The sequence below is a fragment of the Dipteris shenzhenensis genome, chromosome 25, assembly GCF_047967505.1.
Source record: "Dipteris shenzhenensis isolate YYH24624 ecotype China chromosome 25, Dip_SZ_1.0, whole genome shotgun sequence".
NCBI classification, from domain to species: Eukaryota; Viridiplantae; Streptophyta; class Polypodiopsida; order Gleicheniales; family Dipteridaceae; genus Dipteris; species Dipteris shenzhenensis.
Window position 1 is genome coordinate 30055477 of NC_141620.1, and position 72089 is coordinate 30127565.

At 43.1% G+C, this 72089-nt stretch overlaps 1 protein-coding gene across 1 annotated transcript; it reads left to right on the forward strand.

The window, feature by feature from the left end:
* The first annotated feature begins 27631 nt into the window (after nt 1–27631).
* Nucleotides 27632–59469, forward strand: LOC147885729 (dimethylallyl, adenosine tRNA methylthiotransferase). The gene is made up of 8 exons (XM_087396617.1): nt 27632–27882; nt 28125–28271; nt 34170–34267; nt 38613–38685; nt 38770–38830; nt 57366–57451; nt 57542–57631; nt 58822–59469. Exons 1-8 carry the CDS (start codon nt 27739–27741, stop codon nt 58882–58884), a joined length of 762 nt encoding a protein of 253 aa, XP_087252743.1. The 5' UTR covers nt 27632–27738; the 3' UTR covers nt 58885–59469.
* The last annotated feature ends 12620 nt before the right edge of the window (nt 59470–72089 follow it).

The window sequence follows — 72089 nt, forward strand, 5'->3', positions numbered from 1 at the left end:
TGCCACAAATAATTACTTAATTATGTCAAGAGGTAAGAAACTTACATGCACCATACATCCAGATGATAACTCTCGCTCGCTCTCGTTTATTGTCTCTCCATCACGTTCTGCTTTACGTAGAGCCAGTTGTAGCCAATCAAGTGACATGTGAGTAGGGAGAAGAGCCACATCCCATTCTCTCCCTCTTTGCCTATGCTTATGCCTATGCCTATGCTTATGTTTGTTTTTTTGTTTTTTGTTTTCGTGTTTGTGTCTATGTTAGACATGGGATCACGTCGCTCATTTGACGAGTACGGACAGCCTCGCAGGAGGAGAGCTCACGATCTATATGCTCCAGAGGACTTTGATTCCTCTCGAGCGACTACCCCGAGGACTACCCCTAGTCTGATTCCTCTCGGACCTAGCACTACAACTACCCCTAGTCCGACTCCTCTTCCATGTATCACTACGACTACCCCTCGAGGAACTCCTTTGCTAGCTGTGCATGGCTTTGTCAGGAGTCCCGACGAGTTTGTAGTGCAAATGAGCGATGAGGAGGCAGTAAGATTCTCCTCTTTGCTATCTCAAAGGACCTCAGCAATTCCCTCCCCTACACCGATGGCTGGACGTCCTACCCAGCCATCCCCTCGTGCCCCTTCGACTGAGGGGTCATCACCTGCGCATGCCTCTCGTAAGGGAAGGAAGAGTAGGAAGGGCAGCTTATGTTGTGCTGACTCGGGAGATGTAGACGAGTCAGCACACTCACGTTCCTATAGGTCTCCACTTGGTCTGGAGACACAGTATTAGTCAGGTCCCTTGCCCTCTCCTTCTCCCACTGCTACTCCTCGCTCCGGAAGCACTCGCACAGCTTCCACTCCTTCTGACTCTGCTACCATCAGTCCTCTTTACTCATCAAGGGATCTCTCCTATCAAATCACAGCTGCCGGAGAGATAATAGAAGATAGAAAGGGCAAAGAAGTGATGGCCACCATGAGGCGATTGATGAGCCATCACTTCAAGAGCGGCATTGCTACCAATTGGTGGTATCAAGATGACCAAAAGAAGCAGGCAGTCATCGAGGAATTAAAACAAAAATACCCTAACCTGCCAAATTGGGAGTTTAATGAGAATTATATGCGAGAGCGCATGGGTTTGGTCTTGAAGCATCGTAGATCAAGCTTGCGTACTTTCATCACAAAGGGGTTGGCTAAACCCAGCTGGGCAAACAAAGTTGATTGGAAGTTCTTCAAGAAGCAGAATAGGGACAATCCTGAATTGTTTGAGGGTCAAAGGAAGGCTGCAAAGAGATGGCTGGACGTCATAGGTACTTCGCACTTTGGTGTAGGCGAATGGTTGGTGTTCGAGGCAACCGTGGTAAGTCTACTTCTTCTCATTTAATGTATTGTTCTATTTGTTTTACTACATATTACATGCACTTTAGCTAACTCTAACTCTCGTAAATTGAATCCACAGCAAGCTGCGATGGGTCATCTTCTTATAGATGCAGAGACGCGATGCGCATTTCGGATAGGAATAAAGCCATGGTTTATTGAGCAAGAGGCAATGGGAGCGACGGTCGATTGGGCTGAGGTGGCTACTCACACGGTATAAGTCTACTCCTACTTGTAATCTCACTTTTTAAATTGTTTTATTCTTTAAGTTCCAATCTAATTTTTGATTTATATGGTTCACTCTTAGGGTCAAAGCTCAAGCATCCCATCATCGGAGGCGAGCGATCACCAGGGCCGGGGATCAGACACACGTGACGAGGATCAAGGAGAAGGTGTAGCTCACGAGGACCAAGGAACAGGCCAACAAGACAAGGACGATTCGGATTCGGATGAGTAGTAGTAATAGTAGTGGTAGTAGCAGTTTGCATTTTCTTCACCCTGTATGTCATTTTGTATATCCGGTCGTTTGAGCAATTTTGTATCACCCTTTCAAAAGGGTAATTTTGTAACAAACAATGTTGTATATGTTCGACATGTATATGCTTTTGTTGCTCGATCATTTCATTTGAGCGATTTTGTATCACCCTTTGAAAATTTTGTTATAAAAAAACTTTGTTTTGTAATTACTAAAGAAAAAAAGGATTAGTGGGGCTAAACAGGGCCATAGTTTTGTTAATCGTCGCTATATAGCGACGTTTACCAGTGTTGCTATATAGCGATGATTAATAGTGCCGCTATATAGTGACGTTTATCATCGTCACTATATAGCGATGCTTTATAGAGACGGTTCTTTTTCGACGCTTTTAGCGACTTTTATAGTGACATTTGCACCCGTGAAAAAAAAAATTAATGTAAAAAGCATAGGTATTTTCATCGAAAAATGGCCTATGTCTTGTAGTGTAGTTAGAGAAAGGAGGAGTTTGGAGAAGAAACTTTTCAAAGGGATTGGATTGAGGGGACAAACATAAGCCTACAAACAAGGAGAAAGCACGAAAGGAAGGGAAAGAGGAGGAAGAGAAATTCAAAAAGAGAAGAGGTAAGTCTTCTTTCTTTCACCAAATCTCGTTTTTTGTCCTTAATCTCTGAAAATCAAGCATGAAAATTAGCACATAGTCTTAGCAATGCAAGGAAAAACATGCTTCAACACTCACAAAATGAAATCTCACAAAAAATGAACCTACATTGCTTAAAGAGACACACCTTCTTAAAAAACTTTCTTTTACACAAGTAGAGAGGGAGAAGGGTAGAAAGGGAGCATAAGTGTCAATGGGAGAGGGGCTTGGTAGGGGTGACGAGTGTCGGGAATAGAGGAAGAAAGCAAGGTCACTGAATATAATGTGACAGGAGAGATTTTTTCTTTTCTCACAATAGAGTTGTGAAAGATGACATCGCATGGGGTTTCAAGTTTTAGCCTCTCAGCGTCGCTATATAGCGACACTGGTTAGTCGTTATATAGTGACACTTATATCCTAAAAGTGTTGCTATATAGCAACACTCATACCCTAAAAGTGTCGCTATATAGCGACACTTATACCCTAAATGTGGCTATATAGTGACACTTATACCCTCAAAGTGTCGCTATATATTGATACCCCAAAAGCGTCGCTATATAGTGACGAAACAGGGTAAAGCATCGCTATATAGCGACAATTCAAGGCACTTGATCTAAGAAGAGAGGGAAGGAACTCATGAATAGCTATTTTTTGGATCTTAATGGATTTCCCTGCATTTTGTGTTATGATTTTGGAGGTGTGCAAATGGAAGGGACGAGTGGAAGCTTGTCCGATGATGCACCAATGCTCGAGAGCATAGAGTGGCTTACGGAGAGATTGTATTGTCATTGCACTCATTGCAAGCAAGAATGACGACATCAATGTGATTTCAGTTCGTGTGATTAATATTGCATGCGTACACGACATGAAATCTTGAGACAAGATCTTATATTTACACGAAACCTTGAGACAGGATGAGGAGGGTGGCAAGGGTGGTGTGTGTATACCTTCACACTTTGAGGAGTATAGTCTCCCGGATGTGCTCGATGATGACGAGGGTATGGTGAACATGATGGATTCTATTTTTAGGGGCAATGCATGTGATGTCCGAGTCTGAGGCTGTGTACATGGTACCTTTCATAGAGGAGTTATAGATCTTATGGATAGGAGTGCAGGTCTTTGATATTTCCAGAGCTCCTAGACATACCAATGACATTTTTGTGTGGAAGACATAGATTGAAAGAGAGTCACGTATGATTGTGGAGTCATGGCTAACTTCACACAAGATAGCCAAGCAAGTGCTTCGAATACCAATCTTCTCTCCTCGTAGTTGGATTATTGTGGGACCATACACAAAATCTATGAAATTGATTTCAAATGATTTAGTATTTTCATTCTTGATGTAAAAGGGTTTAGAACTATTTACAAATCGTTCTGATCCAAGATGGTGGTTTTTCATCCGAATCATTCTGATCCAAGATGGTGGTACGTGATCCAAGTTGCACCATGAAGTAAGCAAATTTTTTAAGATAGAGATGTGGATATGGAGATGCCACTATCGATTCCGGATCCAATTGATCCAGATGGATTTAGCAAAGAAGATGAAAATCACAATATGAGCCAAGAGGAATATGTGCATAATGACAATACGGGAGGACAATACGGGAGGAAGATGGAGATCACGATATTGAGGAAGAAGATGACAATCATCAAGAATCACTCGACTTTATTGAAGAAGATGATCAAGTCTATGGTGAACGTACGAGGGCCAGAGTATGATGATGATATAGGAGATCAACTCAGTATAGAGTTGGAGATAGACTTGTTTGGCACACTAGACTTGACTCAGGATGTAGCCATTGATGTAAATGCTCTTCATTGATCTTTTTCATCTCAAACATGGACATGAATATATGAGCTTCAAACTTGATGTACATGCTCTTATACTTTTATTCTTTCAAAAGATCAAACATCTATGAAAAGAAATTTTTTTTGTCATTGGGTAAAACTATCTTTAAAGGTCGGTATGGGGTAAAACTTTCTCTGTAAAATGTCGCTATATAATGACCTTATATAAGTCTGGCAAGTTTTGCTATATAGTGATACTTTTTAAGCCCGCTTTGCATATCGACGATTAGCACCCCGCACATGCTAAGCATCGGTGCTTAACCATCGGATTAAGGCCCATGTGTAGTAGTGATAGCAATCTCCAAGCTGATAACTAAATTTCTCAGGGACAGAGATCCGGTCTCCCATGTGGAGCGATTTGAGAAAATATGCCTAGCATTCGATGCTCTCCGAGATCTAGAAATGGTTAATGCATTCGGCCTTAGCCTAGATGGCAAGTCAAGCCAATGGTATAGGGCCCTCAGCCCGAAGGAGAAAGTCAAGTGGGAGGCATTGCAGAAAGTCTTCATTGTAGGGTTCACCCCTAGTGGTCACAAGTGGAGCCCAATTAATCAATTGTATGAGGTGAAACAAAATGACAATGAATCTCTTTTAGAATACATTGCTAGGATCAAACACCTTGATTCCCACTGTAAACCGCATGAGAGGATGAGCAACGAGTGACTGTTGCCATACTTCCTCATTGGATTGGCAGACCCAAAGCTTCATGACCACTTAATGGTTATGAACCCCTTTTCTTTTGAGCTCTATAGTAAGGTAGACATCCATATAAGTGATAATATAATGGATAAAGATGTCAAGGACAAAACTAGAGCACCATCTAAGGTATCACAATCGGTAAAGTCTTCCAATACGGAGCCTAAGGGTTTAGATATGGGTGAGTTGGGGCCTCTAGTCTACTAAATCAAGTGGGTCATAAGTGGAAGGTAGGGACCTCTAAGAAAACACCAAGTAACCCCCACTTATTCCCAAGGAGAGACTATGTTTGGTGTGGGGTATGCAATGGCAATCACCCCTCAAATGAGTGCCCTTGCCTTAGAGCAAGGCAAGCCCTCTACTATGTACACTGCTATAGATGGGGGAACCATGACATTTCTCAATGCCAATTTTCAAAGGTCTTTCCCCAACCGATCTACTAGCTTGGGCCCAACTAGCCCTGATAGCCCCACTAGCCAAGGAGCCCCTTTAGTCCAGGACAATATAGAGCAGAACATGCTCTATTGCCACCACCCATACTAGGACCACAATCCCCCCACCTCATATAACTCCAATCAACCAAGTACTGGTGGAAGAACTACCTAATGATTGGGAAGGTCCCGAGCATGATCACAGATATCTCAACTATCATCCTTATGAGGAAGGAAGTAGCATCATAAGACACTACCTTTCACATGAGGATCAGCATGTCCCAATATATTAGACAGTGCCCGTGGCCTTGAGGATAGGAGACATGAATTCCTTGGTGCAAAGTTCCTGATCCAATGCTATACATGTCAAGGTCAACACAAGGCAAGTTAATGCTCGTATAAGGGTGCAACAAACCCTCCTCTATCATGTTTTAGATGCTAAGGGCTGCAATTTTAAAGGACTGGTGCATATAGGGATCTTACCCTTGTGTCTTGCCCACAACAGGTCCCACGCCATTGTGTGCTGCATGTTGAGTGAAGTATTTATTCAAGGATTTCCTCATAATGAGAGCAAGGACATCGACGACCCCTATCAAGAGCACTAGCATCAGTTTACTAACCATTGAACACGGTCAAGTAGTGACAATGCTCTTGAAGGTCATCACAAGGATGCAAGCAAAGGCCCTAGGCAAGGAAATGAAGAAGCACACAAGGAAGGACAAGACTCCCACATCTCAAATTCTCGAGGCACCCTATCCACCATAGAGCAAGTCCAAAAAGGTCACCAAGGTGGGAAAAGGAACAAATCAAGTGCTTATCCAAGATGATTTAGATGAGGAGACAACCACCCTCACCACCTCCTCTACATCCATATGATCCTCTTCCCTAGATGATCTTAGTATGTGTTAAAGTGAAGATTGTACTAGCCTAATCTACCACTCAATGAGCATAAAGGTCACAGAGGATCAAACCAAGTACGGAAAACCATGGGAAGAGAGATAGAAAGTATGAAGCACTCAATCTATTGCAAATGTGTGATCAACAATACATGATAGGATTCTTATATAGAGAGAGCCTTTAGAATAGTCAAACCATGTGGGATCCTCTCATCCACATCTCTCCTTGTGGATATCCTCAATCCACATCTCCACATCCTAGGGTGGCTACTTTGATTCTTTCTTATACCATACCTTAGCCTCTAATTATGTGCTCATGGCAGCACAACTCTCAACACCTCCCCTTGGTGCCATAATCCTTTGGCTACTGCAAGGTGGTCAGATGTGAGTTACAAGATCAAATCCTCCCTTGGATGCTTACATGGCTATTCTCAGGTGGTCAAGTTCGATTTACAAAACATATGGGCTGAAGGTGGCAAGGATGTTGTTTCTCAATACATGTTATTCTTGTCATACTGCTCATGGCTTGATGATGACTCCACGTAGTTAACTTGCGGGTTCTTCAATCTGCAATCTTCTTCCTTGTGTCTCAGCTTTGATGGTGACACTTTGGTTTGTTATTCAGTCTACAATCACTTTGATAGTGACCCATCCTTTTGCAATGGTAGCACTTCGTTGATGTTTTACTAAACAAAGCTTGTTCTTCATTATAGTAGTTGTTGCATGTTGATGTAGATGTTGATGCCAATGTCAATGCCTTCAACTCTCTTTCTTTTTCAAGAAGAGAGGTAACAAATTCCTCAAACTTTAGGTCTGGCAAATTCTTCAAAGTGGTTGTCAGTGCACCATAGAATTCAATCTTAAGATGGATTTCTTGGTTTTTGTCTTTTGCACCAAACATTGTATTCAACTCATCCCATGCATCCTTGGCATGATCCTTGGAGTCTATATGATGAATTATGTTTGGACCCAAGTGCAAACCAATGAGTGATAGTGCGGCTTCATCTTTTCCTTCTAGACATCATTTTGTGTAGTGGGTATGTCTTCTTTTACAGTCTTCCAAAGCTTTTGATGCATCAGGAGATACCTCATTTGTGTAGACCACATGTGAAATCCTTCCCTAGTGAACTTCTCAATAGTTGGGGTGCATATTGCCATTGCAAAGGTCTTACCAGTTGAAGTTACTTTCAAATCTAGCGATGTCTAATTGCATACAAAAAATCTAAGTTGACAGGCACGTAGAGCTACGCCTTGTCAAAGATTTTGTAAAGAAGAGGGGTCATTATGAGGTGGCACAGGGATTCACATTCAGAATTCAAACTATGCTTCATAAGAGCCTCTATGCTTAGGTGGCACTGCTGACATGTGGCAGTCTTATGACTCAAATGAGTTAACCCAAGGTAGAAATTCTAATCATGGTCATCTTTTGACCTAACCATGAAGCTAACCCAAGGTCAATCTTGACCTAAGCTTAAGTGCTTATCTGCCACATGTCTTTGCCTTAGGCTTCCACGTGTCCTAAGGTCCACCAACCTTAGGTAAGAAAGAGAGAGAAAAGCTTTGAGGCTTTCTCTGCTACCATGGTAAGGTGACGCGCGCGGTGAAGCGTGAAGCCAGGGAGCGGCCAAAGAAGAGCATTTGAGAGAAGGCTTGATGGTAGGTTGTAGGCACTGGAGACATTTATAGATGACCCCTCCATTGGTGGAGGTGCTCTTCCATAGAGCTACAGAGTTGTTTGGTGCTATGAGGCCATCTAGTCTATTGCATACTTGAGTGGAGCACCCGTTGCACACTTGGGTGTGCTGTGCTATAGGGTACTGACTTGCTCAAGGAGTCGGCCGATCATCAATGGTCATTGGAGTGGCCATTACATGGAGCAGTGGAGCTAGAGCTCCTTGTCGTAGGTGTTGAGGGAGTGCAGAAGCTATGGCTCTGAGGAGTTGCTGCACAACGAGGTTGTTGGTGGCTGCTGGATACACAGAAGTGTTGCTCGAGCATCGAGGAACTTTGGGCTAAGGCTTTGAGGCACTACAAGCATAAAAGCTCGGTTGGCTGGCCCGTTTCATCATAGGAGTAGATGGCAAGGGAGCTCAGAGGTCATTGCGTAGAGGGTCGTAGAAGGCCATTGAAGGTTCGGGGCTACTGCATGCGCTTGGATCTAGGAGAGAGAGCTTGTAGAGCTAACAAGAGTCATTGTAGGTCTCTGTCTAGCTCGTTGGTTAGATAGAGTTGCTTCCTATTCATGGAAAACCTTACAAAAATGGCAATCTCAAACTCTCAATGCACTCAACAAAAAAAAAACTAAAAAAGGGAGAAAGACTAGAAGCACCATAACTTTTTCTCCATATATCACAATCACAAGCTTTCAAAACCACATTGAAGATGGAGAAGATCTCTACGATGAGAGCAGACAATGTGACAAAGGTGCCTCACAAAAGGAGGGCTTAACACTCATGAAGGGAGTGGGAGCACCTGGAGCTCTGATACCATGTTAAAGTGAGGATCGTACTAGCCTAATCTACCACTCAATGAGCATAAAGATCACAAAGGATCAACCGAGTACGGGAAACCATGGGGAGAGAGATAGAAAGTATAAAACACTCAATCTATTGCAAATGTGTGATCAACAATACATGATAGGCTTCTTATATAGAGAGAGCCTTTAGAATAGTCAAACCATGTGGGATCCTCTCTCTGGATGTGCACACTTTCCGAGCAAAAACCTACAAGCAGAAAAATCCGAGTGATAATTTTTGACACTAACCATGCTTGTATATTTCTCAAAGTAATATACAATTCTTTCTTAATTTCTCATTTATGGAACCATATACTTACTTATTTTGCATTATAACCCTCATTTTAGAGAACATCATCTATATATGAACAAATAGTGAACACTTTAGAAACTCCTATAAATACCTCCCTACCATACTCTCTTTTGAGGATTATGGTAATTAAATCAATTTAAAAGAGTTTCCCTAATCTTTAGCAATCCCATATTTGAAGCTCTCATATAACAATGTATACCATATTCCTTGGATGAGTAGGAAAAAGATATTGGAAACCTCATACTTGAGGCCATTATAATCGATCATAAATTAATCTCTAATACATTATCAAATATGTGAAGGCAAGGAATGAATTTTCAAAATATTCCCAATTCTCCAAACCTAAGTACTTTTAAGGAAATGTGGTATCTATTGAACTCCTTCCTACCATAATATGAATTAGGAAGAAGTTGTAACTCTCATATACATCTTGAAATTTTTACTTTTTATCTTTTATAACTATCAAAAGTATAATTTCAAGCCTACCATTGCATAGATAATGAAATTTTGAACATTTTTCCTTTTTACAACTCCTCAATCTGAGATAAGGAGCAAAAGTTATGACCCCTTCTGCGTAGGCTCTCCAAGGGTATTCCGCCGGCGGAATAGGGTTGGGGGGCAAGCTCTTCAAACCATATTCCTCTAGAAAAATACACTTAGAGGGTCTATTAAAAAAGTATTATATTATTTTCTTAGGTCATCTTGAGGAACTATAAAGAGGATATTTGCTCGAAATTTCATGATCCAACCAATGGTGAAAGGAAAAGAAAGGATTTTTGAAAGTGATAAAATAAGTCACCACTTGGACATTATATATGTATATTATATAAAGGTATATTTATATCTATATCCATTTATTAGTATTTCATATTTACTTACATATTCCTTGAAATAATTTGGATTTTTTTGCTCCCCAAAAATGACTTGAGCCTATATATTTTGACCCCTCCTACCTTTTGTTCGCTCGTCACTCGGGGGTTTTTGCTCGAAAAATGGAAACCCTGTCCTCTCATCCACATCTCTTCTTGTGGTTATTCTCAATCCATATCTCCACATCATGTAGTCCACATCCTAGGGTGGCTACTTTGATTCTTTCCTATACCATACCTTAGCCTCTAATTATGTGCTCATGGCACCACAACTCTCAATAGTATGCCCCCGTATCTAGATGTAAACAATCCAGTGTGGGCCCAAGCTCTCACATGTCCATCTTCTCATAAGTTAGCTTATCCAGACCTAGCCGTAGAGAAAGAATGCTTAATATACGCTCAAAACTTGGTATGAGAATGCGAAGAGGAGTTTGAGCATAGATTCAAGGTCAACAGAGGGTCAGATACCATCCACCCTAACCACCTGACCAATCATGGGGTAGCAAATGCACTTAGGGTGCCACATAGATTGTAAGAAGACTTATCCCTTCCTCATCTTCTCCACTACTCACCCCACTCTTTCCACCACGACAGGATCCACGGGAAACACAACTAACAATAATACTACCAATCTTGTCTACTTTCTCATACAAGGTCATTGTGTTGCACTTGCCAAGACTTGAAATGATTGCTCTTGTGGAATCTCTTCATAATATCCATTGATTTTCCCCCCACCTCCATGTCACCACCTTGGATGATATGCACATAAATAGCCTCTTTATGGATGTACTCTACGGATTCCTTAGAGACATTGATGAAGGGCTAAGGAATTTTTTAGCATAGTTTTCTCATGTTGTTGGGGGCCCAAATTTTAAGTCCTACATTTGTGCACATCTTCAGCCTCTCCATTGGCCTCCTCAATATACTCCTCAAAATTATGGATGTAGCAAGTTGGGATGGCCTCTCTGAATATAATAATGTATAGTGGTCTACCAACAATTTTCAATACTGAGCTGTACAAATTATATCCTCTTTGCAAATTTTTCTCTAAGAGGCTTATATCCTTGCTGGATGTAATCTTTTGGGATCTAAGGCTCTCATCAATTTACTAAGGTCTTATAAATGTAATCTCATTTGTTAAATTTTTGCTGCATGAGTCTCTAAGCAAGTGCTGAGTTATTAGTCTTTATGAACTATCTTTGTTTGGATGTAGATGTAATCAGTGTTCAATTGTTGTGCTCGATGAGGCTCTCAACAATCGCTAAGTTGTTACAAATTGTCTTTATATATGTAATCTCTTTTTGTTCAACTTTTGCTCTTAGCAATGGTTTAGTTATTATACTCATTAGGGAAAAAATTTAAGATTGTGCAGACACCACACTAAAATAGAATTGGTATGGTGCTTGCAAGGAAATACATTTTCTTAGTTTAGGATTCAGTGCAACCTGTACTAAAATAGAACCAACATGACAACTCATTAAAATACATTTTCTTTTGTCTAGGATTAACTTTTAACCACTTGTTTTAAGCTATTAATTGCACTCTCATTGAGCTCTCATTATGCTATAACAACATGCTATTTTAACCACACCAAGGTGGTTTTAAACCAGGTCAACGGCACTCTAAAAGAACATAAATTAAGAAATGGAACCCCTTGATGTGAAAAAAGTGAGCAATTGTGGGACTCCAACGTGAGTCTCAAAAAACTCGGCAATTGCTAAGACATTTAAAGGCCAAAAGATTACAGCTAGCGACCATAACCATTCAAACATAAAAGTTAACATTGCAAGCCTCAAATTGAACAAAAAGAGATTACATAAATGTAATAAAAAATCAGCAATTGCTAAGAGCCTTAGAAACCAACACATTACATCTAGTGAGCCAAAAGCTCATTGAGAGCCTTAGAGGCCAAAAAATTACATCCAGCCATTGTTGAGTGGTTGTGAGCCTCGTCTAAGCAAGAGGGAAATTGTACAACTCATTATTTTTTCTAGTCTAGCTTGTTGCATTAAATTTTTTTAGGGAGCCAAAGGAGGAGACGATGGAGAGGCTGAAGACCATGCACATTTCTAGGACTCAGATTATGGCCCCTCCAACAAGTCAAGAGTACTCTATTGTGAAAATACTGAGACCTTTGTTGACATCTAGGGGGGACCCATACAACACAACCATAAAGAGGCCAGAGGTGAGCATGTCATCTAAGTTGGTGACATGCAGATATGGGGGGAATTGACTGTGGGAACAAGGGTCTCCACTAGTGCCAGCATTTATACACCAAGTGAGTGCAACGCAATCACCTTATATGACAAGTCAGATAACATTGGGATCACAATGCATCGAGGGGGGGTGGTAGTTGGCATGGTGAAGATGAGTGGATGAGCAGCAGATGAGCAAGGGAGCAGATGAGTGATGAGAGTTGGAGGAGGGAGCATGGAGAAAAGTAGAGCAAGGGAAGAAAAGAGTTGGAGGAGGGGTGTGGAGCAAAGTAGCAGATCATGTGGAACAAAGTAGCAGAGCAGAGGCATATGAGAGCAACATAGTAAAATGCCAAATTTTATGGATCTTATATATTATAAAGTTCAAGCTCGAGGTTCCATCCATATTAATTGCAGGCCACCACGGTGGAATCTTAGGTGCCACCTTAGATGAGCTAGTAATCATGAAGTAGATTGTGGTGGGTGAGCAGGCCACTCTAGTGTGGCTGGTAATTAACTACTAGCCCACGCAAATCATAGCAATGATAGACATGGCTTATGAGAGCCACCACCACCAGGAAATAACTCCCACAAAAGTAAATCATGAAGCCTGATCACCTCTAATCACTCATTACCATGCACTCTAGTACTCTTCTAGGCATGCAAGCCCAGTAACTAGTAATTTTTACTGCACTCATAGTGATGATCATGCATGCTTAAGCCCAGTGGTGGGTGAGGAGGCCAGTGCACTAGTGGCTGCTAAATAACTGCTAGCCCAGTGGAATCGTAGCTATGACAGACATGGTTGGTGAAAGCCACCACCACCAGACAGTAATTCCCACAAAAGTAAATCATGAAACCTAATCATCTCTATTCACTCATTACCATGAACTCTAGTACTCTCTTGAGCATGCAAGCCTGGTGACTAGTAATTTATTTAGCAAAACAAGTTGCTCCTTACTGTGACGCCAAAAATTGATATTTTTAACTTGGCATTGATATTGTTTTTCTCTATGTTTGATAAGAGTTTGAGTATCAAGTGATAGCCTAGCGGCTCTCACTTATTTCTATTTTCTATGATATTGTATGGGATTGAGAGCATGAGTGGAATGGCTCATTGTAAATACCATAGGTATGAATTATAAATACCTTGGTATGGGGTGAGAGTTATTTGTGTATGGGATATTATGAGTTTTTTAGAAAATAGGAAGAGTGAGTCATATAAAGAGGTGGGCTCATGTCCATGTGTTCCAATAATATAAGAGAGATCACATGCCAAGCGTGTGGAAGGCATGTGGAGGAGTGTGAAGTCAAGAGGAATCCTTCTAGAACTCCTATGTGGAATAAGGAGGATGTGGACATGTGGAAAAGAGAGGGTCCCTATGGGCTCCATGTGGGGAGACTCTTGACTTTCTCCATATTTTAAGAGTCTTGAGCATCTTTTGATGGGACACATGGCAAGAGTAGCCAAAAAGGACATGGATGGTGACATGCGTGCTTATGTGATTGATGGGGAAAGGAATCTACAGGCAGCAATTGTAAATGGGTGAAGGAGGGTAACAAAATCTCTATAAAAGGAGCCCTCCTCTCCCTTGTTCGTCAATCTCTTCCACCATTAGGCCTTATGTTGCTGTAGTTCTAGTCTCCCCAAGCCCCTTCCATGAGCCTTCTCTCCCTCTTGTAGATATTCTCTTATGTAGACTCTTGGGTCCATCTCTCTCTAGTTATTCTCTCTCTATGAGTAGTCTTGGAGCTTTTACTCCCTCTTGTATGTATGAAACCTCTTCTTCTCCTTTGTGTTTGTAGTGTTGAAGTGGATTCTCACTCTATTTGTAATGAAGGTCACTTTAGTTTCTCTCTCTCTTGAGTGTCTCTTCCCTTTTCTCTTTTAAAGCCTTGAAAGTTCTTTCTATTCGGCTGCTCACTATGCACACATGGTCCCTCTGTTTTCCGAGCCACCATGCAAACTTCTTCCCCTCTTCTAGGCAAAATCTATGAGGGGTGGATCATTGATGAAGGTAGAGTCTTGAGGGAGAATCCTGCTCAGGCGAAATTAGCCTGGGTGGAGGGTAGTTTTCATGATAGTTTGACCCCCTGTTAGTGTCTTGCTCATAACTTTCTGCTCGGTAGTCTGATTGTAATGAAATTTATATAAACGCGAAGCTCTCTTCAAGATGCATGTTTCTATGTAATCAGATACTGCTGCAAAAAGTTATGAGTCTCTGTGTTTGACACTCTGTTTTCATGACAGTTTTTACCCCCTTCCAGTAAACTGTCCATATCTCTTCAACCGTCTGTCTGTTTTCAATGAAACTTATATCAGCGCGAAGCCCATCTGAAGGCGCATCTCTTTGTGTGCTTGAATCTTTGATATCATGTCTCTACTAAAAGTTATACGCCTCTATGTCTAATGACTGTTTGTAGAGTGTTTTGAGCTAAGTGTAAAGGTGTCTATGAAGGAGGTGCAATGTTTCCTCGGAATCTACCCATCCAACCTAATCAGCCCCTTCAAACTCCTCGATATATATCAGTTCATGTCATGTTGGGCTGCAAGATCTTCTTTCAACAACGTATCGCTCTTCTCTTTAGCGCAGACCAGCTTGCTAAGATTATGGCCTCTGCTGATCCTTTCCTTCTCCCTATGCTTGATTGCAACATCACTTGGGATGTTACCATCTTCATTCTCATCTGAGGGATGAAAGTATGGTGTGGTATCTTGGCATAAAAGCTTCTTTCTAATGTCCCATTCTCAACGATAAATATCTTTGGCTGTCAATTTGAAAGCAGCAAGAAGTGAAGAGGTGCGTGAAGTTTATTACCCCCAACTTCATGTCACATCTTTTGGTGGAGACGCCGGGTACGTTTGGTATTAGATTCATCCCACCTTACTAAATGGTCTCAGGTGTACTTGATTGCATGTTATGCCTAGAAGAAGCATGTGTTTTGATGAGATAAAGAAGATGCCTGGAAGAACTCCGTTAGAAGAGATTGCAACCCGTTTAAGAGAACTTGAAGATTGTGAAGGTGATGCTCAAGCTATTCGCACAGTTACCATGATCATATCCTTTATGTTTGCACTGTTGAATATGTTGGTGAATCGACAATGCCGGCAGCATGCACAATGATAGATTGGGGATTGTTCCATGCACCGGCTGCTTGGTGTGAAGAAGAGTTGAGTCTTTGGGTAGTTTTCGACTATAACAGTGGAGTGGTGATTCTTAATGCTTTCAACTTCTTTTGCTATGCAAATGATGAAGAGTACAATATCTTGAAGCTTTTATGTGCACTTCCTATTGTGAGAAGGGTGATTCTAGAATGCATGTATACACAATGTTTTCATGGTGCTAGTTGGTCACTTATTTTTGAAGATTTTGTTGAGGATCACATTGTGGAGGGTTTTCAACAAGTGGTTATGCATAATAAGTTGGTCTTGGTATACTAAGGCTCTGTGGGATCTTGTTCGGATCTTGTTTGGGATATTATTTGGATCTTGGTGTTTCCTTTTTGTGTTTCATCATGGTGAAGATTCCAGTGTTTCGAGGGACCCAAGGGGAAGACCCGAAGTCTTATCTTCGGGATTTTGTTCGAGGATGCTGGCTTTCTAGATGGTCCATGAAGGATCGGGCAGAGATTTTGCCTGATTTTCTTGAAGATGTAGCCTTGAGTTGGCATGAGACCTTGCCAGACTCTACCAAGGAGGACTGGGACCAAGTGGTGGTAGCAATGAAGCAGAGATTCGGGGCAGTGGAGTCGCCAAATGCTTTGATGTTGCAGTTGGACCGGTTCTATCAAGGAGAGGGTGAGTTGGTCTCTGCGTTGGCAATCCGATATGAAACTTTATGGACAAAGTATGAAAGGGCAGCTTTGCAAGCTGTGGCATCTATATCATCGGCCCCTCAAAGTCTCTCAAGGATGGAGCACTTAAAGATAAGCAAATTTGTTATGGCTTTGGAGCCTCGTCTTCGCTCAAAAGTAATGAGTAAAGATCCAACAACATATGTGGAGGCGCTTCGCATTGCGACCAAGAAAGAAGCTTCTCTAAAGATCGAATCCTCTTTTGTGTCTTCAACAGCTTCAACTTCTAAGGTGGAGGTAATGGGCACTCCTTAGGTACCAAAGTCCTTTGAGTTAGATCATAATATCTCCCAATTGATGGCAGAGTTTGCTGATTTGAAATTGCATTTGGTTAATGCACGACAACCTAGAGCACCAAAGAGTGAAGATAGGCCTCGAGATAGGAGTGGGGTCACTTGCTATGAATGTAATGAAAAAGGTCACTATTGCCCTGAGTGTCCTAGATTGAGAAAGAAAGAAGAAAAACAAGTATCCTTGTTAGAAGCTTCTTCAGGGGATGAGGAAAAAGAGGTAATGATGGCTAAACGGGGGCGTGGTAAAGCAAAAGAAGAAGAAGAAAGCAAGGAAGAAGTAGATGAGGAACATCAGGAAGAGAAACACTGTACTAAGAAAAAGAAGGCATCTAGAAGGAGAATTAGCCAGTCAGACTTTCCTTTAGGACAAGGAATTGGAAGCTATGACTTGTTGCCCGACCTTAAAGAAAAGGAAGCTCATATCACCTTTGGTCAATTACTTGCTTTGTCTCCAAAACTACGAAAGGAATGGGAAAAACTAGCAAGCACAAGAGTGTCAAAGAAGAAAAAGAAGAAAAGTGCCATTCCTGTTGTTCAAAAGGTAGATATAGATGTTGGTGATGATGTACCTGTGGTTGATGTGATCATTGATGGTCAAGTGATTTCTAATGTGTACATTGATGGAGGTGCATCAATTAATGTCATGAGTGAGAAGACCATGATAGATGCTGATTTAAAATACTCTAGTACTACCTCTCCTTATTGCATCAAATTGGCTGACAACACTAGGGTTAAGACCTTGGGAGTTGTGAAGAATCTAGAAGTGGATGTATGTGGAATTTTTGTGCCGACTACTTTTCAGGTGATCCCTACCAAGCCAGATGCACGTGCCTATCCATTGATTTTGGGAAGGCCTTGGCTACGCAAGGTCAAGGCTATTCAAAAGTGGGATACTGGAGAATTGATTTTGTAGGGAAATGATAAGAAGGTGCGCTACAACATCAGAAGCCACAAAAAGGACGTTGTCAAGGAGGAGTCTTCAACATCAGAGAGTTCAAGCTCTGACTTAACCGATGAAGAAAAAGAGACAGGGTGTAGCTCCGAGGAGTCCAACTCAGAGGGTGAGGTGGAAGGAGTGGCCTTTGGTCTTTGTCTTGGTGCTGATCGGGATGAGTCAGGAAGGAACAAGGTGGTGGTGCAAGAAGATCCTGTAGAGACAATTCATGTGGAGGATGTGGAGCACACTAAACGACGCCAACACAATGAAGAGCTTTTTGGTGATTCTCTATCAGGTAGTGAGAAGCTCCAGTACTTAGATATGCTAGATGATTTTCCATGTCTCTTTGCAACAAGCTATTCACAGGTTCGGCCAATCTCTCTTGTGGAGCACAAGATTGAGTTGAAGCTAGAAAGCAAGCCAGTTGTGCAACGCTTAAGGCAATTGGGGGTGATCCAAGCTGAGGCATTAAAGAAAGAGGTAACACAACTACTTGAGGCGGGATTCATCTTTCCTGTTGATGATTCAGAATGGATATCTCCTGTAGTTGTCACACCAAAGAAAGGAAATAAGTGGCGAGTTTGTGTGGACTTTCGTCCTTTGAATGCATGCACTAAGAGGGATCATTTTCCTTTGCCATTCCAAGATGAAATACTAGACCAAGTAGCAGGGCATGAGATGTATTCTGTATGTGATGGGTATTCTGGGTACTTTCAAATTATTCGGAAGGAAGATCAAAAGAAAACATCATTTGTCACACCTTGGGGAGTTTTTGCTTACAGAGTGATGCCTTTTGGGTGACCAATGCACCAGCTACATTTCAAAGGTTCATGAGTCAAGTCCTGGAGCCTTACTTGGGAAAGTTCATACGGGTGTTTTTGGATGATTTTTGCATTTATTCTCGACGCATAGATCACATGGAGAAGTTAAAGATGGCCTTAGCTAGGATTGATGAAGCAAAAGGGTGTCTAAATCCTAGCAAGTGTCATTTGGCTCAAATAAAAGTAGCCTTGTTGGGGCATATTGTGTCTGAAGAAGGCCTGCAAATGGATCCTGACAAGGTTCAAGCAATCATGGCATTGCCAAGTCCTGAGAGTGTCACTGGTGTTCGCAGAATTCTTGGAAAGAGCAAGTACTATCAACGCTTTTGTGATGATTTCACAGAGATAGTGCATCCCATGAACTTGTTGACAAGAAAAGGAGTTTCTTTCCAATGGGGTGTGGAGCAACAAGAGTCTTCCTAGCAACTTAAGGAGGCCATGAGTAAGGGCCCAATATTGAAGCCCTCTGATTGGTCTCAAGACTTTTATGTAAATCCAAGTGTATCTTTGCATTCAGTTGGTGCTGTATTGCTACAAAAAGGAGAGGCAGGTCGAATGCAACCCATCTATTATGCCAGCGATAGCTTACAGATGTGGAAACAAGGTATGAAGAAATGGAGCAGCAAGCTCCCTCTTTGGTATTTTCCATCAGAAAGTTTCGCTCCTATTTATTACCTTGACCATTTTTCTTCCTTACCTCTCAGTCTGTATTAGCATATCTATTCCGCAAGCCTAATCCTAGGGGGAGATTTGCAAAATGGTTGTCAGAGCTTCAAGAGTTCTCTTTCTCTTTTGTCACTGAAAATACCACTAGGTCCACTATGGCAGATTTGCTCACAGGACGGGAGAATCTAGGAGAAGAAAAGAAATGTAAGGAGAGCATTAAAGATGAAAGGGATACACCACCAACAGCTTTTGTTTTGTATTTTGATGGGGCTTTTAGTCCTTCATGCCAACAAGGAGCCGGGGGGATAGTCTTGATGAATCCTGAAAGTCAAGAGGTATGGGCAAGAGGATAAGAGCTTCCAGGTATCACAACTAACAATGCAGCTGAGTATAATGCTTTGATTCTTGGTTTGGAGGGTTGTCTTCAAAGTCAAGTTAAAGAATTGGAAGTAAGAGGAGATTCTCAGCTTATTATAAAGCAAATGCAAGGGCATTACAAGACAAGAAGTCCTCATTTGAAGGAGCTTAATCAAAAGGCTATGGCACAATGTAGTCGGTTTGATTTCTACAAGTTTGTTCATATAAACAGAAAAGAAAATCAAAGGGCAAATGAGTTAGCTAAAGCCATTGTAGTGCCAAACTGGGGGGTGGTTTCTTGGGTAGACACTGGATGGCCAAAACTACAAGATGATCAGAAATATGTGGAAGAAGGCATGTTTCCTCAAGGATTAACTCCACAACAGAAGCATAGATTGGTTACTTTTGACCACGCCTCCATAAGGATGTATATGAATGTCATGAATGGAACCTATCAGCTTGAGGATGTTGATGGTATGGTGATACCCGGATGCACCAATGAGTATCGCCTTAAATTCTTCTATGCTCGACCACCTTGAGGGCTAGCAGACCCTCTCTGTACTAGAGAGGATCTGCTGGGGGGGGAAAGATGTGACCCCCAAAATTGATATTTTTAACTTGGCATTGATATTGTTTTTCTCTATGTTTGATAAGAGTTTGAGTATCAAGTGATAGCCTAGCGGCTCTCACTTATTTCTATTTTCTATGATATTGTAAGGCATTGAGAGGATGAGTGGAATGGCTCATTGTAAATAGCATAGGTATGAATTATAAATACCTTGGTATGGGGTGAGAGTTATTTGTGTATGGGATATTATGAGTTTTTTAGAAAATAGGAAGAGTGAGTCATATAAAGAGGTGGGTTCATGTCCATGTGTTCCAATAATATAAGAGAGGTCACATGCCAAGCGTGTGGAAGGCATGTGGAGGAGTGTGAAGTCAAGAGGAATCCTTCTAGAACTCCTATGTGGAATAAGGAGGATGTGGACATGTGGAAAAGAGAGGGTCCCTATGGGCTCCATGTGGGGAGACTCTTGACTTTCTTAATATTTTAAGAGTCTTGAGCATCTTTTGATGGGACACACGGCAAGAGTAGCCAAAAAGGACATGGATGGTGACATACGTGCTTATGTGATTGATGGGGAAAGGAATCTACAGGCAGCAATTGTAAATGGGTGAAGGAGGGTAACAAAATCTCTATAAAAGGAGCCCTCCTCTCCCTTGTTCATCAATCTCTTCCACCATTAGGCCTTATGTTGCTGTAGTTCTAGTCTCCCCAAGCCTCTTCAATGAGCCTTCTCTCCCTCTTGTAGATATTCTCTTATGTAGACTCTTGGGTCCATCTCTCTCTAGTTATTCTCTCTCTATGAGTAGTCTTGGAGCTTTTGCTCCCTCTTGTATGTATGAAACCTCTTCTTCTCCTTTGTGTTTGTAGTGTTGAAGTGGATTCTCACTCTATTTGTAATGAAGGTCACTTCAGTTTCTCTCTCTCTTGAGTGTCTCGTCCTTTTTCTCTTTTAAAGCCTTGAAAGTTCTTTCTATTCGGCCGCTCACTATGCACACATGGTCCTTCTATTTCCCGAGCCACCATGCAAACTTCTTCCCCTCTTCTAGGTGAAATCTATGAGGGGTGGATCTTTGATGAAGGTGGAGTCTTGAGGGAGCATCCTGCTCAGGCGAAATTAGCCTGGGTGGAGGGTAGTTTTCATGACAGTTTGACCCCCTGTTAGTGTTTTGCTCATAACTTTCTGCTCGGTAGTCCGATTGTAATGAAATTTATATCAGTGCGAAGCTCTCTTCAAGGCGCATGTTTTTATGTAATCAGATATTGAATCAGATACAATTGCAAAAAGTTATGAGTCTCTGTGTTTGACAGTCTGTTTTCATGACAGTTTTTACCCCCTTCCAGTAAACTGTCCATATCTCTTCAATCGTCTATCTGTTTTCAATGAAACTTATATCAGCGCGAAGCCCATCTGAAGGCGCATCTCTTTGTGTGCTTGAATCTTTGATATCATGTCTCTACTGAAAGTTATAGGCCTCTATGTCTAATGACAATTTGTAGAGTGTGTTGAGCTGTGTAAAGGTGTCTATGAAGGAGGTGCAATGTTTCCTCGGAATCTACCCATCCAACCTAATCAGCCCCTTCAAACTCCTCGATATATATCAGTTCATGTCATGTTGAGCCGCAAGATCTTCTTTCAATAACGTATCGCTCTTCTCTTTGGTGCAGACCGGCTCGCTGAGATTATGGCCTCTGCTGATCCTTTCCTTCTCCCTATGCTTGATTACAACATCACTTGGGATGTTACCATCTTCATTCTCATCTGAGGGAGGAAAGTATGGTGTGCTATCTTGGCATAAAAGCTTCTTTCTAATGTCCCATTCTCAATGATAAATATCTTTGGCTATCAGTTTGAAAGCAGCAGGAAGTGAAGAGGTGCGTGAAGTTTATTACCCCCAACTTCATGTCACATTACCCACTAAGAGTGTCATATCCTATTTTTGAATGAATTATTCTAAATCCTAATGCTTTACAAAAAATGCCAAGACAATCCATTATACATCTAACATCTTGCTCATTATTCCTAGGGGTAAGGGTATTGTCATCAGCAAACTGCTAACACACTAATTGTTTGCCAAACATGAGTCCAATCCCTTTAAGGTTACCTTCCTGAATTTGACTTCTGAGAAGCCACCCAAGAGAATTAACTTGCTATTGCAAAGAGGAGCAGCTTTAGATTGTCTTCTTTTATGTTGAACCACAACGAAGGCTTTACCTTGACTGGTGTCCCCTTGGCTTCCTGGGGTGCCCTTGGTTTGCTCTTCTTCTAACTCTTCTTCACTGATCTCTTCCCCTTCCATGGAATCCTCTCTGTTAACATCTTCTTCAAACTCTTTTGACCAGCAAGATTCAATAATCATGTGATCATCTTACTTCACTTTGTTATTGACTTCACTTTCCCCCCCCTTGTCATTAAGAGGTTCCAAAGGATTCTTATTTGCTGGAGGGGATAGTAAAATTTCCTTATCTTTTTCCATACTTCTTTTGGAAGTTTTCCCCTCCTGTTGAGTACTGCAAGAGCTGAAGGAGGCTTGGGAATCCATTTCTCTAAAGGTATAGCTTGCTTTGGAGCAGAAAGGGTAGCCTCTTTGGGCTTGTTGCCCCCTTTTAAAGGACAATTTTTTACCACATGTGTGGAGAGTCCACACAAGAAGCAAGACTTGGGCAGATTCTTGTAGATCAAGAGTTGATCCCTAAAGGTCTACCATTTCTATTTAGGACTATAAGGGTCTTTGGCATCTGTCCATCTTGATACACACTTGGGGGTTACCTCCAGGATTAATGAAGTTTTGATGTTTTACTCCAAGGACATCACCTAGACCACAACATAAAAAAGATAATTGATTACACAGATAGAGAGGAAGGTTAGGTACCTCTACCTAGATTGGGATCTTGGTGGATCTAGGGTCATCTAGAGAAAAGTCCTTGGACCACCATTCCAAGTATAGAGGTTGACTTCTAATGGTCCAAAGACCATGTTGTAAGGCTCTTGCAACCATCTCAGGCTTTTCAAAGAGGAACACAAAGAAAACTTTTTTCAAGAATCTAACATTCAATACATTCATGCCCTTCCTTACCCAATTCGTCCTGATCCAGGTCTCAATAAATTCCATTGGGGGTCTGACTCCAGGAAGGAAGCCTACCAAAGCATGAGTACGTAGCCACAAGACTGAGTCATTGAGTAGATTGTCATCTAAAAAGGCCATAATGACTTACATGAACTAATTGGTTCACTCTCCCCTTAGTGTAGCATGTTCCTCAATTAATTGATTGTACATGAGCTCTTGATTCTTGATTCTTGATTATCCTGGGATGCTGACATGTTCACTTTTGTCTGACTAGCTGTGGGTATCCTCTGCTCATTTGGAGTCTTGCCAGCAAGTTCTTGTTCTACTCTTCGTCCTCCTACACGTTCCTCATTGGTAGTATCTCCACTTGCTACATTTCCTCTAGTTCCATCTTGATTACTGTCGCCTCCTGCAGTTTCATCTTTATAGTTGGCGTTCCAATCTCTGGATTCACTCTGTTGGTGATCATTGTCAATTGGGAGGCAACTCTTCTATCTTCTCCTCCTTCACTTGCACCAAGAAAGGCGTCTGCATTAATGAAGGTTGCTGCAAACAATCTGACTCTCTCTTCAGTGGAGTTACCTACACTGCTTCTGTGCTGGGGAGCATTAAAGGGAGAGGCTTGGTATACACATGCCGGAGCTAGGGACCCATCCAGGATTGGTAAGGCCAACAATAGTACGCGATCCTAGGGGGAGGCTAAAGAAGCCCCCCCATGGCTTTTAAGTTGCATGGGAGTAGGAGGGTCGAGCCACTCCTCCTCCTCTACCTCCTTGACTGCCAGAGAAGGCTCCATTATGCTGAGGAGAGAGAAGCAAACTTTCATAGCAAAGGGATCTTTGGTTAACATAGGAAAGGCTCGTTTGTTTGATATCGCGTACGATTGCAAGAGGGGACGTGCATTGGGATCTAGTTGGGGACATGAGGGGTAGTGATGGTGAACTATGTGTCCATCACCATCAAAACCACTACCCTCTCCATCTCCATCATCTCTCTAATGTCATCGATGGAGGGAGAGACCCTTCAACACCCGAAATCCCAAAAGGACAGTCCTTAACTTTGCCATTTATGTGACCAAGGAGAAAATCCCATTGGGTAAGTTGCCAACAACCAAATGTTGCAATAGACAAATGTAAAAGTGAATGTCACATTATTTTGCCTAATGGCTGAACACCTTGCATGAGCTAAAGCATCATTTAGGGTGTTTACAGACTAGACCCATGGTGCATTGAATGCATCTAGACCATGGGTTGCAGGCAAGCTTGCGTCCGTGGGTGGTGTCCATGGTGCGCTAGTCTATAAACAGCCTTAGAGGCCATCCCCATCAACCCCATTCCAACTTGTTGTAGAATCTCTAAAGCCTCGTCATTATGAGGGTCATCCCCATAGGCACCTTCCAAAATAAGAGTGCCATCTTCTAACAACAGTCTAGGGGTGCTCGAGGGTACCCCCAAACCTTCTAAAATTGTCCGATGGTGATGTGGCCGACTCTCTATCATGTAGTCCAACCCTGTGCAGCCAACGATTGTGAGCCGGTTGAGAAGGAGGAGTATGGAGATGGCATCCACCATCTCCCACCTTCCGACAACATCCTACAGGTGTCATACCTTTGCTCTCCGCACTATGGGAATGGCCTCTTAGAATATTCAATCCCCCATGCATCTTTCTCACATACACATACACATTCTTTAAAAATATTCAATCCCCCATGTCTCTTTCTCACATTCACATACACAAAGACATACACATACACGTACACGTACACGTACACATACTTTTTTGTGTGTGAAGATTTTGATGCTTTATATTATAGAGGAGATTCCCTTGCTCAAAAGCACATCAGCAGAAGATCTCACTACATGAAAAGTATCCATTATAGTCTATGTAATGAGTCTACAAACAATCAAAGAAAGATTACTGCAGGGAGCGACAGAAAAAAGAGAAATTGGAAAAAGTAGGGTCACAAAAGACTCTATGATTTCTATGCTTCCATAGAGTCCAAAGTGCCCAAAAACAAGCCAAAATGAAAAAAAAAAAACAGATCACTGTCTACGTGGGTGAATCCCAAAAGGTAAGAAATGCTTCCTAAAGGTAGGAGTAGGAAATCTAGTGCCCAAACCCTACCGAAGAAGAGCCAAGAAACCATAGGTGAGTGGACAGAGCCAAAGGGGACGAGACACAAATTGGTGTGGAGCCAAACATATGTGACAAACAGGCGGAGCAATATGTCTGGCTCCCAAGCATCACACGAGGAACTTTACACATACATATAGATATACACGTGCTTTTTTTTTGTGAAACCAGTAACTATATTATTAACAGGAAATCAATGTACATGACATTAGACTCCAAAAAGGAGCCTAATGGATGAACTCAAAAACAGTTAGAAAACACTTCAAGACTAGTAGCATCCAGGTCCCTCGCAGCATAACTATCATATAAAGATTGCTTGAGGGACATTCTGAAAAAAGCATATGCCTGAGGAAACTGTTGTCCCATCCTAGAATGCAATCTCTGTGTCCAAATAGTCCATAGTATCCAGAAACGAGCCTAGTGAAAGAAAAGGAGGAAGGGAGACATCTGAGATGAGAAGCATCCAAACATCCAGAAGAGTTTCCCAAATCTGATAGAGGGAAACCGAAGCCGCAACAAATGAGAGACATGAGTGATCAATATCCGAGAGTGCGGGCAAGACCATAACAAATGGGGAACTATCTCATGGTGATGAGAGCAACGGGGGCAGGAAGAGGAAGCAATACGACATGCTACCAATTTCACCCCAATGGAAAAAGCTCCCACTATACATCTCCAAAAGAAAAGCCTCTGTTTCAATGGCAATTTAGCTTTCCAAATTTTCTTGAGTTGTGATTGCCACCAAGATAAAGGCCTATCCATATTCCAAAGAGTGTTGGCATGCTTATCAATCCATGGCAGTGGAAGAAGAAATCTGTAGACCATCGAGGAGGCCAGATTATGCATTGAAAGTAAACAGGTAGCGGGAGATAAGGAAGTCAGATTCCAGTCCAGTAATCTGTCCTGTACAAATAGGAGGAACAGGAACAAATGGCTGCAACATGGTTGTAAGTATTCTCCAAATGGGCCTATGATGCAGGCCCAAGGGGAATGTCCTGCAAGCTTGTGGAAATGAAAGCACATAACCATGTTGGTCCACAACATCTCCGACAAACGTTATGCCCAGTTTCATAAGATTATATGCTTTAATAGGTGCTTGTAAAGCAAGAGGCGATTCAAACACCTTGCTCCAATGGAGGCTTTCCAAGCGAAGAGAATTACCATGATGGGAAGAAGCACCTGACCATTTAGCATAAGAGAGAATTCTCTTCCAATCATGAATAAAAGCAGTAGAAACAGGACAACCAGGAATTTTTCCCTAAAATGTGGTCATGACTGCTTCCCAGTGATCTGTAATCCAATGCCCATATGCATGGGACGTCATGTTTCCACACATGGCTGCTAACATAATAGCCCATGGCTGTTTTTGCTGAAAAAAATCAGCAATCATAGTGCTCTTTCTTGCCAACATATGAAATTGAAGATTGGGAATATTCAGTCCCCCATGAGTCTTAGGTGAACAAACAGACTGCATGGGAAGTAGTCGCAAAGCCTTTTTGTGAGATTTACTTTTCCAAAATATCTCCATAGCCTGGGACATATAGGAAGCCAAATGCTTAAATGACTAGGGAAGAAGAGGCAAATAGAATTGCACATATGCCATAATGATGGACTGTACTATACGAAGTCGAACATGTAGAGGCCAAGTGGACAAATGCCAGTATTCTAGCTTCTTGTTAATCTTTTGAAGCACCCATTTAAGATGTTGTTGAGGGGTAATATTCCAGCCAATGGGATACCTAAATGCCTCACAATAGTATGGGAAGAAATATTGTGGCCTGGACAGAGAAGTGCATGCCAAGCAGCTTCTTTCAATGCTAGAAGATTTGATTTCTGAAAGTTAATATGCAGTCCAGCAGCTATGCCAAAATCATTCAGAGTATGCATCAAATGAGAGAGGTCACTTTGAGAATTCCTGGGCATGAAATATGAATCATAAGCATATGCCTGTGCAAGAAATGACTGTGCCCCTGGAATTTGCAGGCCATGAAGCTGCCCTGTATCTGCAAGATGGTCCATATGCAACAATAACGGATGCGTAGCAATGGCATACAGTAACGAACTAAGAGGGCAACCCTGTCTCACTGAGCGGGTCATAGTCCAAGTTCTTGACAACCCACCACCAAGCAAACACTGCGCAGTGGCATGAGAATAGAACCAGTAAATCATATGGACCAGCCGAGGGCCAAATCCCAATTTATGCCTAGTCTGAGAAATAAAATCCCAATGAACAGTATCAAATGCTTTCGCAATGTCCACTTGCAGAATGAGAACATCTTGTTTGGAATATTTGGCATACTCAATTGCAAGCAAAGCATTGGAGAGATTGTCAGTAATCTGCCTTCTGGGAACAAACCCATACTGCCTGGGATGAAGTCCTGCTGCAAAATGAATCGAACCCTGAGGACAATCATTTTGGCAATGAGTTTGTAAATGACTGGCATAAGAGATATGGGCCGCCAATCCGCCATTGTCTCACACAACCTTTTTTTGGGGATCAATTTAACAAGGCCATGTTTCCAAGAAGGAGGAAGAGATTGTTCTGCCCAAGCATGATTGATCATAAGAAGAAGAGTGTTCTTGAGATCACCCCAAAATGCACGGAAAAATTCGAGAGTCAACCCATCCCAACCAGGAGAGCTGCCTTTACGTAAATAACTCAAAGCATCATCCAGCTCATTAAGCATACACATGCACATACAAATACCCATACACTCCCACATGCATACTCAATTCACTGGATTATCTCTCTCACACACACTGCTTGTTCGCGTATACACACGACGTTCAAAGTAGTCATGATCTCTCTCCCGTCTTCTTCTTTGTTGACTGCCCAGCTACATCTCTCCACAGCGCCTCCCCCCAAACATCTCCCATGGAACACTTCCTTTTCTCGCACTTCTGGCTCACCTCCTTCCCTCTGTGTCCGCTGCATCGGCTGGGTGAGTTCTTCGATTGTTTGCTTTTGTGGCGTCAAAGTATAGATTTTAGTTTCGCCTTTAGCTTTATCACGCGAGGCAGTTTGCATTGTTCTGATATCGTATCAACCAACAGTGGTTCCCCTCTCATACTCCTCCAGCCAGGAGAACGATTAATTCGTTTGCTCATAATATCTGGTCCCAATCTCATGCATTGTAATACAATTTTCAATACAACGTCGTGCTTAACAGCAGTAAACTTGCAGGATCCCGAAGGGGTGCTCGGTCCACCTCGACCTGGGCACATCGCACGGCGTTCTTTTCAGAAGATGTTGGAGAAAGACGAGGCAGCAAAGGAGGCTTTTGAAAAGCAAGCTCGAAAAGAGAGGGAGGAGCGCAGAGTAGCTCGTGAGGTGTGAAATTTCTACTTTTAATGCGTATTGCTCTTAGCAACTTCAGGATGGCATCCCTTTGGCCTATGGTCTTAGACGACTTCGAGAACGATTATCTTCTCTCACAAAACGCAAGGCACAAAGGAATTCTAGTCTTAGTGAAAGTACCATAGTTAAGACAGATACAGGGAACGGAAGATGGCTTACAAAAATTTTAGAAATAGGAAATGCTGAATCACTACGTAGCGGGAGAAGGGGTCTTGTCGTTGTAAATATCAAACAATAGATACGACGATTGATCAAAGTTCAGTGTCGTTATATCACGAATCATCTTACTAGCATACACATTGCAAGATGGAAGCATGTATTCAGCCACGTTTCCCGCAAAAAAAGGCATGACTGTATGACTTGTCATTAAGTTGATGGTACCCTCAAAATCTCCTTATCCAATGTGGCAATTAGCCTCTACTAATGATGGTCCAGCTTTTATAAGTGCAGCAATAACTTTTATTGTCACAGTATTCTCCTGTAGATCTTTGGATCTATGTTATGCCTTTGAAATCAAAGGAGTAAAGTCGTGAATCTGGCTGTGACGCAAGCATAGGTTTGCCTTGTTGAATACTGGAGATTAGATGCTATGGTTCCTCCAATTATACTCCATAGGCCGATCATGGCCTATACTTGCATTTCATTTGCCTTAAACCAAGGTTTTTGACACGTTAGGCAAGTATGAGGGGCATCTTGTACCTGTTTGAGCATCCCCTCCTTGCCCTGCAAGCTACAGCTCCCACAAATTGTGAGGTTTAGCCTAGGATACTGGGCACGTTCCTCTACAGCCATGTTGTTGGAATCCATCACGCTCTTGTGCTTATGATCTACAAGTGGACATGATTTTTTTAAAACAATATATGTCATATGATTTATTATCTCATTGATGGCACACTCCATTGGAAAAAACTTAAAAAGAGATTTGAAGTGTATGCTGTGTCAGTCCATGGAGATGCCACATCTGTATATTAAACCATGTCACCGTGTGATGTCTTATCTACTACATGTTCATTGTAGAACATGCCATAGTAGCTAGTCCCTGCTATGCGTGATGGAGTTTATGGTTTTCAACCTTATGAGAGACTATCATGAGATAGAAAGTGCCCTTTGCTGTGTTTTTAGAGGATGAGTTTGGGAATGTTCCTGGATTCATCTAGGTATATACATGTTCATTCTAGAACATACGGTAGTAGACAAATCTATAATTTCATTTATATATTTAAAAGCGGCTGGCCAGTCTTGTGTCATATGATTGTCTAGAAGAGAAGCTTCTAGGACAGGCTGGTCTAGATGAAGACATCTAAAAGTATCTTCATCAGGAGCTCTAGAACTTCACATTTGTGTATATAAAGGTGGCTCGTCCACCAGCTCTCCAACACGCGTACTTTTTGTTGATACTCATGACTCATGTACTCCATATTGCAATTATTGCTTTGAGGTAAGCTCTTAGTTTAACATTTCAGCTTGCTCCATTGTTGCCATTTCCTCATACTCAGCCTCTCCTCGACCATTCATAGTCTTGTATCTTTCTATCTTTATTCAAACCTGAATAACTTCCTTGGAGCCTGCCACATGTCCTCCAGGATAATGTGGTATACTCGTGCAATATAGCTAGGGTTAGTCATATCGACATACACCTCGTTGTGAGACTGATTGAGTGGGACAGTGGGAAGTCTAGTACCCATAGGGTGAACTAGGATGTGGCAAGCATCTATATCATTGTAGCAAGCAGGGCTTCCATATCATTTAGTCTCAGCCTGAGTGAATGGCAAATACCGCCACGTGTACAGGCTGTAAGGCTGCATGGATAGGCAGGACATATGTAGAGACGTGAGTACCAGCAAGAGTCACAGCCAGCATGGCTGGCAAGTGGCAGGCATGTTGTCAAGCGAAGGGGTCAGGGCCGACCAGCAGCACAACAGGACCTATTGGTTTCCCCATGGCAGGCTGATTAGGTTGCTTAGTTGGCCAGACTAGCAGATTAAGTTGGTTGGGTTGAGAGGAATGCGGGGGGGGGGGATGGGTCTATATATAGCCTCCCGTTTGGACCTCATTATATCATCAATCCAAGCAGCAGTAAGCAGCCAGCAAGCAACATGGGTTGGACCTCATTACATCATCAATCCAAGCAGCAGTAAGCAGCAAGCAAATAACAACATGGGCATACGGTCATCATTGTAGCATACATCTACCTTGGTATGGCCTTGTAGGCCAGTTAGTAGTGTTAACTACTATTTAGTACTCAGATAGGACAGTTAGTACACTAAGCGTATGACAGTTTGTCCTACCCTAGGGCTGTCCTACACTAGGTATGACAGTTAGTCGTACGCTAGGGCTGTCCTAGACTTCTATGTTTTCTTCTGCTTCTGCTTCCCGCTTTTGCTTTCCAGCGTGGGTGTCAGAGAAGGTTACCTTAGTGTGGCACTTCCATTTGCTCCTGTCTCTTTGACTATATCTGTCGGCTGTCCTTGTCAGATCTGCCCTGTTTGGGGGCTTTTTCAACTGGTTGCTGCCGTTTTTTAAACGTTCCCTGGTGTCCTCTGCCTGCCTTGATTGTTTTCTGGCTGCTGTCCCTATTTTGTTAGCTATCCGTACAGTTATATGGAATCATACACCTGTACGGAGATCTGCTTGCTGGCCAATCAGATTCAGATCTAGGTGAACAGTCTCTGCTCCAGGTAAAACAGTTGACTGGTCATTGACTTCTGTTGACTGTACAGTCAGCTACAGTTGACTGTGTGCAGCTCCAGAAGGCATTTCATCATTTGGGTGATTCTTACTTGTGCTGGTCAACTGAAATTTGGGGCATTTGACTGCAAATACTGCACATTCATGTGGAGGATTCCTGGTAAACGTTTGCACCTGCTCTGCCCTATTTTGGCACAGCTGGCCTTGTGAAATTTGGTGCTTTTGGTCCATTTGTTCTCTATGTTAGGCACTATGCCGTGGGGTTTTATTTCAGGTCTATACTGGTGCCCTCGTGTGTTGGAAAGACACATTTGCACTCAGTTATTGTGGAGACAATTGCTTCAGACAGAGATTTGGGGATTGTGCAGTTTTTTGAAATGGCAACTATTGATATTTTTGGAATGCTTGCAGCTGAAGGTAAATTTGATGGCACCAACTACCCCATGCGGTCCTACATAATGCGTCATCTGTTGGTAGCCAAAAAACTTGTGGAACATCATTGCAGGCTTTGCTATTGATTTTGCATCTTCCATCCTACTGCTCCTTTACCTCCCATAGGACCAGGTCAGATGGGGTGGCAGAGATGCACAAGCTCATGCTTTAATTGCATTGTCAAGACTCCGCGGGTCTTTAGAAACCCAGATAGCTGCTTATGCTTGGTCACTGATGACGACATAAGTGTTGCTTTGCTTGCTAAGTATGTCTTCCTTTTGTTTTTCATAAAAGTTTTTTGTTTCTCTTTTTTCTTCTCTTTCATTTTCTCTTTTATTTTCTGTGTAGATTTTTGGTTTTAGAACAACAAAAAATCTAAATTTGTATGATTGGATTTATTCTAGTCTTACAAAGGTATATAAAAGAGGTATAATTCCTCATCAGGTCATGGGTGATATGAACTTGGGAAGAAGCCCCAGTATTACTTTGAGAAGACACTTGAACTGAGGTTCTTGTTGAAGTAGAGGCCCCTCTTTTCAGCGCTTCACTTTCCTTGGCTTCTTGCACCTTCCCATCAATTATCTCCGAAGGCAAAGGTAGAAGGAGCAATGACCGGACCTCTTCAAACTTTGATGGCAATCCACCATGGGCCAAAAAAATACCTTCTGGAACATGAGTGCAGCCATGTGTTCCTTGAGCTCTCTCCCAAATGTAATGTGCCTTCACCCGGTTTGATGCTCCTCGAATTGTTTCCCCACAATACTTGCAAACCACACATTTTGTGCCAGAAGTACCATATTTGCTAATGAGAACTGAATCTTGCCAAACATCACGCTGAGTGGGAGACTTGCGAGGAGGCATGATGGAGAAGGCCTTGAAATTTGGGAAGAAACAGAGAATTGGGGCAAATTGGGCTGTTGCTCCTTGATCCAGGTGCTGCTCCTTGAGCAGAACCAAAAAACAGCAGCAACAAAGGGGATGGTGGGCAGGACTGTCGATGGCAGCAGGCTGCAGGCCCTAGGCGTGGACGGTCACCGGTAGGAGTCGAATGATGAATCTCGATTGCAGCTTGTAGATTGTTGATGGCGTCAGAGCGTGGGAGTCGATTGCAGGCCTTGTGATAGTGGTAGCTAGCAGCAGCTAGCTTGAGCCTTGCAAGCAGCTTGCAAGTCAAAGGAGCAGCGGCAGTGCTGGGCTGCAGGTCAACGCCGAATGGAGCAGCGTCACGAGCTACAAGCTCACGTGAGCGCTCACCGTAGGTAGCATAGGGAGCAGAAGCGGGCTGCGGACTAGCAACAAATTCAGGCGGGAGGATCGCAATCGATTCGCGAAGGGCAGAAACAAAAAAACGGGCGAAATCGCCATTTTGAGATTTGGGCGAAACACGCGTTTCGTTGGGAGCGTTTCGAATTGTTTCGAAACGTTTCGGCACGAAACGTTTCGTCCTGTTTCGACAGGACGAAACGCGTTTTCATGTGACTATGGGCGGGAGGGATGAGAGAGAGGGTAAATGAGCCAATATGCATCCTAGGCCCCCAAGGGGGCACCTTTGTATATGGGATTTGTCCCTATTAAATCCACATGTCAGCAGCCCGCAGCTCCCTGTGATAAACCTACCAAACCACGCTCGACATGCCAAGAAGGGGTGAAGGCCACCACCTCCAACACCCCCCTGTGGACAAACCTTGATGCATACATGTGGAGCATCACCAAACCTAGTCACGGTCAAACAACAAGGCTGGACCAATCAACAAAGGCGCGCCCACTAGCCGCCATCGAGTAGCCAGCCGCCAAAGCCCACGAGAGGAAACACATGCGTCAAGGAGGTAGGAGCCGCCACCGTTGCACGAGCCATCATCAAGTCGCACTTTAAACCGCCCGTGGATCACAATATCTTCGCAGTAGAAAGTCACAGCAGTCGCCACATGTCGAGCATGCGATGATCATGCCAATTAGTCCACGCAGGACATACCTGCTCTGATACCATGTTGGTAGCCGTGCAGGCTGCCACGTGTCAATGGAATCGTCGAGTACGGGGGGTCCCACTTCCTCGCCTCCTAGCCACGCAAGGCCCCTCTCCTCCCAAAAAATCTTGGGAGGGATGAGAGAGAGGGTTAATGAGCCAATATACATCCTAGGCCCCCAAGGGGGCACTTTTGTTTACGGGATTTGTCCCTATTAAATCCACATGTCAGCAGCCCACAACTCCCTGTGATAAACCTACCAAACCACGCTCCACATGCCAACAAGGGGTGAAGGCCATGTTAGAAACATGGTGAAGAGAGAGAGAGAGAGAGAGAGAGAGAGAGAGAGAGAGAGAGAAGGTTAGGGTGTGAGGAAATAATGCTCAAATGAAGACATGAAGAAGGCTTTCATTCATTCATCAAGTATATCATGACAAGTGAAGTACAAGCCTTTATATAGGCTACACACTCACACACTAGCACCTAGTGCATATGGGACAAGTCCCATGATGACACGTGGCACTCACACAAGACTCACACACATAGACTAGTACTAGATCACCTAGTACTACACACCAACACTTCATACCAACACACTCTTTGGCAATGATATCGCCAACAAAGACTTTAATAAACTTTCTTTCTTTCTTTCTTCCTTCTCCCCTCCCCCGCCCCCAATTTTACTTTCTTTTGCTTGGCTCTTCATGATTGTCCTTGTTGATCTTGTTTATCTATTTGTAGACTGATTTATTGGCAAAATTGTGTGGCACATTCGTTGTGATTACAGGCACGGGTGGTTCCTGAAACAAATACAGGATTGGTGACTTTCTTTCTAGATACTGAGGCTCAAGAAATTGAATATGAGATTGCCCGTTGTCGGCCTCGGTAAAAGTTCTCTTGTATGATGCCAACGGCTATTTCCTTAACATGCTAAAGGGAAGGCTTTGGTTATATTATGCATTTTTAAAAGTATGCTAGAATCTCAATTTACATATTCTAGCAGTTTTGTTTCTCTCTTGTGAGACCTCGTTAACTTGCTTGGAACAAGATGCCAATATTTCCTTTTTGTATACATATGCCAATGCAAGTAATTATAGATGAGGGTTTTCTCGAAAGGATGCTTTTTCACTGCTGACATTGTCTTCATTAGTCATCACAAGAATGTTCCAATGTAGAACAATTTCTTGTTCCTTGTGCAAACTTGAGTCTTTTATAGAGTCTTGCCTTTTAAAAGCTATTGATAAGGGAATCTCAGCTTTGCAAATAGAAGAAAGTTTAGGAGTTCAAAATATCTTATCAGAATGGAAAGGGGAGATTTTGAAGAAAGTGGCTTTGAAACTAGAAGTCGTCGCTTTCGTTAATTGCTCAAAGCAAAGTAACAATCTTTCTAAAGAAGATGAAACTCTTCTTCGAAAATTCCATAGGAAATTTGTCACTTCTTATATGGACAAATGTTCCAATAACTATGTTTTTATTTGCAAAAAGTTTTACTTACATTGTCTTTTGAGAGAAGTGAACTCGTCTGTTAAATCTTACTACGTTTGACGGATGTCTCTAAAGCTAAGCTATTGCTTCAAAGCCATGTTGCCTAGTGTCCATGAACTTTGGAGGGACTTATTAAAGGAGGCAGATGTCCCCTCTCACTTAAGCTTTTACATAAGCTTAGCGAGGTAGGCATGATTTATTTGTACCAGATGTTACCTGACTTTTAAGACTTTATGTACAAAGACTTTTGTGCTTTTGGAGAAGGAATCTATCCTCGTGACTCTTGTGAACTGAACTGCACTTCAAGAGGGGATTCTTGTGTTTTCTTAGATCTTAGACTTTCTCAATCTACCATAGGATTAGAGGTTGATATATATGATAAACGTGAACAACCTGAATATAGCGGTTTACATATTATAAAAATGCCTCACATTGACTCAAAACATTTCTGATTTGGAAAAATATGGAGTGATTTCATCTATGGCATATCGGCCTTAGTTATGTTTAGAATGATTGAACATAAGATGAAAACAAAAGCGGGGAGCTGAATAGCCTGTTTTTCTTTTAGTTTCAAAAGAGAGTTTGATTGAGTATGCATATGCTTTCTAAGTTAGAAATGTATAATGGTTGGAATCATCGTGCCCCTGCACCTGAAGCTGCTCCTCCCTGCCTAGCCTTCCCTCCTTCCCCTCCAGCCCACCTCCGCCTCCCTCGCCGCTCCTTGTCCCCCCCCGCGACTCCTCCCGTCGCGCTGCTCCTCTCCCTCGTGCCTCTTCCTGTCCCCCATGTCTCCTTCTGCCCCCCCGCACCTCCTCCTCGTCTGCCCCTCCTGTGCCTCTTCCTACCTCCCCATGCCTCCTCCTCCACTCTTGCGATCTCTCCTCCTCTCTCGCTCCTCCCCCGGCTGCCCTCCCCCCCGTCCTTGCCTTCTCTTCCACCCCCGCACCTTTTTCCTCCACCCCCGCTTCTTCTCCATCTGTTGCCCCCCGCCCTGTTTCCTTCCCACCTCTACCCCCTCCACCTCTGCTCCTTCCTCCCGGTGTACTCTCCTCTCCTCGTACCTTTTCAACGCCCTACATATTTTTCGTCAAATCAGGTTGGTTTCGCTGCCAGCCCCTGCTTGCGGCTTGTCTTCCCCCACCCTTCGTTTTCTTCTTCCCCTCTTGTGCCATTTCCTGCCTGCCACCCTTGCTTCTTGACTGTCTTTTAAGCTTTCTTCTTTCCCCCTTTTTCAACCCTTCTTCTTCCTCCCGAGCAGCTTCGGGTTAATTGGCTTACGCCTTGGAGAAAGTAAGCTTGGTGGACACTTGTCTGGCTAGAAGGGCTCAACTGGTAGCACCTTCGAATCCCACAACCGTCAAGGTTATCCTTTCTCCAGCAGATAAGCAACAGGTGCAACATGCAGTCCAATCACTTCAGGACAAGGCAATTTTGGGCAGAATTGTGGGCCTCATTCCCACAAGGAGATAGGCGAGAGACTGGATCCAAGCAAGCTTGACACTAGAAGCAGACCACATCAAGGAGGTCACCATCTACAAAAGAGGTGTCTTCCTCATCCAGCTGAGCTCTCCTGCTACTGCCTTGACACTTGTGGAGCATAGCTCCATTCTCCTTGGCCCGCATTTGGTATATCTTTTCCCTTGGTATGATGGCTTCACCATACCCATGTATTGGGTACTTCTGCGTGGCAGGTGTCTTTCTTGGTCTACTTGGCTAGGGGCATGTATGAGATCAGGGATCCCACTTCAGGTCATAGGATTGTGAGGATCAGATGGGGATGCCTTGGTCTTTGATGTACATTTTGAGGATAGGTTGCCCAAGTCTATGGAAGATATACTTATGCATTTTCCATTTCAGCTTGTCAAGGTTGTAGGTCATGTGGACTTAGTGTTTCTTGGCTTCAGGATGGTATCTAGACCCTAACCCAAATCATAGTCCCTTACGTTCATGGAGGCTTTGGCTCTATGGAGGTGTCCCCATAAGTATTTGCAATGGGTTCCTGGGAGTGGGAATGGATTGATGTAGGGCACTAAGAGAAGAGCCTTCCCTTTTTTTTGATACATAGTTTAGTAATGCCAAGAAGTTTCAGCTTAGCTTGAGGGGTTGGAGGCCCACCAAAGCTCCTGATTGGGAGAATTTTCAGATTTTTGCTGATTTGCAGAAATCTTTTTGGAGCAGACTTTGGAAATTCCTCAAGAATAAAAAATCACTCTTTTCTTTTGGCTTTCTATTCATGGAGGGATTGCAGTGAACCAGTGGAGGTCCATGTTCGGAGTAGATTCCACATGTACTCGTGCCTTTCTATCAGCATTGCTTATGGGACTGTAGACAAGCAAGGATCATCTGGAAGGGGATTGCTAGATTATTGAGCACCTTTATTGGATTTCCTTTTTCCATGACCTAGGGATTAGTAGGTTGGCTCTCTCTTTCAGGAGCCTCAAGTGGTATATGAGAGACATGACTCTTCAGGGGCTCTTTCAGTTCGACGGCATTTTGTTGAGTCATGCTCTTTGGATGACCTTCCTGGCTCTTCATATAGACCTGTGCATGCCTCTGGATACTTCATGGGAAACTTTTGCACACATATCAACATGGCATATTTGGAGGTCCAGATGCATAGGAGCTTTGGATGGTTCCCAGGTCCGCCCTGCACACACATCGTCCAGTATTTGAATAGATATGCTACACACCTTGGTGCCCATTTGGGGGACCATGCAAGGGTCTTCATGGACAGCCTCTACTAAGAGGACCGTTTTCTTCAGGGAGTGGAGCGGTGGCCTCAACCTTGGATTTTCTCTAGCTCTATCACAGGAGTTTGATTTTTGGCTTATCATGGTATTTGTTTTTTCATGCCTCGTATGGTGTACTTTTCCCTTAGCTGTGCTCTCAAAGTTTCTTTCATACTTAATAGAAGCCTTTTCTTTGATACCAGCTTCCTTATAGAGCCTGCAAGGCAAAGGTATTGCTGCTGCAAACTTGAAATCCTGGTTGCACAATGGGCTGTAGTTCACTTGACCTTGACATTAAACATTGCATGGAGCTTACCCAGATTTACGGATTTTGAAGGACGTATCATGGTATAGCAGATTACAATCTTTATGTATCAATCAGTACATTATCTTGGTCACTTGGAGTCACAAGCCAAAAGCAACCACAAGCTCATCTCTCACAAAGGTTTCAGAACATTCACTCTTTGATGGGGAATGGAAAATCAAATTTTCCGAATTCATGTATCTCTGTGGAGCCATCTGTAGGACATAAGTGACCGGTCAAACCATCACATAAGCGCACAAGGCCTCTGTAAAACATCCACTGTAAAATCTACTGTTTAATGGGGAATGAAAAAACACTTCTGCCATGTGCATGTATTGACTGTGCAGCCACCAGTAGGGCATGGCCTCGAGCCCTGAAGGAAAATGGAAAGGGGATGCAAGGATTATGGCTATCATGGTTCCATATGAAAACATGTTATCATGTATGCTTACACGTGTGTATATTTTGAGTTGCATCCTGTTTCATGCTAGCTTTGAATGGATATGTATGATTTTTACTGAGATGCTCGAGATTCTCATCTTGAACAAATTTCTTAGACATTCTTTGATCTTGGTTGTTGGATCATGTTTGGTGGCTGACATATATGCAAGGTGCTCTAAAATGGCACAAGAGGCTTGTTTAAGAGAGCTAATGTGTAAAGACTGTAGGAATGATACTGACATACAATCGACCTGTTTTCATTGTTTTTCAGGTTAAATACTGAGTTTTTCTCTTTTCTTCAAAAGGAGATTGGCTCTCTTCGCTTTGCTTTGAATCGCACAAAGGTGACAACATTTCTCAGGCTGTGTGATAATGAGGGCTGAGTGCCTTTTTTATTCATGCCATAACTTCCTCTGATACTTGTACAGGACATGGAGGACCGATTAGTAGAGCTTGAGGCTCTACATAAAGTTTTGCACGAAGGGACTGGTAAGGTCTTTCATCCTAGCAATTGTAAGTTGGTTGGAAGAAGTCTATTATAAAAGTACATTAACTGGACAGTGTGTAACGAAAGTCTTTAGATTAAAGCGTAGAATCTAGTTCCCAGATCTGAAAATGTCAATCATTAATCTAACCCTTATGGGCTTTCTCCAAAGCTGTGGGATATTGTAGGGTCCCTAACACCTCCTCCTTCCTGTGGGCTGAAGGGCCCTTCCCCAACCCTGTCCTGCAGGAGGAGCTGCTCCCAGCAGCTCTTCCAGCCTTTCAGGCAAGCTGCTCCCCCTGCCGCCTCTTTTTGGGTGCTTCCCAGCACACACCACTTTGGCTGCTGAAGCATGGTCTCCCCTTGGCCATTCCCTGTGCGTTTTTCCATTTTTGCTCACCCCCGACCCTTCTTGCCCATCGATTGGCTCTTGGGAGGCTAGTTTCTCTCCCCCCCCCCCCCACCCCCTTGCTTTACCTTCCCTCTCCGAAGTTCCTCTTCCATCCCACCCCTGCCTCCTTTAGAACCCTTTGCTTCACCCTGCTCTTTGGTGGGAGTCCCTAGCATGCTTTTGGAGAACTGAAGTTAGCTGGGAGAAAAAGTTCCAGTCGACATAAACTCTCCATCCCTCTTTCTCGCATGCTGCAGCTTTGATTTCGCTCCCACAGTTTTCATCTACCTGCTACAGCTGCTACCACTGATGACAAATCTGATGTGACCTTCCTCTAAAGCTCTTAAGACCATATCGCTCCTTTTGCTGCCCCCTTCTAGAGTTTTGCTACCTTCCTGGCATAGTTTCTCTCTCCAAGCTAGAGATCCTTCTTGCTCATTGACTTTCACAAGCAGCCTGTACACCACTCCATCAAGAGATGAACTTCTGCTATAACTCTTGCGAATCTACTCCGAACAGTCGTCTGCTTCAAGACGGAAAATGCCAACCTAGGAGCTGTCTCCTGTGCCTTTTCTCCCCCTGTCAAATATCTGTAGCGTCCTATACCACTAGAGACCATCCTTTCAGATGACTTATTGGGATGCTGCCTGACACACTTTACATAGTTCAGGCCAGATCCATACTATAACTTTGAATCTATTAAATTCCAAAAAATCAACAAGCATCATTTTCTCCTCTCTCCCTCATAAAAGAATAATAGTAGGCCTGCCCCGACCTTTATCATACCCATATACACTAGCCTTCAAAGAAAATTTAGACAAGATGTCCACTGGACTGCTCAATGGACATGAGATTCAATATATGTCTGATTCAGACATGGGTATCCTTATTCAAAAGGTCGACTCTCAACCGTTCCTTGTTTCTCAAGATACAAGGAGGTATATTATGTCAACTATGACACGTGGGTCCAAGCCAGGAATCCGTAGAGTCCATAGATGGTAACCAATTACTCTTTCATTCACTGCCTTAAAATATGAATCTCTCAACTTAGTTTAGACTGGGTGACTTATTGTCATGGGAAGCCGATGGCATGCTGCCTTGCTGGCAGCTCTGCAGCACACTGCAATGTTAGAAATGACCAAACAGAGGGTACGCACAGCGGAAGACTGATAGTAATGCCCAGGAGCTCTCACAATGTGATGTGGGGCGTGGAATCACAAACTTCTTAACTTACGTGCATAGATGTGCAAGCCAGTAAATAGACAATGCTCAGTTTATATTTCCGTCCGCCCACAAAGTAGGACAGGATACAGTACCAAAAAAGGTTCTCCTACTAAATGTCAAGCACTCCTAGATCTCTGAGCCCGCATGCTCCACCTCGAGCAAATGTAGACTCTCTGTCTAGATCCCTTCCAACTTGCTGTCCGGAAGCCAGCCTAGGTGGGCTGCCACTCTAGCTCAGTCTGCAGCTTCTCCTGGGTCACCTTGGCTCCCCCTCTGCTGTCCTGAGGGCTGCTCCAAGGAATGATTATGGAGGCCCCTAGGGCCCCCTTTTATAGGGCAAAGCCCTACTCAAAATAGCCGACCCAAACTGGCCGACTTCAGGGTCTGTTTGGGCCGACCCTGATCTGCAGGAATACATGCTGTAGGCAGCCCCTTTTAGGGCCCTTGTGGACCCCGCCTAGCCACGTGGCTTTCAGCCATTGGCCTAGGCAATGCAGCCCTATATCCCGACTGCAATGGTCCTCTTTTGCTGCCAAAACCTGTCCATCTGTTGCGTCTTTTGCCTCTGCTGGTTCCGCCTCTGTTCAGCCTCCTCTTGGCCCTAGAGTCACTTGCCCATGCTCTGTACACCCTGCTGTGTGCACCCGCACAGGTCCATACATCAGCTGACACGTCACGATCTGTGACGTATTCCTTTCTCTATATCTAGACTTATGGATGGTTTGATGAATGGACACTTGTGGAAGGGTATGCCCTTTCGACGGGACACTTCCTATGAGGCACAACCCTTGCCCTTTCGACGGGACACTTCTATAAGGCACAACCCTTCACAAGAGACATTCTATTGAAGAGACATTCCTATTGTAATGTACCCTCTCATCAAGGGTCACACCCTTCACAAGGGGTACACACCTCTTCATGCACATACACTTTGGAGTACACACCTTTTCATGTGTGACTCTTCACTCTCTATATAAGAGAGGCCCAATTGTATGGATAACACACTACAGCTACACTATAGACACTCAAGCAATACAATTATTTCTTGTTCTCTGCTATTTCAGTCTCCTTTCTGTTCCTTAGCACATTTCTAAATATAGTAAATCTAGGATTTCTTACAGTGGTATCAGAGCAAAATTCGCTCCTGCCTGTAGGAAATGCCCCCCACCTTCTAGCGCCGATCTGATACATCTTTTCCGCTAGAAGGATATCCGTGCACATTGTGCATGGAAGAGATGGAGAGGATGAGCGTAAAAATTTTACGCGCCCACCCTACCTAAAGTCATCTATGGCCTCTCCATCTCCCACACATCAGGAGTTGATGTGAATGGACACGACAAAAATCGTGTCTTTTCAGGTGCTTGGGCTGTCCCAAAACCAAGGGATGCACCTTTTCCACCATCGGACACACCTTTTGATGAAGAGTCTCGACTCCTCACCCAAGGGACACACCCCATTGTGGAAAAAAGGACACACCTATTCATGTAGGGACACCCCTTTTAAAAACAGGGACACACCCCTTCATGAAAAGGTGCACCTATTCCAAGGGTCACACCCCTTCGAATAGGCACACCTTTTAGGCACCAAGCACTTATAAAAAGGGTACCTAGAGGGGTTAAAATGGAAAACCCAGCCCCAAACCTTAGGTTTACCCTAGCTACCCAAGGGTTAAATAAACCCACCCTTTAATTTTTGGGCAACCACCCCATGTAGGCAGCCCAAATGAAAAAAAACAAAAGGGACATCCCTCGTTACGCATTGATGTCCTTAAAGCAAACATCACCACCACAGCTGGCGCTATTGCTTACGCAGAGCGCATTACAAATTTCCAAAACACAGGGAGGCAAAGTGCTAATCGAACACAGAACTCTACTATGGCCAAAGGTGCTCGCCCTCAAGATAACCCCATGTTTAGAAAAAACTCGGGTAATCAAGGTCAGCGACAGTCTAAAGATCCCCATAAGTCTTAGAAATCGTATGCTGGATTCCAACAGAAGCACTCCTCCAAGGATCACGCCTCTTCTTCTTCACAAAGTCATCACCGTCATGCCAAAATAAAGGTGTGGCCACTGACAAGAAGAACAACCCCAGCACAAAAGAACTTTGTACCATCTGTACAGGTGACCATAGATGGTTTGATTGTTCCAAGCGACCAAAGCAAAATTCCAATATGCAACCTAGCACTTCCCAAACAAAAGATGCTACCCCAGCACAAGACAAGAAAGGCAAAGCTGTTCGAATGGCAAATACCATCCACCTGAGCCTTGCCAGCAACCCTGAACCTTCTCTGGCCACTCAAGTACTTTGTGTTCAAGGATCGATTTGTGGAACAACGGTCACTATCCTCATCGACAGTGGCTGCTCTCATAACTTCCTAGCTAGTTCTATGGTCAACAAACTTCGATTGACCACCAGTCCTAGTCTCATGGACTATCAGATTGAACTCGTAAATGGAACTACCTTCTTGTGCAACACCAGAATCAAAGACTTGTCTTTTCGCATCCAACATTATACGGACAAGTTGAACTTCGACATCATGCCTCTTTCTCTGTACGATGTCATACTTGGACAACAATGGCTCTACGACTATGATCCATCAATCAGTTTTCGCAGCCATACTATCCAATTTGTCCACCAGGGAAAACTTATTGAGCTGACTGGTTCTAGGGACTCTCCTTTAACCCCAGTTGCCTCTGCCCTACAAGTAAAGAAGTGGGTTCGTAAATGCAAAGTAAAGACTTCACTTCTGTTGGTTACGGCAGTAGAGGAGACACCAACTAAGGATCCTTTTGAATACCTCAACCAACCTTTTTCCCAGCCCTACCTGGATATTTTTCCAGGAATTGCCAAAGCAGTTACCACCTCGACGACTAGTGGATCATCCAATCGAACTTATTCCCGGCAGTAATCCACCGTCGAAACCTCCTTATCGGGTTTCTTACACTCAAAATGAAGAAATCCAAAGACAGGTGACCGAACTACTCGACAAATGAAGAAATCCAAAGACAGGTGACCGAACATCTTCACCAAGTTTTTGAAGTTCTCCGCGCAAATTCTCTCTACATCAACATTGAGAAGAGTGAGTTCTTCAAGACCCAACTCGAATATTTGGGACATGTTATTTCCGCTCAAGGCATCTCTGTGGATCCCAAGAAGGTCGAGGTAATCCGAAACTGGCCTACTCCTAAGACTGTTCATGATGTCCGCTCTGTTCTCGGATTGGCTAACTTCTACCATACAAAGGTCTATCAGTTTTCCGAAATCGCAGCTCCTATGTCCGAATTATTGAAAAGCACAGCAGTTTTTCAGTGGCTTCCCGAAACAGAGTATAGTTTCCAACAACTCAAGCAAGCAAACTCAAGCAAGCACTCACTACCACACCAGTTATGGCTATCGCTGACCCAAACCTTCCGTTTGAGGTCATGACCGAGGCTTCCAACATCGCTACAGGAGCAGTCTTGATGCAAGAAGGCAGAGTTATTGCTTTTGACAGCCATAAACATTCTGATATCCAAACCCGATACCCGGTTTATGATAAGGAGTTTCTTGTCGTTGTACATGCTTATCGCTCTTGGAAACATTATCTCATGGGAGCCGACTCGGTGGTCAAGACAGACCATCACTCTTTAAAGTATATCTTTACTCATCCAGTCATGAATACTCGACAAGCACGCTGGGTTGAGTTTCTGGCAAACTTTCACATGACCATTGAGTACATTCCAGGACTACGCAATGTAGTTGCAGATTCTCTCAGCAGGTTAACTCTAGCATCAGCTATGGTAATCTCTACATTATCTGTGGATGTTCCGAATTCATTCAAAGGGAAGTATTTCAATGATAAAGACTTCGGCACAGCAGTACAAGTTCTTTCAAAAGATCAACCTTCGACTTCCGAACATAAGATTTTCTCATCCGATTCTTATACGGACGACCTTCTGTACTATCAAGATTGCGTCTGTGTACCACATGACAAGGATGTTCGACGTCTTTTGTTAAAAGAGCATCATGTAGTTCCTTATGCTGCCCATCCAGGCATCAACAAGACTTATAGGTTACTCAGTGCAACATACTACTGGCCTCAGATGAAAAGGGACGTCATCAAAATGGTTACATCTTGCTTATCTTGTCAACAAATGAAAGCAAGCCGATGACTTCCAGCAGGACTTCTTCAGCCTCTTCCAGTTCCAACTGAAAGGTGGGAAAGTATTTCCATGGATTTCATTACAACACTACCACGATCCTCCAGAGTTAATACTCAGATTATGCTAATTGTTGATCGATTGTCCAAAATGGCACACTTTGTTGCTTGCAAAAGCAGTGCATAGGCTCCGGACATAGCCAAACTCTTCATACAACACATCTTCTGACACCATGGATTGCCCAAGAATATCATATCCGACAGAGATCCTAAGTTTACCAGTCACTTTTGGATTTCACTGTTCGAATCTTTGGGTACAACTCTACTATTCAGTTCAGCCTACCACCCCGAATCAGATGGCCAGACTGAAAGAGTCAACCAAGTTCTTGAAGAAATGCTTCGACATTATATTCAGTCACACCTAGCAGCTTGGGAAGAGTATCTACCACTCCTTGAGTTTGCTTATAATAACTCTTTCCATAGTGCCATCAGCATGACTCCATTCCAAGCAGCTTATGGACACACTCCGATTGTACCAACGAATTTTGTACTTCAACATCGAGTGGCCCTAGCTGATCAACTGGTTCAAGAAATGCAAGACATTCTACTCCAAGTCAGGGATCATATGCGAAAAGCGCAAGAGCAGTATCAACGGTCTGCCAACAAACATAGACGTCACCTGGAATTTAACACTGGTGACATTGTGCTATTATTTGTAGCCCCACATCGCTCTAATATGGTTAAGTCTGTGTTTCCTAAGTTGCGACTAAGATACTATGGACCTTTCCGGATCGTCAAGAAAAATTTATCTTTAAGTTACAAATTAGAATTACCACCATCATGGGGTAAAATCCATCCGACATTTCATATTTCTTGGCTAAAGACGTACATTCCAGGCGATGAAGCAATTCCTCCTGCAGGTGATTATGTCCCAGAAATCGAAGACGATTATGTTCTCCTTATTCTTGAACGTATTCTGGACCGTCGACAGCGAGAGACTTGACATCGACTTATCACAGAATTCCTTGTTTGACATCGACTTATCACATAATTCCTTGTTCTTTGGCGAGATCTGGACGACTCCGACGCTACTTGGCAATCTGATTAAGACTTACAGCAGTACCCTGACATTTTACAACAGTATTTTCAAAATTTACGGTGATATTTTCTACATCAGTTCATTCTCTCCACCAAGGTCTTATTTTGAGTGGGAGGGGATGTCACGATCTGTGACGTATTCCTTTCTCTATATCTAGACTTATGGATGGTTTGATGAATGGACACTTGTGGAAGGGTATGCCCTTTCGACGGGACACTTCCTATGAGGCACAACCCTTGCCTTTTCGACGGGACACTTCCTATAAGGCACAACCCTTCACAAGAGACATTCTATTGAAGAGATATTCCTATTGTAATGTACCCTCTCATCAAGGGTCACACCCTCCACAAGGGGTACACACCGTCTTTTGCTTTGACAGCTGCCCACATGGCAGATCATGTGCTGCCCATGTGGCAACCCCAATATCTCTTGCAAATCAGCCTTGAAAGCTGCAAATCAGCACTAAAAAATCAGATCCACTCCCACGGACATAAAGAGTGGGTTCTGTGGGACTATTCTGAAAACCAAGGGATAGTAAGTGTGCAAGAATTTTGGCATACCATGCCCTGGGGGCCTGCTTCAAACCATAAAGGGCTTTTCTAAGCCGGCATACCTTATTTTCAGAATTAACAACCTCAAAAGCCAGGAGGTTGTGTGACATAGACTTCTTCCTGCAGATCCTAATGAAGAAAAGTAGTCTTGATGTCAAGTTGGTGCACTTGCCAATGATGATGAGTTGCAATGGCAATGTCACATCTAGTGGTAGTAATCCTGGAAGTGGGAGCAAATGTCTCTTCAAAGTCAATGCCTTGTTGTTGGGCATACCCTTTTGCAACAAGATGGGCTTTGTGTCGATCTATACTGCCATCAGATTTCCTTTTTAATTTGTAGATCCACCGGGTACCAATGGCATGCTTGCCAGGAGGGAGATCTACCAATTCCCATGTGTCATTTTTGGCAATGAATTGTATAACTCAGCTCTCATTGCATCCATCCACTCTTTGCTGTCAAAAGCATCTTTATGGCACAAGGGCTCTTCATTGCATGCTGTAGCAAGGAGTGCAAACTCAAGAAAGTGACCATGCATCTGTCTATTCCCTGATCTTTTCCGGGCAGCAAAAGGCTGATCTTGTTTGCTGTCCCTCAATGTATCAAGAAGCCATCTGGGAATCTTTGCTGTCTATATACAGCTCTTTCTTCAATGACTGCATCATGAATAGTGGGATCATTTTGTGCCGGAAGAGAAACCTGCAAATCAGCATGGAGTAGTGGCTGATTATTGCTTGGTGGAGGGCCTACAGGAGCCTCATGTCGTTGGTCAAAGTCCTCTTCTGAGGATGGTAGAGGTAACCAAGATTCAAAGGCATCAAACATGTCAACATCTGGCTTAGCTTTGCAGTCCACAAGAGGAGAAGCTGAATGTTCAGCAAAGATTACATCTCTACTGACAATAATCTTCCCAGTATTTGGTTCGTATAACCGATACCCTCTGCTCTCCTGACTGTAACCAATAAATATGCATTTGATTGCCTTGTCATCAAGCTTATGTCTCAGCTAAGATGGTACATGAACATATGCAAGAGACCCAAAAACTCTCATGTGTGAAAGTGAAGGCTTCCTGCCTTTCCATGCTTTATAAGGTGTAAGAGTCTTCAATGCCCGTGTAGGTGATCTATTCAACACATAGTTGGCACACATCACTGCATCAAGCCAAAATTTATTGGGCAAAGACATGGCCTTAAGCATGCATCTGGCCATCTCCATTGTGGACCTGTTTTTCCTTTCAAAAACAGGATTCTGCTGAGTGAGTGTAAGGAGTAGTGCATGAGTGAATAATGCCCCATGAAGACAGAAATGCATCAAACTCCTTTGACATATACTCTCCCCCCCTATCTGTGTTGAGGGTGACAAGCTTGCATCCTGATTCATTCTCAACCATATTCAACCACCTCTGAAAGCATAAGAAAACTTCAGATTTGGCTTTTAAAGGATATACCCAGCAATATCTTATGAAATCATCAATGAGAGTCATGAAATATTTGTACCCTCCAATGGCATTTGCCCTCATTGGGCCAGAGACATCACTGTGCACTAGCTGTAATTTCCTTTGTGAGAGTTTTGGACAATTCTTTTGAAAAGGAAACTGATGCATCTTACCCTAAAGACAACCCTCACACACATGTTTGGAAACTGTGTGAGTTTGAGGTACATCATTTGCCATCTGCTGTGAATGTAGCTTTGCAAGAGCTCTATAATTGAGATGGCCCATTCTCTCATGCCAAAGATGAGTTTCAGCAAGCTGTGAATCTGAAATAGCAAATGCTTCAATAGAAAGTGCAGTTGAGTGATGATCAAGGTGATAAAGCCCCTTTTGCAAAGTGCCAGTGAGAACTATGGCATTGTCATCATGAAGGTCATAAACTAGGCATCTGTAGCCATGAAAAATCACTCTGAAACCTAAAGTAGCAATTGCTGAAATTGAGATCAAGTTGACTTCAATTCTAGGCACAAAGAGAACATTTGTCAAAGTGACAGGATGACTTGAAATAGATGTGAGCTGCACATCTCCAATTCCCTTTACAGCATATGAAGCATTATTAGCACATGTGACAGTCCCCCCTCGAGGTGCATCAGAGCTAAAGAGTGACACAACTGTCTGCAAGATGTGACATGCTTGGAAGCACCACTATCAAAGTACCAGGACTAAGCATCATTAGTAGTAAAGAGTGCATTAGCTTTGGAGGGATCAAATGAGCAATGGACAGCCCATGCCCAATCATCTTGAAGAGCATGTGCATGTGAAGCATCTGTTGGCTCAAGGGATTCAATAGCATGTGAGGCATTAACTATCAATCCTGCTTTCTTTTTCTCCGAAGCAATGCGCTTCCTGCATTCTGAAATGTCATGTCCAAGCTTGCGACAATAGTTGCATCTTTTCTTCTTTGACTTATCTGCTGTATTTTTAGATGCATGGGGGGAATTGCAACTGCTATGCGCAGATTTTGGCTTACCCATAGGCTTGGAAGCCTTGCCTCTTCCTATCTGCTGTGAAGCAAATGCATGATCAAGAATAATTGCTTGTCTATTAGCTCTACTTTGCTCTTTCTGCAAAAGCAAAGTAACTAGCTGATCAAAAGAATAGTGGTCTGGATTACCCATGGCCACTAATCGAAGGGTTGTAGCAAACCCTTGATATGTATCTGGCAGTCCATTCAATGTGATACTGACAAGCTGTGAATTTGGCACCACCTCATCAATGTTGGCAAGTTGTTCCATGAGGTCCTTGACCTTTGTCAAGTATGCATCCATAGAGTCACCTTCATTCATGCTGACTTCCTGTAATTGCCTTCTTGAATATGCAACACGTGCCTCATTGCGAATCTGATAGAGAGAAGTCAATTTATCCCGAGGATCCTTTGCTGTCTTGCAAGACCGGATGTCTGGAATAATGATTCTCTTGCATGATAAAGCAATACACGAATGTGCATTGCATCTCTTGCATCCCATCTTGATTGTTCCTGAGTTGGAAGAGCAGCAGCAGGAGTGCTAGAAGATGAGGCATCAGGAGGAGTACCCCCTACAGAGGGACCAGCAGTAGAGGCAACCACTGTAGCATTGGTTGGCCTCAGATCAACCCCAGAAACAATATTCCACAAATGCTTTGCAACAAGAATATGTTTCATGAGATAAGACCACATCGGATAGTTGGTGCCATCCAACTTATCATCTTCACGAAGAACGCCAAATAGATCTTGATTGTTCCCAGCCATAGCAAATGTGATGCCCTGAAAAAGACCTGAAAACCCAAAAGCCTCAAGGCTATCAATGCAAAAAGCTGGCTGTCCAAAAATGACAGCAAATATCTGCAAATTTCCGACCCAAATCAAAGGGCAAATGCAGATCTGATCCAAATGTGACTGTGGCAGGCAATGTTCACTACAAAAACAGCAAATCTGGGAAAAGCCCCAAATTTAATGAGGGCAAATAGGCCATAAAGAGGGCAAATGCAGAAAAGCCCCAGATTTTGCTGAATTTTTTGCAAATGTGACCCAATGTATAGCCTCAAGGCTTGAAACTGCAAAAGTATGAGTTACTGTCCCAAACACCAGTTGAAATTGAGCTTCCAACACAAAAGCCCCAAATTTTGTTGACCTAAGTGATGACGTGGCACAATGTGACAGTCCTGAACCTGAAATTAACTGAAAACTTCAATTTTTGGAAGGATTTCAGTTGCCAACCTTGTCCAAAGTATTGTATTGAGAGGTTGAAGGTCCAGATGTCAAAAGCCCTAAATTTTTCTGTTGGAAATTAGGGTTTGACAGTAAAAACTGTCAAAAAAACAGTAAAAGATTGCAAGAAATTTCACACGTGCCAAATGTTGTACCAAATCCCAGAGCAAATACAACTGTATGGATGCCAATACGAAAACAAGTACGATGCCTGTATGGAAGCAGGTACTGGACAAGTACGATGTACTGAATGCAGTACGAAGCAGATAACTGAATCCAACGTACGGATGTACGGATGCAGTTACGAGGTAAGTACGGTGTATTGAACCTGTACAATGCTAGTACGTTGTATGAAAACTGTACGGCACAGTACTATTGTACAGATACATGTACGGGACATGTACAGAACACTGTGTACATCTGTACGGAAAGTGCAGCGCAATGGAGCACAATACGGTGCATTATTGTACAACGCAGGTACGGGCGTATGATGCAGGTACGTTGTACGACAACACATGTACAGCAATGTGCAGCGAGTGTACGGATCGCGGGTACTACACTGAGCAGGTACGGCAGATGTACGGGGAAGCTAGTATGGAAATATACGGACTGTACGGGGACATGAAGTAGAACCGGGCTCTGATACCACTGTAGGATCGAATGAAAGAGAGTGCAGGTAGCAAAGAGTCGCACGAGTCTTAGCCGTCACGTCAACTAGGATAGTGAAAAAAAAGAAGTACAAGGTACTTGTACCTAGACCTAGGACTAAGTGTCCTAGGTGTCACATAGGACTAAGTGTCCTATGTGGCCTAAAAGGCACTAACACTACAAGTGCCTATATTTATGCCTATAAGGCACATACCATGGCCTATAGGGCATCACTAGAACCACCAGGAGATGGCCTACAAGACTCATGAGCATCATCCTCATCATCACCGACATCTACTACACTGTCCTTGGAGGTGACAGCAATAACGCCGGAGTTTGCAGCAGCATCATCATCATCATTGGGATGGGGGCGGCCCCAAAATTCCCTCTTAGCCCGACTATGCCGCACCATACTATGCCTCTTTTATGTCACCCTTACCCCTCAGCCAGCCACCTTTCCCCTCCTCAGTCGGTCTTGCCACACTCGCATTCTAGATGTCCCCTCACCACTCAGCCCCCGGTCTTACCCTCTATCACTCAGCCCCTTTTATACCATATCCATACCCATTGCTTCATGATTGAACGACTTCCTCGAAGGCCTAGAACCACCTTCTCACGGAGGTGGAACCTTGTAAGGATCGTTGAGACTACAACCTATACTTTCTATGTCAGTCAAGGTCCCATGTGAGGCCCTATATGAGGAGAACATTGTCCATCACATAAGAAAAGATAGAACATTCTCAAAGACTAGTCTAATGGTCATTTTAGTGTGACAGTGACCTGGAATGGAGAGATAGGTGTCACTGTGACTGCAATGGTTTGAATTACCTGAAAATGTACACCTGATTGGCAAGTTCTGCCAGTTAACTGTAGGGAGGTTGACCATGTTGAGGAGGTAGCCCAGGCCAACTACAAATCTGCCTATAGGGAAGCTGATGTCTAAGTACAGAGGCATATGAAGGCCTCCCCCCCTCGTTTATAAATAACATGGATGCCCTCCTCTATTTTACACACTATAAAGCAGCCAGTAGGAGCATGCTGTAGAGTAGAGGAGGACGAAGGGTGCCCGCGGGCTGGCACCTGCTGTTCACTTTTGGCATAAGAAAGTCAGCAGTCCCTCCTGAGGGTGTCACCTACTTTGTATTGAGCCCTGCATCTACTACACCAATAGATATCAGTGCGTCCAACTCCCTTGTGTGCAGTCTTTGGTCAAGTATTGTAGAAGTTACAAGCAACTTGGGCAGCTTCTGCACTTGCCTATGCATTCTCCCCTCACATTTTGTTGATGCACAGTCTTAGAGAACATGGTGACAGTGCCTCACAACCCAAAAATACATTGTTACGCTCTAGCCGAGGTAGCATGACCTCGGAAGAATCAGTCGACATTTCCCTTAAAGGATCTATCTTTGTAATATATTTGTTTGCGCTTCATGTAAATGATCGGGAGCGAATTAATGTCAAGGTCCTAGGTGAGGGCTGATAGCACCAGACTAGGTAGATCTAAGGTTAAGGGCCTAATGCAAAGATTGTGCCTAGGGGCAAAGGATTTAATGCACCCCAAGAGAGGGATGAAATGTTGCATTAAGAAGGCCCTATATGGATGACATGTGGCATCTAGATCTATCTAGGGAATCGGGGCTTGCTGAGGCTAGAGAGAGAAGAGGAGTTTCACGCATGATTTCGAACAGAAAATGTCTGTCTGCTCGTCAGCTTCAGCAAGATTTGGCTGGGAGGTGATTCATGGTGCTGCTCCCGTGATATGAAGTAGAGATTAGATAAGAGTGCTTTACTTTTGGTATCAGAGCCCAACGCTACGAAGTGGAAGGGACTGCACGAAGATGACGAAAGGGCAACATGAGCTCGAGGTGTAGGCCTGGACAGCCCTGGTGGCTGACGACGGATAGGCAAGGAATTCGATCCTTCACGTGATTGACAGCAGGACTGGAGCATAGGTGGTGAGGCGACGGGCTGACCGCAACGAAGCTGCTGACGATGCTCGTGATCGATGGCGCTCCCGTAACTATAACGGAAGGGGGGCGTAGCTGGAAGGATAGAGCTGGATCGTCCACGGACCTAAGCGCCAAATCGATGGGCTAACTGCGTTGGTGCTACGTGGTGACGACGAACAACTGGCCTATGCATCGATTGGCATTGGCCTACGCAATCTTGTCGCAGAGCGTAGGAGCGGGACACGCAGGCATCTAAGCTGTTGCTGGAGCGGAGGGGTCCCATAAGGCAACTTGACGGACCAAGACAGATGAAGAGCGCAGGATGATCTTGCTACTCGTGACCTCCACGCGACGGACTCATTCGACGAAATACAGATATGTGATTTGGAACGCAGAGGTGGCGCAGAGCAAGCTGGCTAGCCCGTGATTTGCTGCTTTGGCACACGTGTGCTCAGAGATCTCCAACTCCAAGCAACCTGCTCATAAGCAGTGACTGGGGTGATGATCTAGCGACACTCTGGGGCGCAGATTGGGCGCAGGAGCGTAGGGCTTGAACAGGGTAGGCAAGTATAAAAGGCCGCGCAAACACAGATCAATGTCGAGGGAGATCCAAGGCTGTGACTACGGATTGTTGGCGGGATTTACAGGGAACCAAGAAGTGCTGAAATCGTTGATGACCAGGGAGCATCAATTTTTCCTTCATTATAAGATTTCAGTTTTTTTTTGTGCAGCCTATTATTTCTGTACAGCAGAGTCTACAATTTACTATGCCTGTGTATATGCTGTGTGCTTCAGACTTCAGTCAGAGTCAGTTTGCAGGAATTTTCCTAGTATAGAGAAAAGCGCCATCTGAGATATATGCCTGTGTTAAATGCCTGATCAGTGTGAATGTGGGACTGCAGGAATTCCCTAGTATAGGGAATTGTGTCAGACTGTTAGTACACTGAATTGTGTCAGCTTGTAAATACAGCTTTCTTGTGGTGTTTATAAATTTTTTTTTAAAAAAAAATCAAAACAAAACAAAACAAACCAAAACACCCATTGAACAGAATGGAAGCAGAAGAAGGAGCTTCCAGGAGGGACCCTGGTGAATCAGGAGTCCGGCCGACCCAACAGGTGTCGCGCCCAGTAGCTCATACTTTATCTGGCAGGATTGCATTGCTGGAGGATGCCTTGCAACAGTTGTTAGCACAGCAATTACAGGCCAATGCAGGGCAGTCCGAACTTAGGAGAGCGATACATAGTATGTCTGCCAGACCTTCTCGAGAGGAGAAGGGAAAGGCTCCAATGGAACCGGAGTCTAGTGTCCATATGGTCGAGCCTAGGAAGGCTAAAGTACCAAATATTGCCAATTACAGGCCAGAAAAGTATTGTGGTCGGATGAACGACCGTAGTTCTGATGTCATTGAGACCCGGTTACACAAATGGGACGAGGCGTTCGCCATTTGTGAAATCAGAAATGACATCAAGATCCGTGAGGCCACCCACATGTTTAGTGAGGCAGCGGATCGGTGGTGGATTAAACAACAAAAAGATAGTATAGCATCCACTACGTGGGAGGGGTTTAAAAGAGAGTTCAGGAAACACTTCTTACCTCCTGATGAAGCATCCCGAGCTTGGGATCAATACAGAAACCTTCGTCAGAGGAATTTATCAGTGGCAGAATACACTGATAAGTTTCGAGAGAGTGTAATGAAGGTTGACGAACCCCTGCCTCAATCAATCCAAATGAAAGATTTCATATTTGGATTGAATGATCGAATAAAAAAGGAAGTTCGGGCTAAGTACGCGAACACGTTAGATGATGCAATAGCTATAGCCCTGAACTATGAGGATGCCAAGGGCAGCAAGCCAAGTGGGTTTGCACAGGTTGGAACCCAGTATGGGTATCCGAAGAAATCTGGGTTTAAGAAGAAATGGACTAGTAGAGGGAGTGGTTCTCAGCCGAGTGGTCAAGCCAAGCAGTCGAAACCGGCTGAAACTCCTAAACCAAGTACCACCATTGGAGTGAAGAGGAAAGTAACCCCAATGGCAGCCCGGGCTTGGTCTAAGTCTCCCTTGAACCCAGAACAAAGGGAAAAAGCGAGGAGAGAAGGCTTATGTTTTGGTTGCCTTCAGCCTCATCAGTGGAAGGATTGTCCACGTAACAAAGATCGTCGGATGGCTGAGATGGTGATCTCAGAGTGCGACGTGGAGATGGAGGGAAGTTCCAGAGCGGAAGAGATGCAGATTCAGCTAGCGGGATCTTCTCAGAGGTTAGTACCTTGTTTGTTATGTGTGTCTGTTGCTAAGCTAGTGACGAGTGCACCTAATAACATCTTATCTAAGCCCGCAGCAACGGGGTATACAGCCTTAAATGATACGGAGTTAATTAAAATGAAAGGGCAAGTGGCCAATCATGATGTCATTGTGTTGTTTGACTCGGCGTCAACTCACAATGTGATTAACTCCAGGCTCATGAAGAGGTTGAAATTAAAGACAAGTCCATCTGACTATGCGTATACAGTCAGGATGGCAGATGGAAGTTCAACTGAAGTATGGGACCAAAGGGTTACCCAGTTGGAGCTTCGGATTCAGGACTATGCTGAGAAGCTTGATTTTGAAATGACCAAGCTTGCTCATGCGGATATAGCCCTGGGTATGGCGTGGCATTCTAGGAAGAATCCAGCCATTGATTGGAAAAAGCACGTATATCAATTCAAGATGAATGATGTGCTTTATGTCTTGCGAGGTGAGAAAGATATACCTCAAGGACCGTTGGTTTCCATGATGGAAATCCGAGAAGCTCAAGTAGAGTTTTTATTCCTTTGCACAGCATCGGTAGAGCCGATTGATGATTCTTCGGCTAGCACTGGTGTTACGCAAAGTGGTGAGATGGCCAAGCTGGCTAATCTTATAACAGAGGAGTTCTCTGAATGTTTTAGGGATGAACTACCTTATGGGTTACCTCCAGAGCGGAAAGTTCAGCATAAGATAGAACTGATCCCGGGGGCAGAACCTGTAAATAGACCTCTCTATAGAATGAGTTTTACTGAAGAGGCAGAGGTGCGTAGACAACTGGAAGAATACCTCAAGTTGGGGCAGATTCAACCAAGTTTCTGTCAGGTGAGTAAGGCCGAGCGGGTGAAGCCACCCGGACTTTTACAGCCCTTGGAAATACCACTAAGTAAGTGGGAGAGCATTTCCATGGACTTTATTGTAGGGCTGTCTACGACACAAGGAGGGTATGATTCTATCCTTGTGGTGGTTGATCGTCTAACCAAGATGGCTCACTTCATTCCGACTAGAGAGTCTGTTAGTGCCCCGCAAGTGGCGGATTTGTTCATCAGACATATATTTCGTCTGCATGGATTGCCTAAATCCATAGTGTCAGACAGAGATGTCAGATTTACCGGTCATTTTTGGACAGCGGTATTTGAGACACTAAGGACTGAGTTGGGAATGAGTAGTGGGGATCATCCTGAGACGGATGGTCAGACGGAGAGAGTCAACCAGACTTTAGAGGATATGCTGAGGGCATATGTGTCATTGAGGCAACATACGTGGGACAAGTGGTTGCCATTGTTGGAGTTTGCCTACAATGATAGAAAACATTCCTCTACAGGGTTCAGTCCGTTTGAACTGAACTATGGTTATAGACCAGCAAATCCAACTATAGTTGGAGTACCTCAGAAAGCGCCTAGTGCCGCGAACTTTGTAGTTCAGATGCGGGAGATGCTAGCACTTGCGAGAGCTAATATCTGCCAGGCTATGGATAGAGCCAAGGTGTATGCGGATGAAAACCGATCTATAAGAGTATTTAAGGAAGGAGAAAAAGTTTTTCTCAGAGTTCCTTCGCACTCGAAGTCGTTGACTTCAAGAGAGTGTGCTAAGTTATCACCTCGATACTGTGGGCCGTGGTTAATTCTAAAGAGAATAGGCAGTGTAGCCTATAAATTAGAATTGCCACAGGGGTGTAAGGTGCACCCGGTTTTTCATGTTTCGCGCTTAAAGAAATTTTTACATACAGGTGACTCACGAATCGAAGGTGTGGTTTTGTTTCAGGAGATAGAGGATAATGCAAGGCGCAAACCAACAAGAATCCTGGACGAGGAACAATGCAAATACGAAATCGGAAGATACCCACGGTGTTGGTTGCATGGCATGGTCAGCCTCTATCCGAAGCTACCTGGGAATCCGTATATCAGTTGCGGAGAGTGTTCCCAGATTTTATCATTGAGGACGCTGATGTCTGAAGAGGGAAGGAATGTTACGCTCTAGCCGAGGTAGCATGACCTCGGAAGAATCAGTCAACATTTCCCTTAAAGGATCTATCTTTGTAATATATTTGTTTGCGCTTCATGTAAATGATCGGGAGAGAATTAATGTCAAGGTCCTAGGTGAGGGCTGATAGCACCAGACTAGGTAGATCTAAGGTTAAGGGCCTAATGCAAAGATTGTGCCTAGGGGCAAAGGATTTAATGCACCCCAAGAGAGGGATGAAATGTTGCATTAAGAAGGCCCTATATGGATGACATGTGGCATCTAGATCTATCTAGGGAATTGGGGCTTGCTGAGGCTAGAGAGAGAAGAGGAGGAGTTTCACGCATGATTTCGAACGGAAAATGTCTGTCTGCTTGTCAGCTTCAGCAAGATTTGGCTGGGAGGTGATTCATGGTGCTGCTCCCGTGATATGAAGTAGAGATTAGATAAGAGTGCTTTACATACATGAAGATGAAAACCTCTTCCTTTTCCCTTCCCTACTTCCCAAAGAGAGAATTTAATATGTTCTATTTTCTTATGCCCTTGGTTTATAGTTTGCTGAAAATTTTGGACATTCACAACATGAAACTTTACAGCACTTAATTTTTACAATGAAGCAGAAGCTTATGATAGTTTGGCGAAAGATATCGTGGGAGCAAAGGAGAGGCTGACAAGACTTCTTGCTTCAAAGGATAAGAGAGCAACAGTGCGTATCATACATGCTGCGGGTGGGGCCAGTTTTGTGTCTTAATTTTATATATTTGTGAATGTCCAATGACCTCAATGTTGTTTCCAGTTGCTGGACATGGTAGGAAAGAATGAGCTTGACCGTTCACTTCTGGCACTCCTGGATGAGAATATTGCTGCAGCGAACAACCAAGGGGAGGTATATTTATTTGCAACCAAAAATTTTATGGCCTTTCTCCTCTCCTCTTCCCGTCAAATTATCCTCATGCGTTTGATGGTTCCCTTGCATTTCAAACAATATTATTTGTCTTTAAAAAGTATACTCTTGAACTTCACAGTCCAGTAAGATACTGCCAAATTTGCATGTGAGTTTTTGTTCTTAATGTGATTCTATTCAAGATCATTTTCTTCCATGCAGTATCACTAGTACTAGATCATGTTCTGCTGTATCGATATACCTTATGACTTGACATATATTTTGGGGAAAATCCTCATTGCTTGAGATTGTATCAGTTTCCACGAGAGCATAGTCCAGGGCTGTACAAAATTTGGGGCGAGGTTATGGCGAATATGTGCAGGTGTCCCTCATTAGCAGTGTTCGAATGAAAAATGGTCTGTCAGAATCCTGACTGTGATTGACTGTGGTTACTTGACTTCGAATGTAGGTGTAGTGTACGTTAGGCATTTCTCAAGTGGTAGACTGTATCATGGCTGCTAGAGCGCTTCTCTCAAAGGAATGAGTAAAACACTGCATGTTCGTTTCTGTACAACAATGCGAAAAGTGGACACATCATAGGACTTGTGTCTATGATAGCTACTGATAGTGTAAGAAGATATGCCTTAGTCTATTGTAAATGACTATTTTATATTGAAGTAAGTTATGTGCATCACTGTACACTATTATATACTATGGCCTTGTGGGCATGTAAATATTTGATTATATAAGTGGACTGTGTCAGATGTTTAGCCCTGTACAGAAAAGATTGTTGTATTCATGCAGTTCAGGAAATGCTTGTTTGGAGATAGACTAAGGTGAATACTCTCAGCTTCACTTGCAATAGCTTGGATGAGAACCAAGTGGACTACTTTTTTTTTCAAAGAATCCAAGTGGACTACTTTTGATTAGGTTTCTCTCTTAATGCTAGCCTTCATCATGGCTGAGTCATCTGGGTTCTGACAGAAATTCAGTAATAAGACCTTGGTTCTATTGGATGCTTATGTATGTGGGGTGTAATAATGTGAGAATGTACAGTCTGCACCCACTCTTGGGTGCTGTGCATTTGAATACAAAGGTGTATAGTCATACAATTCATTTATGATCATAGATTTAGGGGTTGTATGTCCTATGCTTGATTGTAGTTATATAATATGTTATTTCAATGTGTGCAGGATAAAGCTGCCATGTTCATGGAGAAGGTTCGAAGTGCTGTGCTTAAGTACATCACGCTGTAGCTGACTAACTGGGATGTTGACGGCCCAAAATTCCTGGACAACATTGGATTCCTGTGCAGAATGTTGGTTAGCCATAGTCAACCCGTATGAGTTCGAAAACTACAAGAGTGGCATAAGATTCTAGCTCATCGTCTAGAATAGTTCTTGCCTCTTAAAAGGCCAGAGTAAGGGTTACCAAGCTGTAATCTGCTGGAGAAATATTCGATCCTAATTTCTCTTCTTGTGTAAATTCCAAAATTCCAAAGATGTCAAAGAAGCCCCGACAGAATTAGTACAAAACATGCAATGAATGTGGGTAGTGCAGGCATACTTGTTTTTATAACTATCGTAACCTTTGCGATTATAAAGGCAAAGTTGTTTATTTAGGACAAAAAGGGACAAAACGGGATAAAACTTGTACCCATCGCAACATGGGGAGAATTTGTTGGCAATTTTGGAAGTTTGGAGATGCTTGGGTAAGAACTTGAGTCTAGTATATCATGGGGCACTTGCTACTAGACCCTTTCATTAAGAAGAATGTACATTCATAGCTGCGACACACATCTTTTTTGGGTGATATTGCGCACGCACGCACACACCTCCAGAGTGAGTATGCTTTTTAACTTTAACACAAAGATGTGGCTTGCATCTCTCGCTTCAAATGCATTAGTCTGCGGATGCTTTGGATTGAAAAGATTGTTACGTTTGTGAGCATGACCGAGTGCTTGGCTGCAGCTTGATTTGATTGCAGTGGGCTTCCAAAAAGAGTTTAGTCTATTGAGTTTGATTCTGGCCAGATTATATCATCTGGATTCAATGATGCAACCTACTGTTTGTGTATGTGTGTCATGTGTAAATCAATTGGATGTGGGTTAAAGATTTGGCATAGAAATTCTAGTCACAACTGCTGAGAGACAGGCTGAGAGCTATGGAATTGGGAGGGCTGTTGGAAGGCTGAAGGGTGTAAAATAAGGAAAACACTGCATCAAGCAAGGCATTACCCCTTTAAATCATGGAATATCTTGAGGCTATTCATAACTTGTCCTACCAGCCTTAGGTCCAGATAGGTGGCAATAATGTGATGCTGAGGAACTACGTATCTCAGATCACAGGCTCCACCTCATAACAGTTGATCAAGGAGAGAAGTAAATACATTTTACGAAGGTTCCTCCGTTGCGAGGGTAATGTTGTTGTTGCCACAATATCAACAAGGTGTAGAAAGTGCGAAGTCGTCAGTTTCAAGGCTCAATAGTCTTCACGATATACTAAGCATCTTGAGGTTCAAATTGAAATTTTGTCAAATCCCAAAGCTCCGTACGTTGGTACCTTACATTTAGGGGGGGGGGGGCGGGGCAGAAGAACACAAGAGACACATTGTACTTCTAACCACAAAGCATTTGATCAACGGCAAGTCATCACACCACACAATAATGGTAAATGGTAGCAAATAGATCACTATCCATGTCACCAATATGTATCTACAGCAAACATGTACACAATCAACATCAATAGGGCCCTAGGTGGGATAGAGTAGGTTTGATAACATCGTGACAACTTGGTGGTGAACAAAGCAAGATAATAAAGGTTGTTTTCCAAATGTTCAAATCGTAGTTGTCATAGAAATTCTCTATCCATGAAAAGGGCAGGTGAATGGTTTTACATTATGACAACGTCGATGGGACCCTAGGTGAGAGACAATCGGTTTTCAATTTATCTTTAGTACTTGGTGGTGACACATAGCAGCACCATTGGAAGGCAATAAAGGCTGTTTTTCAAGGACCAATGACCATAAATGTTCAGATTATATGTGGTAGAGAGATTCTATATTATGGAAAGCGGAGGTGAATGCTCGGTTAGATTTACACTAATATTTGTCAGTTTGTGGATCTAGATTTCAAATTGAGACCCAACTAGATTTGATGTTCAAGTAGTACTAAATGAGGTTAGAAGGAACTCCAAACCTAAAATATGTAAGTGAATTTGAATGGATTGTATATTGGAAAAAGAGATTGAATTGAATTGGATAGCGTAAAGTCTTTGTAAGCATAATCAAGGTATGGCCTATGCTTATAACTATGGGCAAATTCTCCACCGTTGGAATGTACTATCTACCATTACTGTTTGCCTATTGATTTAAGCATGATCAACCAAGCTCTTTTTCATCCCAAAAAATGCATGTTGTGAAGTGTTCAATTAATTTTTCTCTCATTATGTCACTAGTCAATCTTTAAATTCTAGTATTTGGTTAAATCTCTTGATGTCCTTTGTTCAAGATAACCCCATGACAATTTACCTTGGCGACATTTCTCCCCTTCCCTATGACTAGAGGACATAGCAAGCAAATTACTATAGAGCCATTTTGGCTTTGCTAATACTTAAACATAGTACCAGACTTGCCCTTTCCATTCCATTCATATTGAAGTTTGTACAGACTATGATTGATTTGTGCTAGCATCTAGTTAAATAAGAGATGTCCAATATTGAATCCTTCTTTATCTACTAGGCAAAACCTAGTTTTATGGAACATCGATCCTTATTGAGGATTTCTATCCCCATTCTCAATATTGCAAGGTTCTTTGGAATTCCTCTAGAAAATATTGGCATATCTAGCCAAAGTATGTAATTGTGAACCAACATATTAAGCTTGTGCAAATTTTGTTTCTTAGCCAAAATATGTAATTGTAACCAAAATACTTCTCAGTGTTGCATGGCTTCATATGAGAAATGATGGTAAAATTAGAAATGACTTTGGTGAAACCTTACTTCACCTTAAATTGTAAATTGACTTTGGTGAAACCTTAGTACTTCACCTTAAACTGTAAATTAACTTTGGAGTACTACCTTAGTGCACCTTAATATGTCAATTGTTCTATGTGCATTAGCCATTTTATTTTGACTTGATCACATCAAGAAACGTGAAAGTCAAATCCATATGCTAATTTAGCCTAGCTCCGAATCTTTTGCCTCTTCTTGATTTTAGCTATTTGTAACAAGTTCTTAATTAACCATCACTATCAAATATAAGTAGTGATAACAAAAGTGTCAACGTCCATGTTTTATTATAACCATCTATCCATCCCTTTAAGAAGATTTATATGTATCAAGCTCTATACTTCACTAACATAAGAAAATTTCCTTTAAAATCTTGGAAAATGTATTTATAAATCTTCGATAGAAGCTTAGGGACTGTTGCAAAAACTTGATAGTATTTAAATCTTGTACCTTTGGGTGACATACTTGTTTCATTTTCTTGGTCATGCACCCCATCCTTTGAGATACTATTCCCTTAAAGTACTTGAAATAATTCTTCAAAAATTCACCTAAATGAGACCCTTTAAGGATTAACAAAAATCTAGACCTCTTGGCCAAAAAATGAGAAGTCACCAAGGAATATTGCTAAAAAGTCACCCAAAATTCTTGGAAAAACCATGACCTTTTAAAACATTAAGATTCTAAAAGTTCTGATTTAGCTAGTGTACCATTTTGTGATCAAGGTCATCTTGATCTTCTTGGAATTTAGATTTGGTTGTAGCCACTACATCCATATGAGTGAGTCCACCCCATGCCACAAAACCTTATCTGAAATACTATTATTGAAGGGTGGGCAAAAGGATCCATCATTGTTTCTTCAATGCTACTTTAAATAAAACACTATTTCTTTTATTGGGAATAAGCAATTTCCCCTATTGGTGGTGTGGATGACCTTGCTCTCAACAATTGGTCACTTTTTATTATGTCAACTTGATGTCATTTGCATTGATTTGATACTGTGCTACCAAATTGGCATGGTGTGGAGAGCTATATATATATATAATATTTAGAGAGAGAGAGAGAGAGAGAGACAGAGAAAGAAAGAAAGTTTATTAAAGTCTTCAAAAGATCGATGGGTCTATGAGATTGTGAAAAATATGATACAATGAGTTGTGGTAGTGGAGCTACTAAACGAGAATCCACACCAATGCAGAATGCAATGCAAAATGGCAGTACTAAGTCCTAAGTACAAAATAGTCATAGTCATATCCTGACTATATATATCAATCTCAGCATCATTGTCGACATCATCATAACCATCATCATCATCATCGACATCAATAGGACATCAGGATGGATGGGGCTGTGGAAGTGCAGGCATGAGGTCAGCAATAGAACGCTATCACCCCCTGGTATGTCTCCTGGTCATAGCTCTGCGTCTAACCAAGGCCACTGTGACCCCCGTCGGTCGGTGGGCTCTGACCCTAAACAAGGAGGGGATTTTTCTAAGTATGATCTGTGAGTCAACCCTCTGTCTGAGTTGTCGGGTCACAGGCTCCAGGTCACGGTCATGTCGAGGTCTCGCCTCGTGGGGGTCTATGTGATCTAGCTAAAAGAACTCCATGATAGAGCTCTGAGAGGTATCAGTCGAGGAAGAAGTCTGCTCATGTCTTTGTGCTCAGAGTATCCTATCGTGGTGTCTAAGAACCTCATGAATGACACTAGCAAAACATCGTTGGTCTGGGTAGGAGAGGAAATGGGCCAACATCCCATAACTATCTCTGAAGAGGTAGTAGAAACGCCCTTGAATCTCATAGTAAACAGGACGCCTAAAAATGAAATGCTCCTCTGTCTCAACATCCTGCATGTCACAAGTGTGCATATGCGCCTCTCCCTGGGTAAACGCTCTGCTCTACCGCTCTTGATATGAAGTCTATGTGAAGAGACTCAGAACTACCCAAGGGATATCCTCAGCAAGTAGGGTAGGTGAACCTGCGTGTACCCTGGTGGATCAATGAAACCCTCCTCTGTGATATGTAAGAAGTGATCTCTATAGAAGCCCAGCTTCACTGGGAGATCACTTCAACCCAACCAAGTCCGGAATCTGTGTAGCTATAGTAGATCCTCACGGATAACCTGGTTGACCTTGTGTGATAGGAGGGGAGAGAAAGGAGCATCCATGCTATACTGGAAAGGAGGTAGTCTATCCACATGGAGCCCTAGTCCTGCAAACCATCTCTCTGTGCGTGCATACCAACACCTCTGATCTCCTCCTACTGCAAGTGCCATAGAAGAGGACAGTGCTAGCCATGGTATCCTACTATGCCCGGATGTGTAATCCCCATACTCCCTGACTCTGTATATATATGTAATGACCTGAAATGCAGCATCTAGCTGTAATGGGGGTGACCTGAACTCCATCGGAATGATGTGGTGAGGCACGAATGGGTTACCATGAATCATCTGTGATAAGATGAGAACCTATAGCCGCTCCACCTTGGCCCACTCCCGACAAGTCTTGCACCTAGCATGGACTGCCATACATCCTTGTCGGGCAGACCAAGGAGTCAAAAAGCAACCCTTTGGTCCGTGGGTCCTGAAAGTGAGAGTGGAAGCACTGTCTCTCTAGTCTAGCCAATGAAGCATATCCTCTGCTTAGGTGCACCTACATCGCGGGTCTCATGGTGAACATGGGTCTAGAAAAGATGACCCCCAGATAAGTGTATCATGAAACTACCTCAACAGGGGACCCATCAAATGCGAAACGCATGATGACTTGAGATGTATTGAAGATCATAACCTTGGTTTTACCCAAGTTGACCTTCAAATTATGTTTGCATAAAGTAATATCTGGATCAACGTGCCCGTGAGCGAGCAGCCTACCCCACCCTATGCCTGCATCACTATCTCGAGCTCGTCAATGTAGAGGCCAAACAAGGTAGGTGATACTGGGCACCCTTGTTTGACCCCGATAGTGCTTGTGATCTTGTCTATCCATCTAGATCTTGTCCAGACTCTACCTAAAACTCACTCATAAAGTCCCATGACAGCCCAAATGATCTCCTGGACGTCGTAACCCAAATCCTGTAGGTGTCGTATGAGGTGGGCTCTCAAAACAGTGTCAAATGCCTTGCAGAAGTCCACAAAGCAATAGTAAACCCTCTACTTCCGTGCCCTCGCCTCTTTGATGATACATCTGAGCACGAGAATGTGGTCCATGGTCTCATGATCCCACCTAAAATTGGTCTGCTCCACTGCTCTAAGTCCTCGACACTCCGCAAATCTGCTAACCTCAAAATCAAGTACTGATGCATAAATCTTGGACATGACATGTCCAATCATAACGGTCATGTAGTTCTCCAGGTTCATGGGATCCCCTGCCTTGTAGATGGGTGAGGTAGTGTTGATGGTCTAGGTGCGTGGAAACCCCAAGCAAATGGCTTCATTAAATAGCTTGGCTAAGATTGATGCTAGGAGGTTAATCCCATATGCAATGAACTCAGTGCATAGTCCTTCATGATCCTTCGCTCGGCCATTATGAAGTTTCATTACAGCATCCTTTCAAGTGGAACAAGTAATAGGAAAGTCATATGTATCCAACCAATCCACTGGCAAGGCTACATCAATCTATTGAATCCTCCCTGCACTCCCTTTGAGATGACTAACCATATGAGATTTCCTGTCCTCTGGAATCTTTTTAAAAGCATTCTAGGATCCCATATTGGAGGCAAGCCCCCTCTCCCAACAACTGGACTACTGCATGTAATGAGAGGCACCAACGGGTTTGCCATGCTTATCCCAAAATTCTCTCATTGCACATGACGCTCCTTGAAAGAGTAGTTTTCTGTATAGTCCGACACTGAAACTGCCATATCTTTAGCAAGCCTCAACATCCACTCTTTGAATTTTTCTACTTGCCACCAAGTTTAATTATACAGGTCTTGGATCTAGTTGAGAATACTTCCTTTCTTGCTCCCCTTCAATTAGAATTGCTCAGCTGCTCTTTGATCATGCCATGCTTGATGATGATTGCCTTGATCTTGGCCTACCCTAGCCATCCATCTACCAATTCTTCCAACAGTGAAATTTTCTCATAGTGGGCTTTGTATTGTGTCCATGTTGATTTTGTTCCTAATGACTCCCCTTGTTCATCGACTTTTACATGTCACCTCAATTGCATCTACTCACGAGCATGAAGGGCATCCTTTTCTCTCTGATTAAGCAATATCTATCATAGAGCCCTACTATAACAAGCCACTCCTAAATCAAAGCACTTGTGGGCTGTTCTCTTCCCTCTGCAAGACCTCCAATTGTTGGGCAAAATACTAATATCTCATCTCCTGGTACTAGCGACCGAATGATAAAAGTCACTAATATCAGTGAGGGTTGCTGCTAAAAGTGAAGGAGATAGTAGTCCACCATGCATACATGATACCCAGATCTACAAAACTGCCTCTGTGAGGTCCTCCTCTACATAAGAGGCATATGGAATTTTGATACTTGTTGCAAAGCGTCCTCTCAAATGAGGCACAAAGATCATCAATACCATGGGGAAGTGATTTGAAGTGGAAACACAAGTGGCAGTGCGTAGAAACCCACCTCAATCATCAACATAAAATCTATCAATCCATGCATGTATAGGCATTTGTGGTCTCTTGTTTGACCACCATGAAAAGAGGAGAGACTAAGGCTGAGTGTGGACAGCATAGTCAAACCAAGCATCTGTGCCATTGAAATAAAAGAAGAAGGCATCCTAGGCTGCTCTCTCCAAGGAGTGAATGCCTCCCTCTCTTCCCCCTTTCTTATCTAATGGCAAGAACACAATCTCCTCTATTGTTCGAGGTGCAAAGGTTGAGGAATCCAACCTTACATCCCCCAATCAAAAGAATAATCCACTGGGATCTAGAAGGAATAATCATTCCATGTCCACAACCAAGGGGGAAACAGACTGCAAAACTAAAATGCATGTACCACCCCTAGTACCCAAGGTAGATGACCAAAAGGTGTGACCTAAAAGAAGTTTTCTTGACTTGGCACAATCTCTAGCATCCCTTTGTTGTCTTGAATAAAAAGAATATCAATAGGGCTCCTAGTAACAAGTGGATGGAGTTGATTACAAATTAGTTGCCCACAACGATGATGTGGCACAATGCCTAGGCCCTGTATATTCCAACTACCAATCATCATTGGTGTGAGGGAGTCGGGTGGAAACCTTACCCAACTTGATAGCTAAGACATACCTCTCTTAGGTAGAATTCATCCTTCCAAGGGGAGGGGGGGGATCCACAAGAGAAAGAACCCCTACACTTGCAGAGGGGGATGCTCTATCAATAGGAATTCCCAAAACAACATTCCCAAAAGTGGAGGGTACATAATCCTCTCCCCAATATCTTCCATATCTGCTAATATAGAGAAAGAGTTCCTTTGAGTCAAGCTTGGAATAGGCATGCAGAGAATCTCTACACTCAAAGAAGGAGGGTGAGAGAACCCCCTTGCCTCTATAAGAGGAGGTAGGTAGAAGAGGTAGGGGGATCCACTAGAGAAGGGCCAAGCATCTGAAAATCAGAGTGAGCATCACCATTGGTTCTATCCGTTACGTGGGTCTAAGGTATTTTTGGTGGTAGGGATCGAGTCACTAGATAGCCCCTCTTAGGCTGCATCTAGTGGAATGGGGCTGGGACATCTTTATCCACAACTAGAACATTTTTATCAACCGCCCAAATCTGAAGAGGGTTGAGGGGAGGGAAGGTGTCCTCTTGTAAGGAAGGTGGAGGACCAATAATACTGACTGGTACCCAATGGGGGGGGGCAACAGGATCTGACCATGCTAAGGGTCTTAGATGCTTTGCAAGTGTTGGGTGTATCACTAGAATTGGCCTAGTAGTGCATGCCCAAGATGTAAGATGAGAAGAAGGTGTCGAGGGAGTGGTACAAGGAGGAGCCGCACCAAAAGACTGCTCGGGTCTTTTCTTCTTCCTTGGGAAATCTCTAGCGAAGTGTCCTAGCATTCTGCATATCCTGCACTGATCCTATTTACTGGTGGTAATCTTGACTCTCTCATGAAAGAAAGAGCCATCCGAAAGCTAAAGCATAATATGGTCATCCCTGAGGTTAGGGTAAAAAGCCAAGACCCTAACTTTGAGCACCACCCTCTGCTGCTATTGAAGAAGGCATGAAAGGTGGGGGGTGGGGGGGACTTTGTGACCAAACCAAAAGTGGCTCCAATGGTAGGAAGGAGAACGTGTGGTGAAGAGAGAAGTAATCTGATTGTCCTCCATAACAGGGTCAAAAGCCAAGGTAAAGTGCAAGAGAAAAATCCTCTTAGAGCCAAGCAACAAGGGGTGAGTTTGAATCACGAGAGTCGTACCCTCAAGAGTGTCAAAAACTAAACAAATATGGAAAGAGGAGAGGAGAAGAGTGGAGATGAGGAGAGAGGGAACAACTAGAGAGCACACCACAAATGACTAACTATACACTAGATCTAGTTGAAAATGATGAATAAATACAAATTCCCTTAGGGTTAGGGTTGCCAACCCTTTCCTTTATAGCACTCTATGTGTTAGTGCTATGCACATATGATAACCCATGATTCTGAGATGGATCCTCAACACTTTTCCTCAAGATCAACATCATGAAGTAGGCCTTTAATCCCTTAAGATGATGATTTTAGGGAATCGAAGAAGGACTGAGCATTACATTCTATCACACCCCTTTAATGAGAATGTCCTCCCTCTATGTGAAACCAAGAGCTTGTCGATGCTTCTCAAAAAGCTCTTTCCCAAGTAGTTTGGTAAAGATATCTCCAACATTCTCTTTACTATCACAATGTTGCAATGTGATGTCACCAAGTAACACTCTACTCTTTCAAAGGGCCAAACTTATGACAGTACTTGCAATAAATGTTTAACATGGTGAATGCATTTCCTCTTCTTTGAAATCTTCCTCTATTGGAATGATTTCCTCTTGGATGTTGATGCTAATGCTGATTTTAATGCTGATGACCTTGATGTTGACGATGACCACTTCATTGAGATGCTTTTCCTCTACATGTGCCTCTGCCTCTACTTCTATCTAAAGCTATGAATGCTTGATAATATGAATGATCTTTGCATGCGTGAATGGCTGAGTCCTAAGTTCTTTACCAAGTAACATTGATTGTAATTCTTTCAATGTTAGAATTTGCTTTGTTGAATGGCAATACTCTGCACTAGATTCTTGTCTCCCTCTCCTTGTCCATTCAAGATGACTTGAACATTTTCTACAGGATTCATAGTCTCTCCTACTACAGCTGCAAGTTGATTGTTGTAATCCTTGATCCTTAGTAGGTAACCATGACTTATTTCATTGCTATTGTGGAAACTCTGGTTGCTTTGGTTTCTCATCAGTGTGAGAATCTTGGATGTGTTCTTGAACTCATAAAGAGTTGTGAACATATCCCATGCTTCTTTTGATGTCCTCACTATGTTGAGCTATCCAAGCATGACATATTGCATTTTCTGTTTCATCAAATGATAGGCATATTTTTCTCTCTCGTCCCATTCTATGTGTGCTCGGGCAATGGCAAGATCTACTACAGATGTAAACACTATCGGTGTAGGCATAGATCTCATTGCTTGTGCTATAGAAATGGTGGGACTTGCTGCTAAACTATCATATGGATAAGTGCAGACCCATTTCCATGTGCTGTAATTTGAATTTTCTAACTTAGCAGATGCCTCCAAATTGAGGTTGCTAGTGGTAGTGCAAGAAATTTACTCAATCTGTTGTGAAAAACACTGTCTGAATCAATTGAAAAACACTGGTTGTATCAAGTGCAATCTTAACTATTGGTGAAGAAAGAACTACAATATATATCTAGTCTGTTACAAGGCTTGTGGCAAATGATGCTGAGAATAGCCAAGAGGCTTTACAAGGCTTGAATAAAGTGCACAATGCTATAGCCAATAGGATTTACAATGGTGGCATGTGAGTGTCAAATCACAATCTTCCCTCTGATCAATCGGCCAATGCCTTTGAAAACTTTGAAGTTTGCTCACTGAACCATCTAAGGGGTTTCAAGAAATGTGATGATGTGAAACCACATGTGAGTGTAGGGGTTGACTCTCAGTAGGAACTATTCGGGAATTTTTGGGCATGGATTTAATTGGATGCTTTGGCATTATCTCCTCTAAGGATGATATAATTTACTCTACTCTAGATCTAGACCAACCATTGAGCGATGAAAAGCAACAAATAATTCATTTTCTTATGTTCGTTTTAGGTGCTGTGCCATATGCATTGATGGAGAGGCTTATGTGGGTGCACGAAGTGGATTTAAAAATGAGGCTAAAATGTGTATGATACTTGCACTAAAATGTGTGTGTGATGGAATGAGCACATAGAGCACAAAAAATCAAGTGTTTTTCCTTTTGGAAGTACCCTCAAATTCTTATTGAATCAAGAGATACACCTTGATCTAGGTGGAGGGGCAAAAAGGGTGAGAATGATGATGTGGCAACTAGAGTCACATGGAGAAATGTGCCTATGGTGGAGAGGTGTGCTAGTGGAGTACTGGATGATGTGGTATAGCTCACATGTAGTATGCAATAAGTGCTTCTTAAGAGGTAACTTTGCTTGGGTGCCACATGGTAGATGAGGTGGTAGATAACAAGGCACTTGATGATGTGGCTCTATGGGATGATGTGGCACTTCGGGTCCACCTACATTGTAGATAAGGTGACGTAGCCTTGCTAAGACTGGATTGTTAATGTGGTGGTCGGTGAATGACATGGTTCAATGACATGGGATTAGGCTGAGGTGACAGATAGAATGTACTATGGAGGTGATAGAAGTGCCTCATGGTAGATAAGGGGTGCCACGCGATGATAAGGTGATGCATGCAACCTTAGGCAAGGTGATGGAATGGTGATGGATTGGTGAAGATTTCGACAAAATCTTCTAAAATGTTTGTTTGGGCTTCTAGAATTACGTGCAATAGATGGTCTTCCTTCCCTATTGTAGAAGGTAAGTTGGAGGTCATAAGTCGTGGTTGATAGGGCTAGTAGGAGGGCCATTGTTGATTGAAGGATTGCATGAGCTTGGAAGCTACATTATTGGAGATTCGTTGTGGAGCTATTGTTGCATCTGTCTGGAGGAGCCACGGGTGGTTTGCACTGATAGTGTAGTTGGTCGTTGTTGTGTCATCCTTGTTGTGTGAGAGTTCTGGAGCGCTAGAGTCTCTGCTAGGCATTGTGGTTTTGTGTTGTAGGAGACGCTAGTGGCCGGGTCAACATTTGGAGCTTTAGTTGGTAGGCCAATGAGCCATTGTGTGTGGCCAAAGTCGCTGTTAGGTTGCTCCGTTGTGGGCAACAAGGCTTGGGTATGGCTTCACTTGATAGATTGATGTTGCCTCTTATTCGTTGTAGGATTAGTCCCAATCATCGGTGTTGCTCCAGTGGGAGCTTTTGAGTTGTTGCTCATGAGAGCTAGGGACTAGGAGGAGAGCTAGGTAGGGAGAAGAAGAGGGAGATATCAGACTCAATTGAGTGGCTGAGTACCCATGCTCTAATTGGACACTTGGACCCCCTTTAGCTATTATTGAGAGTAGGGTAAGGACAAACTGGGTGAGGAAAGGGCTCGTGGTAACTAATGTAAGATTCCTTAGACGTGGATTCTTTCTCTTTCTCTTTGAGAAACCTGGCATGGCTGCTAGTGCCTTGCAATATGGTCTTTGGCATCAACCTTTGTATCTTGAATGGTGGTCCCATGACTTCTCACCCAATGATCCTAGGTCTATCCTAGGTCTACTGTGATCCTTGTTTGGGTAGAACTCCTTGATCTTCCTCTCTCCCTATGCAATTAGTTATCTTCCTTGTACAGTGGTCTAGGAGAGGTTGTAGATATTAAGAAGGAAATTTTTGTTAACCCTACAAGTAATCCTTAGATATGTAGCATTAAGATGGATATTGTAGAGGAGATAGCACAAGCACTCTTGTAATTCTTCATAGGAATGATAGTGTGTTTAGAGAGCAACAACTACTTTACAAGGGTTGGCTAGCCATGCTATTAAAAACTTCCTTCAGAAGAGGTATAAACCTAAGCCTAGATCTACCCCTACCCCCAAAGGACAAAGAGTCATAGAAAAGTGGATACCCAAGCCTCTGCAACTAAGGCTAGTCCTCAGGTGGAACTTCCTCTAGTCCTAAATCAAATGTTGATAAAGCCAAGGAAAATATGCTCCCTACTATCCTCTCAAACAATATCTTTGAGGCTCTTATAGACAAAGAAACTCGGGATTGGATTAATGAAAACCAAGATGATGACATGGACATTTAGGTTGAATCAAGTTGGTATAAGGACTTTGAAGATGACATTAACAAAGATGATGCCATGACCAATACAAGGTAAAGCGGAACGAGTTTAAAGGTGAGCGGGATGTCCTTAATGTAGGAGAAAAAAATGAGCAGGATGGCCTTAATTGAAGTCAAGTTAAAGCT

Bases quoted from the DNA above. Each gene is read 5' to 3' on its own strand.
- LOC147885729 (XM_087396617.1), top strand. From the start codon at position 27,739: ATGATCTCTCTCCCGTCTTCTTCTTTGTTGACTGCCCAGCTACATCTC. The intron at 27,883-28,124 runs GTGAGTTCTTCG...GTAAACTTGCAG, and splicing joins GTGTCCGCTGCATCGGCTGG to GATCCCGAAGGGGTGCTCGG. The intron at 57,452-57,541 runs GTGCGTATCATA...TGTTGTTTCCAG, and splicing joins CAAAGGATAAGAGAGCAACA to TTGCTGGACATGGTAGGAAA.